Source organism: Myodes glareolus, chromosome 11, assembly GCF_982192425.1.
Source record: "Myodes glareolus chromosome 11, mMyoGla1.1, whole genome shotgun sequence".
Lineage (NCBI taxonomy): Eukaryota > Metazoa > Chordata > Mammalia > Rodentia > Cricetidae > Myodes > Myodes glareolus.
In genome coordinates, this window is record NC_142036.1 from 12085981 (window position 1) to 12158069 (window position 72089).

The following is a 72089-nucleotide window of genomic DNA, read 5'->3' on the forward strand; positions in this document are numbered from 1 at the left end:
GGAATCTTACTGAACTGACACAGGGCCTACCTTTTCACTGGAAGGCTACTGAAACACAGGAACTCCCTCCTGCGAGGTTGCACTTCCAGTCCAGTCCCAGCGTGCAAGCCAGCTGAGCTGGGGAATTTTATGGCCCTGAGGAAGAAGGGAGGAATAAAGGAAGGGGTTCCTGGGTGAAAGTTGGGATAGGATAGGAGGCAAGATGGCTTAGCCCCTGCAGAGTGACCAGGGAGTCAAGAGGGATGGTGAATGTCTGAGCTTCTCCTTGCCGGACTTCTGCCAAGGGTCAGGGTCAAACTCACCCAAATGATGAATCTTCTGCTAGAGGATCAGTGCCCCTTTTTGGCCAGGAATTTTGCTGAGCTGACCCAGGGCCTACCTTTTCACTGGCAGGCTATTGAAACAGAGGAACACCCTCTTGCCGGGTTGCACTTCCAGCCTGATCCCAGTGTGCAAGTCTGCTGAGCTGGCTATATTAGGATTTTTAACATGGGAGAAAATCAGGAATTTTATGAGTTTCAGTGAAATTAGGAATATCAAGAGTACAAGAGAATCATGGGCACTGTACTAGTGCATACACAGACTGGCAGTAGATGGTTGTTCAATAAAAAGGAAGATAATTACAGTCATAAATATCTTTATAGTAACACTAAAGACCACATGCTCTCTTCTAGATTCATGCATCAAAAATATTGTGACAGTTATTTCATCCTAAAAGAACTTGGGTAGTCAAATTTCACCCACTAACTTAAAAAGAAAATGCTGATATCCTGTATGAAAATTTATCTTCCAGTTCTGTTATATTCTTTCCTGGGCTGTGGGATCTCATAGATCTCTCACAGAAATTACTAACCTAAATTCAAAAAGGATTGTTGTCTATTGATGAGACTGTTGGGCCTTCTCCTGTGACTGGTATACCAGTATACCAGTACACAAAGAAGTAAGGAGATATGTATTTTTAGGTAGACACATTTTACCCTGCAGAGGATATTGTCATCATAAGTCAGATATCTTTTTGCTTGGTGATTCTTTCTGAATAGCTATCTTTTCTTCTTTAGGCATCTAGATGTCTGAGATCTCTTGATTTTACAAAGATGGTCATTTTCCGCAAAGACAAGAAAAAAAACCCTGCCCCCACACTTACGAGCTTTTCTTACAACTTGTAGTATTGTCATCTCTGTGAATGAGCTCTCCTTTATGTTTATCATGTTTATCAAGAAGTTTTTCCTTCCCAAAACATATCGCATCTGTTGGTTTTCATTCTGAGATCAGGTCATACTTAGACTATTCTGACAGATTTAACTCAGAAGTTTTCTCTGTTATCCAGTGTCTTCACGCAGCTGCTGTTCTATTCTCATTAGCATTAAAAATTCAAGGTTAATAGAGTATTATGCAATCTATTTTCGCAGTCTTTATCATTACTTTGTCAGTTTGACATATTCTTTATAGTTCAATTTGGTCTTTCTGTGACTGCCTGACAGGTAGGATTGTGTGCTATACCTGTAATATCTGCTATATTATAATAAGAAAAAATCTGTTTCATATTCTTGGAGACATGTACTGGAGCATTTTCTGTCTTTATTTGTGCTGGTATACACTTGATGGACATAAATTCTAGCAAACGTGTGATACTGAATCAGCCTTTCCCGAACTCCAGGCATTTGTCCATTGAAAACGTGAATAGGTATCAATGTGGTGTACTGTATTTTAATTTTTCAAATTCTAAAAAATAGAACACACCCACCTGCCAAATTTTATCCCTTTGAATACTCTTTGGGTTACTTCCTGCAAGGAGTGGTGTTTGGTTTTATAAAGAACAAGTACAGCATCTCCTTAAAATTCCCTTGTCTTTTTGCCTTGTAATGAAAAAGTCCTTTTTTAAAGCTTTGCTCTAGAAATGATTTTTTTGTGAAATTCTGAGGTTTTTATCACATTTCCAATCAATAGTTGATCAATTTCTGCATTACCTTGTGCTACAGTACCTGGCAGATCCATGTATAGTTAGATGTGTGAGATATATATGTAATGAAGTGCTTTTCTCATTAAATCTTAAGTCTGGATTCATACTAAAGAAAATTTTGTATCATTTGATAAAATTTGGGGGTTTCAATATGTAAAACATCTCTTTCTGTGTATTTTGGATGGGTAACTATGCTGAAAGTTTCTTTAAAATCTCCTAGCACCGTGAGAGTAACATATAATTATAACATTTGCACAGAATCATAAGAGCTTTGTTCCACTTTACTTATATTTTCTGATTTATTACCTGCCTATTCTGATTTATTTGCACCAATGTAGAACGTAGGGGATCTAGTTATCCTGTGTTATACACAATGCAAGGAAGGATCCAGTTAGCTCTCTTTAAAAGACAAATTTTCTCATGTTTGACTTAGTTGTTTTGAATCTCTTCCCAAAAATTAGTAAAGGCTCTTTGCTCGGGTTCACTGTTTTCCTTATAAGTAATTCACAGCATTTTTCACTTAAATTTTAATTTTTTCCTAGGTTTATATAACACAAAGATCCATTTAAAGATAATATCTTCCCTCTGTGTTAAAATTGATGTAGGGTAGGTAGTATTTGGAGAATAATGTGACAAGAATGTTCTTAAGATTCAGATCCACATGGTCCATAAATTCGTTTTTAAATTCTCATCAATCATAGTCATTTCCTCTCATCTTAAAATGATAAGTGTCTGGGACTCTTAAGTCTTTGTCACCATCCAAAGCTTTGTTTAAATTAGTCAGTTCATTAGGTTTTATTCCAATAGTGGTCCCCAGATTGGAAATGTCTCCTAGAATTTTGGCAAGTAATAAAGAGTCTACAATTGATCTTTCGTAAATTACAGCTTTTGTGGTCTATTTTCCTGTAAACCTATTTTATAACCCAAATAATAATTAAATAATCTCCTCTTTTTATTTTTTCAGGACCAACAAGGCAAAATTTTCTTTACTTCTTCAAACATTGTTTCTAAAGTACCCATATTTGAATCAGATAGCAAAATGTCTTCAATGTAGCGATAACCTTAAGATTTAGGGAATAGTTTACATATGTTTTCCAGTGACTGACTTACAAAATATTAGCTTGGGATAGGGCTACTTAACATTCCCTGTAGGAGAATCTACCACTGATATCTTTTAACAGTCTGAGAATGAATAAGAGTAGGCACAGTTAAGGCAAATATTTTTCTGGTTTTTTCCTGTAAAGATATAGTGAAAAAAACCAAACTTTTAAATCAATGACTATTAGAGGCCATCCTTTATGCAACAGGGAAGGCAAAGGAATTCCAGATTGAAGAGAGGCCATTGGCAGAATAACATTTTATTAAGAGATCTTAGATCTGTTATCATTCTTCATTTTCCAAATTTCTTTTTAACAAAACATACAGGAGAATTCCAAGGGCTAGTTGATTCCTTGATATGCTGAAAATCTTGTTACTCTTATACCAGATGTCTTAAAGCCTGTAGTTTCTCTATTTTTAAAAGCCATATATAGCTTTCTTCATTAACCATTTTAAAGTTAGAGCCATTATTTTCTAGGAGAGTATGCCAGTTGTTCTGTTTGTTTGGAAAGCATGAATGTTTGGTGTCTGTTTTTTATAGTAACTTATAATGTCCTTCCAAAAAATGTAAGTTGGTTTATGTTGGATCTGTTCTGAGATCACATAATTGTTTATCTGGGTATTCCATTGTTGTGAAAGATCAAAATGCCTTAGCATCTATACTCTATTAGACAAATATGGCCTTAGCCTTTCTCTCTGTCCTCCTGGCCCTGTGCACTCAGCCTAACTCATGTTGAATTTATCTGAGAAAGGTTTCCAATTCTTAAGAACTGAACTCTGCCTTCTATAGAGGCTAATTTAGATACCAAGATTCTGTAGTAATTATAGTCGCATCTGCACCTGTATCTAATAATGCTTCAAATACAAAGTTATTTATGTATTCTTAGCTTTTGTCTGTGATCATTTATAAAAGTCTGCCAAAATATACTTTTTCAATTTCCTGTTAACATTTTTGATTTTTCTTCCATAATTATTCTATCATTTAGAAAAGTACATTCTTCTAGTAACAGGAAATGTATTTTCTGATTTTCCTTGGGAGTCCTATTCTCCACAGTGACTGGGAATGACAAGACCACATTTGCCCTGGGAGCCTGCAAGAAACCCCTCAAGGAGTTTTTCAATGATAATAGGTTGCCTTGTTTTTCTGTTTTTGCTCTACACTCATTGGTTCATTTGAGCCTTTTCCATATTGTTTACATAACACAGAAGTTTGGGGCCTACTATTTGGGTGATTCCAAGACAAAACATTGATTATAGGCTTGTAGTGTTTACAATCCCTTCTCAGATGGCCTGTTCTACCACAGTTAAAACATTTGGGATTTTGATATGTCATTATAATTTTGGAAATCACTCATTCTACCTAAGCCTCAGTGTTAAAGTTAAAGGATTCAACCTTGCCTATGTGTAGGATCCATTTGTACATTGGTGCTGATTTTAACTTCAAGGATCCAGGTATCTTTTTTGCATTGTAAATTGTCATTTTTCAAAGCCAAAGAATCAATGAGTACTCATCTAGCTTCTGGATCTGCTACCCCTATTTGTACAACCTTCATTAATCTTTGCAAATAGTTACTAAAGCTTTCTCTTAGGCCTTGTATAACATTAATACATGATTCAATTCTTTGTCTTCATTCCTGAATCTTGTCCCAAGCAGTCAAGATTGTTGTATGGCATAGGAACAATATGTATGCATTCTTTGCACTTTGGCTATCTGGATCAGAATTAGGGCCATCACTAAGAATTTGATCTTATGAAGTCTCAAATCTTCTGACTCTATGATGTTCAATGACCTTATCTTCCTCTCTCAAATAACACTTCTCCTGAAGTTGTGGGCCATAGTCTAGTGAAACTGAGACTAGTTGAAGCCAATCATATTGAGTGATCTTATTTCTTGTAGCCCATGTCTTTACCAATTCACTCACATATTTTTAATGTATGCCATACGATACTACTTCTGGCTTAATATCTTTTAGATCATATTAATATATAGGTTCCCATTTTTTACATTCTGTATGCCCTTTGGGTATGTGATATTTGATGGCTTTTCAGAGGTGTCAACGGGATAAGTATCTACAACACTTGGTAAGTCATCTCTGACTTTAAAGGGACTGGCATTACTAAATCTTTACGTCATCTTTTGCCTGTACTTCTTCTCCTTATCAGTTCCAACAAATTCCTAAGTTGGTTCAGATCCCGGTCTTTTGTAAAGTCTGAAGCTCTTGATCTGTAAATATTTCTAATGATTTCCTCAAATCAATTAATTTCTGTTTCTCATCTTGTACACATGACAAGATTTTTTAAAATTTTTCCATTAAAAATATTTTCTTTTCCTTAGAGATAATTTGGATGATATAGAAATATCCTTTCAGAAGTGATGTTCCTTCTGCTAGCTTGCAATAACTTTTTAACAGATTTTGATTGTCAGTTTCAAAACTATGGATTCTTTCAGACATTCTCTCATTTTCTAAAAGTGTGTAATCCATTAACGTGAATTGAATTTTGTCAGACAAATTAAGGTTGCCATTTTCAATGGTATGAATCCTTTTGGCTGCCTTCTCATTATCAGTTTCTAAAGACTGTACTATTTATAAAATTTCACATTATTGACTCCATTTTCAAATGATTTCTTAAAATATATAATATGAATTATCAAACTGATAGCAGCTATGGGGAAGAATATATGTGTCCCATGCAGGTCATATACTCTCCTAGAATTCAATCAGTAATATAAGTGAAAAGGTTACTAAAGTCCTGGATGGAGACCCACATGGTGGTAGTGTATTCCTTTAATCTCAGAATTTAGGAGGCAGACATTGGTGGATCTCTGTGAGTTTTGGGTCAGACTGGTCTATTAGACCTATGTTAAGGACAACAAGGGCTGATACACAGAGAAATTCTATCTCAAAAAAAAAAATAAGACAAAACAAAAAATTCCTAGATGGGGATATTATCTGACATTACCTTAGGAATGATTTACAAATTGCAAAAAAATTAAAAAAAATAGTTAGCAGATGGCTTACCTCTGTTAATAGCCTGATGTAGTTGATAATTTTAAGGTGTAATAATGATATGGGTCAGGAAAATCTGTGGATTTTCCTTGTAGAACTCAAAACCAAACTGAATATAATTTTGTTAGATACCAGTCAGGAAAGCCATCTAACAGTGGTGTATGGGACACAGGAGTCAGGGGAAGCTGTGGTGGCCACATGGGAGTTTCATGTATGTGGGATTGGGAGTAAGCCATGGCAATCTGGGAACCACAAGAAGCTCTGGGACAGTATAGGGAACCATGTGGATGGCACATGGGTGACAGCATAGGTAGGTGCAGCAAGAGAGGATGTTAATTGGGGACAGATTATATCTGGGAGTGCTAGTGCCTCCCCCGAACCCTGATGGCAAGTTTACGTTCTAATTCCTAGAGCTGGAATTTTAATTTCTGCTCTGGCCTGATGTCTAAAAAGCCTCTGACACATGGCTTCATGTTGAATTTGTACCCCAAATTTCTTCACACTTTATAATCCTCTCTAGTTTTGGGATTAAGGGCATGTACCACTACTGCCTGGCTTCTAAGGTAAGGTAGTGAGGCTACTGGGATTAAAGGTGTGTGTCATTGCTAACTAATCTGTAAACCTGGCCATTGTGTTTGTTTTACTTTTCCGATCCTTGAGTAAGGCATAGTTATTAAAGTACAAATGAAACGCCACTGCACCTTCAGTGGGATCATGGTTCTGCTAGACATTGGTTAATAATGTGTAGGATCTTCAGAGAATTAGAAACAAAAGTCATGTGACCAGCAACATATTAGTTGTGTGGAAATTGAGTGGGATTTTCATTTGGAATAGAATTATTTTTTGCATTTCCATGTTCATTTCTTGATACCACCGTTACACTATCTCTCCATCTGGATTCTCTGTCTGAAAGTCTGAACCGCATAAAGTCCCATAAAGACCCCATCAATGAATGGTGGTTCTACCTCCTACATTCCCACAGAGCCTATACCATGTGTCTTTAGCATGAAGTATTTCCTTAATGAAAGTCTGTACTTGCAACATATTCGCTCAACCAGGGCACTAGAATCAATGGGACAGGCTCTCAGGAATAGGTGGATAAGAGTCAGGGAATGACAAATCCAAGACTCAAAGGAATTGCATATGAATGTATTTATTTTTACTAGGCATGAGGCTCAACGTTTTTACAGAAAAAAAAATGCTTGACAGAAAGTATTGTTTTTCATGTGAAACAGATTATTCTTAGAATCATTATATCAGATACATGAGAATAAATTTTCATCAGACAGATGTCCCTGGTATGAGTCTGCGATTGGCTTGGCATTTGTTTCGATATAAATCTTTATCTAGGTTATGAACTCATTGCATTTTGAGCTAAGGGCACACAGTCAGGGTTAATAGTCAAATAGTCTACGGTCTTTTTAAATTTCTGCAATATATGCAGAAGAACTTCTTTTCCTCCCCTCCATGTTTCTGACATCTTTTCAAACCTTCCCCCAAACCAATTTTAAGACGTTATCTCTCTATTCTTATACTTATTCCTTCTTTGCTGAATCTATCTCAATTCCTTAGTTAAGTTTGCCATTTGTTCTTTATTTACTAAGTACCACATTAAACCTGGAACCTTTTTTCTTGAATGTTAACCCATTGTCTTCCATTAGCATTATATAGTCCTATATAGGGCAATGGCTCATCAATAGATTCTAGAAACATAAACATACTATCCTTCCTTCCAGAAGAAATCAGACTGTATTCCTTAGAACATAAGCAGGTAATGTGCAAACTTCAAGGGCTCCAATGCAGGAATGACAGCACATGCACACCTTCTCTGTGGTCACTCTTTCTTGAAGACTGTGCCACATCTTACGTGAGTGACTACACAGACATCCCAGAAGGTGGCATGGCAGGAACTGAAGTTACATTAGTCAGAATTTTAAAAAGATATTTACTGAGGTATTTTCAGCATACTACCATCTCTGCTTACTAATGTACATCTTGCTATACATTACAAGAATTGTCTTGTGAGTAAACACTGACAAAACATTAATTTCTCTCCTGAAGTTCACATCAATATTACATCATACAATATTTTGGGCACTTTGAAGCTTATATATTGAAATGTTTATACTTTCTGGATGAGTTTTCCAGTTTTTTTCACCCTTAGAAAATTTTATAATGGATTTTATATTTTTTATAATTTTCTAATCTCATAGATTGTTTGTCTTCAGTCTTTCTGATCAAATACCCAAGTCTTCAATGGTGTTGAATCTATGTTATGAAGCATCATTGCTTCCCACGATTTTGACACTCAGCAGATATTAAAGAAATTTTAATTAAATGTGCTTTTTACAAATTCATGAAACATAAAAGTTTACGGTTATTGTCATTTTCTCCCTCCAGAGATCCTACAATTATCTCATAAGCCTGTGAGGCCCCATGAATACACCTGAATCTCCTAATCACTCTTACAAACAGGGAATTCCCAAATCCCTGTTCACTGTCCAACAATTATATTTCTCTTCCTGCTCTCTCTTTATTGAGGCATCCCCAAATTACAAATGCAGACTATCAAGGGCCCTCTACTTTTCTCACTAAGCCAGCAGAACAATACAATGAATGATCTTACAACTTTTACTCTGTGAACATTTCCATTAAGGAACATCGTAAAGTCTCCCTTGCCAATGCCCCAATATTCTGTCTTAGGTCCTCTCTGTGAAGATTCTCTACAGTTACATTTTCACGAGTTATTGATCCTTCTGTTTCCCCGTGTGTCAAAGAAGTATAAGTGATAAATTTTCATTTCCTCCAGGCCCCTGTGATGTTCAGCCATCATCCCTACCCATCTTCTGGTTTTCTACATTTCAAATATTCCCATTGTCCTGCTTCAGCATGTCAGCTGCCCTTAGATGACTAATCTAACCCATTTAGTGTCCTAGCTATGTTCATTGTACTCTTACCATTTCCTTAAACATCATCCACCCCAACTGGTCTCAAGCTGTTCTCCCAGACTCTTATTGTGCCAGTACCAAGCTGATTTTACTATCAGGTACTGCACTATAGCACCTGAAATAAAGTGTGGTAAACATTCATCATCATTCATTTTACTGAGAGTTGCCTTGCTACCTCCTGTGCATTGCATTTAGCAGAGACTTACTTAAGAATATTCTTTGAAGATGTTTTTTATCTTTAAACCATTCAGTCATCGAATACGTACTTATTTTCCTTTATTTGAAAGAATTGTATAGTCTTCATGTATACATTAAATAGGATCAAATCCCTATACTATTTCCTCTTCAACTCCCTTTAATACCCTCCCCAATGTGTCGCACCACTTCATGACATTTAGAAGGTCAGTTAATGTTGCCCATTTATGTATATTTGGAAAGATAAGCACTGTAACATAGGAAACTTCCGACGACCAGATTCTCTAATAAGAATCATTCTTCCTCTTCAGAAATGATCTATATCCAACAGTTCCTCAGTAAGAGGTACTGTCTGAAAATGATATCCACTAGGGTTTTGGCAGACTTGGTCTTAGTAGGGCTTACACACAAAACAGGATCCATTATGAGTTCATGAATGTGATTACCATGTCACATCCAGTACACAGGATTTCACAGCACTGCTCCCCATACTCCACCTTTTATATTATTTCTGCCTATTCTTCCTCTGTGTTCATCTAGCCTAGGAGGAACAAGAATGACACTATAAATTCATGTGTCAAACAGTAGAATAAAGATTGGTAGGGGAAAAACACTGCCTGTTTTGATCACTTTTTCGAACCTAGATTATGTGTTTGGTGTTATTGTTTCTGTTTTGTAGATTTTGGAACTAGAATGGAAACCCTAGGAAGGGAAGACATCTTATGTGAGAAACAAAGAGTATCAAAGGCAGAGTTATACTGATGATGTAAAAGCAAAAGTGAGGTGTGCTGAGAGAAAGGGGATGAGTAGGGAGGAAATAAGAGAATGAAAAAAATGTTAAAACCTAAAAAAGTCAAGGTCATCCTAAAACTTAGTCAAAATCCCAGAATATACTAATTATATCAATTGGACGAAATAAAAATCATACTAAAAGAACATCAGAACAGTCCAGTCTAGACAAAGGGAAAGAATGAGCTTGGGTATAGAAACAGAGATATGTGTGGAACTCTTTAGTTATACATTTATACAATGGAGACATATGTCTTGGGATGAAAGCATGTTCTGTGAAATTGCACAAAAGAGAAGAGAAGATAATGAATTTTAACCAGGAAAGGATGAATATTGAACTAAAATATTGTGTCAATTTCTAGAAATGTCCTCATTTTCTTTGATGTCTATTATAGCTCTGAGAAAAGCCTTCTGCTGAGATTCATCTCCAGTGCTTTCTATAGCAGGAAGACATGCAAATAAGTCTTCTCTGTGCCCATGGACACAAGCACTACCCTGATCCTGCAGCTCTGGCAAAGGAGCCCAGCCCTGAATTACAGGTCCTCCCATTCAGTGATTAGCACTAAAAACAGGCCACTCACCATGGACTTGAGGATTAGTTCACTTTTTCTTGTCGTTATTTTAAAAGGTAATTTATAGAAATGAGATGGCGTGTTACATGTATGCATGAGATAAAAAATGGATTTTGGTCAGTTTTATGATCAGATTTCACTGTACTATCAAGTGTCTAGTGAGAGGTACAGTTTGTGGAGTCTTGGGGATTCCTGAGACTCTGTGTATGCACCTTCAGTAATTATAACATGAACTGAGTCTGCCCAGGATGAGGGAAGGGGCTGGAGTTGTTTTCATGCATTAAGGGTGGTAGTAGTTCCAACTGTGCTGATGCCATGAAAATCTGATTCAACATATCCAGAGACAGGGACAAGAACACTCTGTACCTGGAAATTGGTAGTCTGAGGTCTGAGGACACAGTCATGTATTACTGTGCAAAGTACACAGTGAATACTACTGTGAGCTCAGATGATAACCTCCCTGCAGGTACCTAAGAACCAACAGGGGGAGCTAAGAGCACACAGAACTCTGGGACATAGAAGAGCCTGTTGAGAGAGGCCAAAAGGACCAGACTCCTCTTTGTGCTGCTTCTCCAATTCACACTTAGGATTCTCTCTACAGGTTTGGTGTGTAGTAATCCTTGAAGTGCCCAAATGTTTATTTAAATTTCTGTTTTTCCGTTTGATAAGTGTTTTTGTATTTGTTTTATTCATTTTTACTTTATGAAATTGTATTTATATATGTATGAATTTGTTACACTGTTTTTGCTTCCTCTCTCTCTCTCCCTCTAAAGACACCACTGTGTATGTGTGCATTTTTGTACACTTTGATATGTGAGTCATTCATCTATCAATCTGCACCTTATTTTAAAGACAAGCTGTATCACATAGCCTTGTTGCCAGAAGCTGTTTGTTCATTTCCCAATTTCCCAGACTCCCAAAATAATCACACAGAAACTATATTCTTCAAATCACTGGTTGGCCAATCACTTAAGCATGTTGACAGTTTGCTCTTATATCTTTGGTGAACCTATCTCTATTTACTTTATATTTTACCATGATGCTCATTCCCTACTGGCAAGATTCTGGCAGGTTTCTCACATCTTTCTCCTCTGACAGCTATGTGGAGTCTCACTGACTCTGCCTACTGTCGCTACATATATATCTCTTCCAGCCTGGCTATATTCTGTTAAACCATTGGCCAAAAGCACCTCTTTTATTAACCATCAAAAGCAACACATAGACAGAAGGACTTCCTGCACCATGGCCTGGAGACCACAAATGGGTAGACTAGTTTTAGTGAGTTCCAGTAATTATACTGTCTCCATATCCCATGAATGGGAAGACGGGTTGGCTGACACACAGCTCTTTTTATAGCCTTGAAGACTTGAGCTCATAATTTAGATTCCAGTTGAAGATTATGCTTCAACAAGAACCTAAAGTGCAGAGCTCTTTCCATTGCCCCATTTAAGTTGCATTTTAAATTTAAGGTGTATTCAGATATGAACAAAATGAAAACTGTTATAAAGGGTGAAACTGATTCCTTGGTGACCTGCATCAGATTTGAAAGAAACTGGAGTTTTTAAATTCTAGACTCAGTGCAGTTCAAAACCACATGTGATTCAGAGGACCCTGTGATCTCCGTATATGTCCATGTTCACTACACCATCCACACAGAATCACATATCCATAATTCAAAATAATGTATTTGCCTCATGGCGGTGGCTCACATCTTTAAATTCTGCACTCAGGAGACAGAGGCAGGCCGATCATTTGAGTTCAAGGCCAGCCTGGTCTGCAGAGCCAGTTCCAGGACAGCTAGAGAAACGCTTTCTTGAAAAAAAAAATATTCATTTAAAAATACTCATCAAGTGTTGGGAGTTAATTTGATGGAAGAATTCTTGGGTAGTATAAATGCTGTTTTAATTCAAAAAGAAACATTTCAAGTATTAATTCCTCATTTTGATTAATAAATGCTTTGTTTGAATCATCACTACTCCCTGTTAAAGGTTAAAAAACTTTTTCTCATGGAAAGTACTGTCTCATTATTCTTCTCAAGAACAACATATTTCAGTCACTTCTCTGAGATTTCAGTCCACAGGACAACACATAGCACAGGGAACACAGGGTCATTCATAGTGGATGCAGGAATGAGAGGGAACTGGGATGTATCAATATTATCAAGCTATATTATGAATGAACATGATATTTTCAGTAGAATGAATGACATCCAAATAGCATGTTGACATACATATATCTGTTTGCTCTAGTTTATATGTCTTTGTGCAGGTTTGTCTCTGTTGCTACATGTCTGTCTGTGTCTATGTCTGGGAGCTTCTGTGTTTGCTTATGAGAGGCATATTTTCCCATACCATGTTAGTAGTTTGCATTACAGTGGTTACCACACCATCCTCTGACCACAGGGACAAGATAATGTGTCAGGTACCCTGGGAGACTTGGGGGATTGACTTCACAGTTGGGCCTCCCTTCCCATTACAAAAGCTCTAAACACAACCCACATCCATTTTCTGCTAAAGATCAAAAGTGACAATCAGAACATCAATGAATGAGAGCACAACTCAGTAGCCCCTGCCATCCTCAGTTCAGTGGGTTGCAGACAATGTGTTGTTCATGTGTATAGTACAACTTTATTTTTTACCATTTCATTCAACTATGTGTGTTGAATATAAATAGGTAGGTTCCTGCATGTTATATAAATCTTCACAGTACATATTTAACATACTCTAGATTGTGTATGGGAGCTACAAGCTGGAAACAAAGCTTCTTTACCCTGACCTCATTTTATTTCTTTGGATTTATTTGCTCTTCCTACTCTATATTCTGGACTTTGATGCTCAAAATATTGATCCTATACTTTTTTTGTGCTGTGCTACTTGCAGTCATAAGTGTTCATTATCAAGTAGAATGTGGAGAGGTTGGTATTTGTTTTTGAATGTTATAATCAAAACATTTTCTGATGTAAAATGTGATGTTTTAAAGAATGGGAGGTGTAGGCTAGCTCAGAGTTATAGTATTTACATTCCATCTACAAGGTATTAAGTTAAAGAACCAAGTTCAAATTAAAAAGAAAAAATCAGAATTATATACAGAAAACATTATTTATCACATTAATACACATAAAACAAGCAATCTTATGATTGAAGAAGGAATGATAGTTCCTAGAGTAGGAAGGGCAGATGAAAGTTTTGAAGTGATAATAAGTATACAGTGAGTGAGAGGAGTTCTGCTCTTGCTTCCCATAACAATCAGCTGTACCTAGGTCTGCAGCTTCCATGACTTGCTTCTGAGTAACTATAAACTATGAGCTCAACACATGTCAAGGGAAATGTTTGAATTAATGGAAACACTAATTATCACAGTGAATGTTTGCACATGGGTTTAGAGGCCACAAGTTGATTCTGAGTGTATTCATCAGTCGACATCTACCTTATTTTTTGAGGATCTCACACTAAACCTGAAGTTCAGGAGGGTCAGATAGAATGGTTGAATAGCAAGATCCAGAGAAGCTCCTTTTACTACATCACCAATTCTGAGAATATAAGGATAAATCATCAACACAAGCTTCAGAGTTAATTGCTAAAAATCAATCTGAAACACTCATTCTGTGAGGCAGGCACCTTACTACTGACCCATCTCCTCAGCCCTGAATTGTATTGTAAACATCAATAAAAATGTTGTAAACTATGAAAATAGCATATACATCATATAATAATTTTTAGAATAAAAAGCATTGTCAATTCTGTATTTTCAACCATATATTGTCAATATGAAAGTGAATGTTACGAGTCTAGTCCCGAAACTGACTGTAAAACTATGCCTGTTATGTAGATGTGCAAGTTGTGAAAGAGAAAAGACATGAAAAGAGACAAGGGAAAAAATGATCAGAATTTATTATATGAAAAAATTATTTCAAAGTTTTAAGAAGTCTATATGAGATGGTTGGTAGTGAAGTTTCACATCTTTGATTCAGTCACCAGGGAGACTGCAACATGGTTCAATATCAGCTTGGCATACATAGTGAGAACAAGCCAACCAGAATGGCCATGTGAAAAAGACAGGAAGAAAGAAATTCAGCCCCTCTGCCTATGAATAAGTATTTCTACATGTGAATGTGGTACTGGTGGAGGTGATGGTGGTGGTGGTAGATGTGGTGTGTGTGTATGTGTGTGTGTGTGTGTGTGTGTGTGTGTGCACATGTGTGTGTATACATCTGTGTCCGTGTTTGGATGTGTAATTATATTTGTGAACATATCTGTAAGTGTGATTCTGGTGAGTGTGAATGTGTGTGTTGCAGAGTGTGGCTGTATCTAAAGGTGTAACTGTATTTGTGCATGTAGTTGCAGTTCTACACACTGTCACCATTCTTAACCCATTCTCTCATCAGAAAAAATTTAAACTGTCCCATTCTGCTACCTATTGATGTGGTCAGCAACATGGAAAGGAAAGGGTTTGTGTAATCTTAACTATTAAAGACCACCATGGAGGAAAATTAGGATGTGATATCCAGACAGAAACATGAAAGTGGGACCTAAATCAGAGACCACAAATAATCTCAATTCATAGACTTGTTCTCCATGGTTGTGCAGCCTACTTCCTTATACAATGCACAAACACCTACCCATGCATGGCAATGTCTACATCTGTTTGGGCCCTCTTACATCAGTAAGATTAATTAATTAAGACAATGACATCACAGTCTTGCCTGCATACCAATATATTGTAGGTATTATTTCCAAATAAGATTCCTTTTTTCTATGATGACCCTATTTTATATCATATAAAAAGATTCTGACCACCACACAAGATAACAGGCTGGTACTGTTAATTCTATATGGCCCATTAAGTGAGTATCCACCTTTCTACTTTACATAATTAAACAAATGACTGGATAAACCCTTCAGAATAAGGATACACCTCTCAAATAGAAGATAATAATAAATAATGTGTAACTTTACCATGAATGAGTTCCCTTTGCAAATGATGTTTTCCCAGTGGCTTCCTCCTCCAGAGTTTCATGAGAAAAGAGAAGCCCAAGGAAGAGAGAGTATGGAATATGGACACAAACTCTCTGTGGGTGTTTGAGTGAAATTGTCCCACATAATCTCAAAGGAGTGACACTTTTAAGATGTGTGGCATTGCTGTAGTGGGCACAGCCTTGTTGGAGGAAATGTGTCACTGTGGAGGGTAGGCTTTGAGGTTTTCTATGCTCAGGGTGCTGCCCAGTATGTAGTTAATTGCTGGTTCCTTGGAATATATTGAACTCTCAGCTATTCTTCCAGTACCATGACTCCCTGCACGCTGCCATTCTTCCTTCCATGATGAGAATGATCTGAACTTCTGGATCTAAAGGAAAGGCCCCTAAATTATACAGTTTCCTTATAACAGTTGTGGTCATAGTGTCTTTTCACGGAAGTGGAAATCTAAGACAAAATCTCTGAAGTAACTAAGAACAAAAAAATATTTGAATAAGTGAATTTATACCTAGTTACCCAATATAGTATAAGAAATGTGCATTTATTTCTGAGATACTCTTTTCCAGATTATTGTAACTACAATGAAAATATCGAAGAAATCCAAAATGAACCATACTAAGCATCATATCTTAAGAAATCATTTTATGATCCGCAAGCACTCAAAAATGCAGGGAAGATTAAACTCATACCATACATGTTGATCAGTGCTTTCACAGGATGGCTGTCTTCGTAAAGTCAAGAGCAGTTTCTACCACAGCAACTCACAGTAAAACTGAAAAGACTGTGCATACAGAAATAATGGACACAAATTGTGACATCTCTAAGGCCCAGTTAGATATTTCCTGAGTCTTGAATGAACAGGGTAGTTCCAGCTCCGCACTTCTCTTCCCTCGTGATTTATATTAACAAGTCACAGGGTTCCCCATGTTCATATCTGATTCCAGTACACTTCCTGTCACCACTTAATGTTCTCTGTCTTGTTATTACTTCAGTGAACATAACCATCAAACCTGGCTCCATGCTTTTCCTTTTTATGAATTGTTATGAAGTAGCTGAGCTTCCCATAACTTGCCAAAGCAACAATCACATTTAGGAACCTGTGATTGGCTACAAGCTGTGGAAAGTGACAGAGAAAGATGTAAAATTACATGGATTTACTGACATAAATCAAGAGAAATAAAAACTAATGTTCAGGTAGGATGTTCCTAAGTGAGAAGATGAAATCTGAGCCTAATAAGATGGGACCCAAATCAGTCTCACAGATTTTCTATCAGATAAACATGTGAAATACCATGTATGAAATGCGTGTGAGCTGCTTCCTCACAAGTTATTTCCTAAGAAGTTATAAGAATGAGACAACTCCACAAACACCAAGAGACAGAATTACAAGTAGTTCCTTAAACAGGAATTCTTATCACCAAAAGTAATAATATCTTTTAAATTCTCTACTGGAAGTTACAAAGATACATAATTCCATTGAGAACCTTGTCTCCTCTTCTGCCTGCTTTGAATGAATGTGAACTTAGTTAATGTAAACACTTCCATGTTTTGCTTCTAAGTCATGTACTGTATGACTCATAATATTTCCTATTTCTCTGAAATTGGAAATCCAGACAGTATCATAGCAATATTCCTGATGTTGAATATTGAGTACCACTAAGATGCACAAAGCAAACCTCAGTTTCCTGAAGGAGAAATTGGAATCATTGCCTGTGCTTCCTTTTATGCTCTCTGGAACCTCCCCCAATGCAAAGCAGTCCTCAAGCTCAGGATGAAATCCCAGGCCAAGCTGAGAGGCCCCATCTCCTTCTGACTAGAGCCTCCAACACAGCATGGCTGTCCTGGTGCTGCTCCTCTGCCTGGTGACATTTCCAAGCTGTAAGTACTTCAGGGCTTTAGGAAAAGGATCCAGGATTTTCATCTATGGGTTATATGACTGGTGTTGTTGTTGCTTGTCCCTAGATGCCCTGTCCCAGATACAGCTGAAGGAGTCAGGACCTGGCCTAGTCCAGCCATCACAGACCCTGTCGCTCACCTGCACTGTCTCTGGGTTCTCATTAACTGACTATGGTGTATTCTGGATCCGCCAACTTCCAGAAAAGGGCCTGGAATGGATGGGAGTAATATGGGGTGGTGGAAGCACAAATTATAATTCAGCTCTCCAGTCCCGAATCACCATCACCAGAGACACCTCCAAGAGCCAAGTTTTCTTAAAACTGAGCAGTCTGAAAACTGAGGACACAGCCATATATTACTGTGCCAAAAGCACAGTGAGAGAACTCCAGTGTGAGCCTGCACAAAAACCTCCAAATGGAGACACTCAAGGCCAGCAGGGGGTGTTGGGGACCAACAGTGTCTCACAAGACCAGTATATGGTTGCTTAATAAGATAAGAAGTTCTAGACTATGCTGCAAGAGAATATGTTTAAATATTAGAGTCTGTGTTTTCCTCTTCTAAACATAAGAACAAAAAATTCTCTAGAGGCGTCTCTTCACTTTCATAGTGTAATAAACTTCCTTTTTGTTCAAATACTATAACAAATAGTTTTTCCCACAAGCCCTGAAAACTAGCAATCTCCTTGTTGTTATTAGATAGAATGACATATAACTTTATATGCTTTACATACACACACATATATATGTACATGTTTACACATTTTCTTATAAATGCAGATATTTTAAAGGAGTAAGCAGTTATGAAACTTGATGGATGTTAGGTTCAGCTATAATCTAGAGAACTTTAAAAGAGCTGTAATTTGTCCTCTTTGTTTTGCACCTGTGATAGAGAAACCACAGCTTCCCTAATTTAAAGATATTTTCTCACAATACCCTGCAAACTGAAATACCCACAGTTTCTTTCTTCAACAGGAAGGTCCCATAAAGGAAAGAATTGATTATTGCTTTTGATAGATCCCATTTTATGCATTTGCATCTTGGTAAATCAGACTTATAAGCACTGGTTTCTCAGGTAAACAAATAGTTATTGTTTGGTGGTCTGTCTAACGTTAAAACTGACTTTATCCGGATATGAAAACAGGATGTGTTCTTATTAACTCTGATCAACTTCCATATAACTCATTATTTGGGATATTCCTTTCCAACTAACTGATTAATCTTCTCACTCTACACTGTCCAAACCACAATCAGACTTCCCTAATTTTACTTTTCCTAAGATGAGCTTTTTTAGTTGCACAGGGTGAGTTGTCATTTTGTGCTCTTGATGCCTGGCTGTTCAGATACAAGGCCCTCCATGTTCATGCAGATTGGTTTGATATTTCAACTGTTGAGAACTGGGCTGTAGCAAACATAAAAGGGAAGGTTGCCACTGCTCATCTGTGCATTTGGGAAGCAGCTCAGAAGTTCAGAGTGCATACTGTTCTTGCAGGGAAACAGTTACAATTTCCTTCACTCTCAATTCTAAGTCATACCTACCTGTAAGTCTGGAGAGCCCATGGACTCGATTTGTCCCCATGCACACTACACTACTCACACAGAAACATACACACATAATTAAAAACAAAACATTTCATTTTCTCATCCACTGTTGAGAGTTCACCCAATGTGAGTGCTCCACAGTTTATATGAAGCTTTGATACATATAGAAAATTTCAAAATGTATTCCTCATGTGGATTAATGAATATTTTTTTTTGAAATACCACTACTCTTTGTAAAAGGTTAGGATCTTTAACTCCTAACCTTTTTTTCTAATCCAGGAGATCAGTCTCATTTTTCTTCTCAAATATAACTCATTTCTAGTACTTGTCTGAAATTTGAGTCTCAGGATAGCACATAGCTCTAATGCCCTCATGAACAGACATTTTCCTGTACGCCATCCTCTCTTTTGGTTCTTTCATCTTGGCCAATGCATGTGGGCAGAGTAGGTTGCATAGAACAAACAACTTTGATCAACATAAAAATGAAAATTAAAGCCAAAGGGATACGTTGCTTGTATCCAATAATACAAGACCCATTTACTAAAGGAAAGAAAGAAATCACAGTGCTATGAGGATGGAGAGAAATGGGCCCTGTGCCTTGTAAAAGGAAACATGGTTCTGTTATGTTACTGTAAAAGAGTTTGGGCAAACCACAAAATTTTATATACAAGAACACATGTTCTCACTTCTATGTGTGGATCCAAAGAAATTGACATTTTCAATTAAAATAGATGATTGCATTTCAATGATTATTTCCATATCCCACTGTTATACTATCTCCCACTGCTGGATCTGTATAAGTGAAGCCTGTGGTATCAAATCTCACAGAGACACCCACAATTAATTGTTATTTTAGTTATTGCATCCCTATAATTTTCATTTAATTGTTTTCAGTACAGCAATTGCCAATAAATAAAAGTGGGCATAGAAGTTACATTGGTTATATTTTTGTAAAATAATTTATTGAATTAATATGGCCATACAATAATTTGGATATTCAAATATCAGCATCCTGAAAAGTTTTTAAGTGAGAAAACAGCTATAAAATATTATACTGTAATACAGGAAAAAATATTCATTGTTCCCTTGAAGCCCCTTTCACGGTTGCCTCTTATGATTATTTTAGGGAACATGGGACATTTTTATTTACAACAGTTATGCTCACTTGATGAGTTCGCTGCATTGCTCACTGGCCATTGGTCTTTGTTTTACTTGGACAGACATTGTTATATAATACATCAGGAGGCAGATAAATGAGTATGACGAAAACAAAAATATGTCTACATACTAACCACAATGTGGTAAAGAGACAGTTACATGGCATGTCTTACTTATAAATGTCCTGTTTCCTAAAGACAGCATTGTCTCAGAAGTAAAAAAAAATCATAAAATTCCAAACTGTTCCCATCACAGACATGGAGTTCTGTAAGCATTACCTGGAGGGTCAGACCCTATCTAGAAGACACACCAGGGACAAGCCATATCTAGACCACAAAGGGGGAAAGACTGAACTCATGTCCACGAGACATGAGTGGAACTACTTAATTATACATGTATACAAAGAAGACATGACATCATGGAAAGATAACAAATTCTGTGCATATACACAAAAGATAACAACACAAAGGGTGATGAATCCTCAACCAGGAAACGGTGAATACCAAACCACAATACTGTGTCAATTTCTATAAATGTCATCATTGTCTTTGATGACTTTTATCTACTCTGAGAAATGCATTCGCCTGAGATCCAACTCCAGGGCATTTTTATTTACAACAGTTATCCTCACTTAATGAGTGTGCTGCATTTCTCACTGGTCATTGTCCTTTGTTGCACTTGGGTGGACATTGTTATATAATATATCAGGAGGAGGATAAATGTTTGATGAAAACAGAAATATGTCTACATACTAACCACAATGTAGTAGAGAGACAATGACAAGACATGTCTTATTTGTAAGTGCCCTGTTGCCTAAGGACAGCATTGTCGCAGAAATGAGAAAATTCAGAATATTCCAAACTGTTCCCATCACAGTCATGGAGTTCTTCAAACATTACCTGGTGGGTCAGATCCTATCCAGATGACACACCAGGGACAAGCCATGTCCAGACCATACAGAGGTACAGACTGAACTCCTGTCACACAGACATGAGTGAATCTACTTAATTATACATTTATACAAAGGAGACATGACATCATGGAAAGAAAGCAAATTTTGTTCATATGCACAAAGGAGAGCAAAACAAAGGGCAGTGAATCCTTAACCAGGAAAGGGTGAATACCAAACCACAATACTGTGTCAATTTCTATACTTGTCATCATTGTCTTTGATGACTTTTATCTGCTTTGAGAAATGTCTTCGCCTGAGATCCAACTCCATGGTTTAGTATAGCAGGGAGACATGCAAATAAAGCTTTTCTGTGACCATGAAAATTAGGCCTGCTGACCCTGAAGCTCTACTGACAGAGGACACTAGTCCTAGATTCCCAAGTCCTCCAATTCAGTGATCACCACTGAACACAGAGCACTTACATTGTTTTTTCTTTGTCATTATGTTAAAAGATAATTCATAGAAATGAGTTGTTGCATGTTGTGTGACCTTGAGAACGAAATAAATGCCTCCTGGACAGTTTCATCACCAGATTTCTCTTTGCTTTCAGGTGTCCAGTGTGAGGTGTCACTGGTGGAGCCTGGGGTAGATTTAGTACAGCCTTGAAAGTTCCTGGGACTCTCCTATGCAGACTCTAGATTCACCTTCAGTGACTAGTGGATTAACTGGGTCGGCCATGCCCCAAGGTTGGGGCTGGAGTGATTTACATGCATTAATGGTTGTAGTAGTTCAATCGACTATGCTGATGCCATGAAGGGCCAATTCATCCTGTCCAGAGACAATGCCTAGGACACACTGTACCTGGAAATGAGCAATCTGAGGTCGGAGAACACAGCCGTTAATCACTCTGCAAAACACACAATGATTGAATACTACTGGGAGTTCAAACAGAAACCTCACTGCAGGATCCTAAGGACCAGCAGGGGGTGCTAACACTCACAGAGCTCTGGTTCACAGAAGAGTCTTTTCAAAGAGGCATAAAAGTCTGGAATCCTCTGTTTCTGGGCTCCCTCTCCACACCACATTGAGGGATCCTCTCTACGGGTGTAATGTAGAGTGATTTCAAGTTTCTAAATGTTTATTCAAATTGCTGTTTTCTAGTGTGATATGTGTGTTTTGGAATATATTTATTAAACTGTTTTCTTCCCCTCTTTCTCCCTCTCTCCCTCTCCCCCCTCTGTGTATGTGTGTATTTGTGTACATGTTGATGTGATTCGTTCATCTATCAACCTGTACCATATTTATAAAGACAACCTCTATCACCTGGCCTGGATCTCACAAATGGTTAGAGTGGTGGACCAGTGAGCCCCAGTGATTATTCAGTCTGCACATCCCACAGAAGTAATGACTTGTTTGCTGACACGCAGCTCTTCTTGCAGTCTTGGAGACCTGTAATCGGAGTCTAGATCCCTGTCAATGGTTCTGCTATGGCGAGAACCTAAAGCGCAGAGCTATTTTCACAGCTCCATTAACGTTGTTTTTTAAATTTAGGATACAATTGGATATCAACAAAATGCAGATCATCACACAAGGCAGAAGTGATTCTGTGATGATCAGCATAAAATCTCAGAGAAGCTGAAGAACCTGGAGACTGTAAATCCTAGACTCAGGGTATCTCATAACCACTTGTAAGTTTTGAGGACCCTGTGACCTCTACATTTCTCCATGATCACAACAGCATCCATACAGAAGCATATACTCACAATTAAAAATAAATCATTTATTTAAAAGTTTCTTATTCATTTCTGGGAGTTAGCTTAATGGGAGAGTTCTGGTTTAATGTAAATGAAACTTTGATTCAAAAAGTACCATTTCAATTATGCATTCCTCATTTTCACTAATAAATACTGTATTTGAATTGTCCCTACTCCCTGTTAAAAGTTAGGACATTTTTTTCTCATCAAAAGAAGAGACTCATTTTTCATCTCAGAAACGACTCTTTTCTATCACTCATTGAGGTTTGATTCCACAGGACAACACAGAACTCAGGGAACAAAGGGCCACCTGGAGTGAGATCAAATGAGAAAGGGTACTAGGATACATCAATATTATCAAGGTATATTGTGAATGAGCTTGATGTTTTGTTTTTAAGTAGAATGAATGACATAGGCTGAAAAGCAATATTTTCAAATAACTTAAGATGTTAGCATAAATATATTTATTTGTTCAGCGCGTGTGTTTTTGTGTAGTTTTATCTCTGTTGTTATATGTTGGTTTGTCTGTATCTATGTCTTGAAGTTACCACGTTTGCTTTACAGAGGCATATTTTCTCATACTATGTTCATAGTTTATCTTGCAGAGGTTACCACAACATCCTCTGTTCACAGAGTCCTGCTCAGGTGTCAGGTATCCTGGGAAACTGGGATTTGGAGTTTGATTTCAGGGTCAGGATCTTCCTTTCAATTATAAAGGCTCTAAACACAGTCCAGCTCCACTTCCTGCCTAAGGGCCAAAGTTACATTCAGAACACCAGTGACTGAGAACCCAGCTCAGCAGCCCCTGCCTTCCTCATTTCAGTGTGTGGCAGATACCATTTTGCTCATTGACACAATAATTGAGGTGTGTGTTCTTCAACCTGAATAATAAGATTCTAGCAAAGGCTATGAATCTTTCCAGTAGATAATAATGTTATCATTTCATGTAGTCCAGATTCTGGATAGAAGCCACAAACTGGGAATGAAGTCTCCCTCTCTCTCTCTCTCTCTCTCTCTCTCTCTCTCTCTCTCTCTCTCTCTCTTCTTCATTTTCCTTTATCCTTCATACACTACCATCTGGAGATTGATGCACAGAACATTGATCCTACAATTTTCTTCTCTCTTACATACAGGCATAAGTGCAGACATCAAGAAGAACTTGGGGAGGCTGATGTTTATTTTAGAATTGGATAACCCAATTCTGTAATAAAATTGCAATTTTCTGTAGGAAAATGTGAAATGTGATATTCTAAAAGATAGATGGGCTAGATCTATAGCTCTGGGTTATAGTGCTTGTTTTTTATGCACAAAGTCTTAAATTCAAGAACTTAGCCCAACTTAAAAAAAAAAAGACCAGAACTCCATACAGAACAAATACCATTTCTCACATTAATAAAGTTAAAATACGTAATCTTTTGACTGGAAAAGGAATGGCAATGGCTAGTGTCAGAAGGACAGTTGAAAGTTTTGGAGAAGGAAAAGTATACACTGAGTCACAAGAGTCCTGTTCTTGCTTCCCGTAATAACAAGCAAGTCAGTCTAGGTCTACAGCGTCCATGACTTGCTTCTAAACAGTGACAAAGTTCAACATAGGGGAAAGTAAATGTTTGAATGAATGGAAACACTAATTGTCACAATGTATGTTTGCACATGATTGTCAGAAATTGATCCTGGGTGTATTCCTGAGTTGACATCTACCTTATTTGTTGAGAGAGGGTCTCACCCTGAACCTGGAGCCCTGAGGTTCAGATAGAATGATGGGATGGAAAGTCCCAGAGAGTTTCCTGTTCTCATCTTCCCAGTGCTGGGAATAAAGGATAAACCATCACACTCAGCTTCATAGTGAAGTGCTGAGAACACAACTGAGGTACTCATACAGAGAGGCAGGCTCCTTACCCCTGAGCTATCTTATCAGTCCCGTATTTTGTTGCTATACATTATATACACTAATAAAAACATTTAAAACTATAACAAATACATGTATTATAAGATGAGTTTTCTAAGATAAAATATATTGTCAATTATTAGTTTTTAAACCATTTATTATATATATGAAAATGAAAGCCATGAGGTTAACCCCTTAATCACTGTAAAACTCTGCAAGTTATGGAGCTGGACAAGTTGGAAAAGAGGAAGGACATAAGAAGGAAGGAAATAATGGTAAGAAATCTTTCTATTAAAAATGCTTCAAATTTTTACAAAATCTGTATGAGATGGTCAAGAAAATGTAGTTCACACTTTAAGCCCAGTTGTCAGGGAAACAGGAGCAAGAAAATCTCTCATGGTTCAACATCAGCATGGTCTACATAATAAGTTCACTCCCACCAGAGTGATCGTGTCAAAACACAGGAAGAAAGAAATTCAGTCCCTCTGCTGCAAGTACTTGTTTCTACATGTGAATGTAGATGATGATGATGATGATGATGATGATGATGATGATGATGTGTGTGTGTGTGTGTCTGTGTGTATGTGTGTGTTGGTGTATGGCTGTATCTAAAAGTGTAATTGTATGTGTGTGACTGTGGTAGCAGTTGTGTAGACTTCCCCACATCCAACCATTCATTTTTCATTAGAACAATTTACAGTTTTAAATTGTCCCCATCTGTTATCTACTGATGTGTTCAACACCATGAGCAAAAGCAGAGCAGTAGCGACAAATGTTGTTTCATTTGTAACCTTTTATGGCCTGAGCACATCATGGTCTCATAAATATGTAAAATTCAGAAAATTCCAAGGTGCTCCTGACACAAGGAATGAGTTCTGCTAACCTCTCCTGGTAGATGCGACCCTGTCCAAGATCCATATTTTGGAGAAGCCATGTCTAGTCCAGAGACTGGGAAAGACAGAGCTCCTATATAGAAAAACAACAGCTTGTGGCTCTTTTAAATTACATACATATACTAAGGAGACACAACAGTGTGGAAACACAGTATGTTCTGAGCACCTACAAGAAAGAGAACTAAGTGAAGTGTGGTGAATCCTTAGCAAGGAAAAGGTCACATGGAGGTTCTTTATTATGTCAGTTTCTGTAACTGTCATCATGGTCTTTGATGCCTTATATCTGCTCTGAGCACTGCCTTCCCCCAAGGGCCCAACACCAAAGCTTGCTACAGGAGGAAGTCATGCAAATAAGGCTTCTCTGTGCCCATGAAAACCAGCCCTGCCCTGACCCTGCAGCTCTGGCAGAGGAGCCCAGTCCTGGATTCCCAGGTCCTCCCATTCAATGATCAGCACTGAGCAAAGATCACTTACCATGGAATTGTGGCTCCTTTGGCTTTTCCTTGCTGCTATTTTAAGTGGTAATTAATGGAGAGGAGATGCTGTCTGTGTGTTCTGTGGAAATGAGAAAGAAAAATAGCTTCAGTAACAGTCTTCTGACCAGCATTCTCTGTGTTTCTAGGTGGCCAGTGTGAGGTGCAGCTGGTGGAGTCTGGAGGAGGCTTGGTGCAGCCTGGAAAGTCCCTGAAAATCTCCTGTGCTGCCTCTGGATTTACCTTCAGTGATTACTACATGAGCTGGATCCGCCAGGCTCCAGGGAAAGGCTTGGAATGGGTCGCAGATATTAGTGGTGATAGTAGTAACATCGAATATGCTGATGCCGTGAAAGGCCGATTCACCATCTCCAGAGACAATGCCAAGAACAACGTGTACCTGGAAATGAGCAGTCTGAGGCTTGAGGACACAGCCATGTATTACTGCACTGTATTCACAGTGATGCAAAGTTACTGTGAACTCAGACACAAAACCTCCATGCAGGGAGCTTATGACCAGCAGGGGGCGCAGAGAGCACACTGGGTCAGGTAAGACCTGTCCAGCAATACATAAAAGGCTGGACTGATGCCTGAGACAGGCCATTGTAGTGATTGCCTCTTATTTCCATCAGACCTTGGTTAACTCTTTATAAAACCTTTGATAATGGATTTATTCAAAGAAATAAACACCACAGTTCTTTTCTCTTTATAATACTGATTTTATTGAACTACACATTTTTCTTTGAACCCTTGCTTCTTCTACCTTCCCATTCAACCGTCCCCCAGGGTTCTCATGCTCCCAATTTTCTTAGGAAATCTTGTCTTTTACTACATCCCATGAAGATTAGATCCATGTATGTCTCTCTTAGGATTCTCATTGTTGTCTAGGTTTTCTGGTATTGTGGTTTGTGGACTGGTTTCCTTTGCTTTATGTTTAAAAAACACTTCTGAGTGAGTACATATGATAATTGTCTTTGTTGGTAAGGGTAACCTCACTCAATATAATGTTTTCTGGATCCATCCATTTGCCTGCAGACTTCAAGATGTCATCATTTTATTCTGCTGTGTAGTATTCCATTGTTTAAATGTACCACATTTTCCTTATCCATTCTTCAGCTGAGGGGCATATAATGCTAGTCATCCTCAGTTATCAGAGAAATACAAATCAAAACAACTCTGAGATTCCATCTTACACCTTTAATAATGGCCAAAATCAGAAACACCGATGATAATTTATGCTGGAGAGCTTGTGGGGTAAAGGGAACACTTCTGCATTGCTGGTGAGAGGGCCATAATATGAGGCCATGTGATCCACAAGGTGCACCATAGAACTCTACATGGTCTACATGGTGTGAAAACACCAGGTTCAATACTGTGTTAGCAAACTATGTGAGGATATAATAAATTAAAGACATGGCCTGGGACAATTTCACTTTGATATTTCTCAACAGTACAATTTGAAATGCCAAAACTGTGGGAAGGAACACAGGAAAGTATGTGACCTTCCTCATTTTGAAAAGAAAAGTTACTGAAAATGATGCTACTATGCCTCAGATATTCTTCTGAAGAAAAATAATATCATGCTGCTTTCTTTGTTTGTTTGGTTTTTTGTTTGTTTGTTTGTTTGTTTCTCTGTAGCTTTGGAGCCTGTCCTGGAACTAGCTCTTGTAGACCAGGCTGGCCTCACAAAGATCTGCCTGCCTCTGCCTCCTGAGAGCTGCATTAAAGGTGTGCAGCACCACTCCTGGCCTATTATGGTGCTTTCAATAATTGTAAACATGTTTTTCTGTGAACCAGTGATAGGGGAGTTCAGCCAATCACATTCTGTTTTAGGGGCATGCCGCCCTTATGCTAAAGCTTGCCTATAAAACTAGCAAGCATGCTCCCGCTAGCTCTCTCTTTCGCCTGGCTCCTGCGCCTGGACGGATCATTTGGATTCTGGTTTAAGCTGTTGTAAGTCTTACTTCTGTTTATTAAAGCTGTATATTTTGTATTAAGATAGTCTGGGGACTTTTCATTACCAATCGCCCTGAGACATCAAACCAGACTACCTTGTTGAATTGAAAACATATAACTCTGTTATATAAAAATAATATATAAATGAGCCTTGGAATGTTTGAGTTTCGAATATTTACAGGACACAACCACATTAAGAGTAGGTTTTCATTTTTTTTAAAAAAAGGTAAAGGAAATTATCTTTTTACATTTTATATACCAATTCAAGTTATCACTTCCTCCGCTCCTACCAATACCTGAACTTATACTCCCACCCCATCCCCATCCACTCCTTAGAGAGGCTAAGTTACATTGCCTTGGGGAAGGTTTAAGACTCTATCTACTATATGTAGGCTGAGCCATTAAGGCAAGAACTCTACTTCTTCAAACATCCTTTCTAAAGTATCTTTATTTGAATCAGATAACAATATATTATCCATGTAATGGTAAATTATAGACTTAGGAAATTGCTTATGAATTATTTCCAATGGCTGACTTACAAAATATTGGCACAATGTGGTACTACTGAGCATCCCCTGTGGAAGGATAGTCCAGTGATATTTCCAAGTAGGCTGAGAATTATTACAAGTAGGCACTGTGAGGACAAATTTTTCTATCCTTTTCTTGTAAAGGTACAATGAAAAAACAATCTTTCAAATCAATAACTATTAAGAGGCCATCCTTTTGATAACAGAGAAGGTAGAGGAATTCCAGATTGTAGAGGACCCATACGTTGAATTACTGTATTGATATCTCTTAGATCTATCATCATTCTCCATTTACCAGATTTCTTTTTTTACAACAAACACAGGAGAATTCCAAGGGCTGGTTGATTCTTCAATATGGTGAGCATCAAGTTGCTATTCTACCAGCTATTCTAAAACCTGTAGTTTATCTCTAGCTAGAGGCCACTGCTTAATCCATATTGGCTTTTCAGTTAACCATTTTAAAAGTAGGGCTGTTGGTACCTCTAAATGTTTGCTAGTTGCTGCATTTTCTTGTACAGCCTGAAAGACTGGTGACCATTTTCCTTAATGCCTTATTATATCCTTCCCAGAATAATGAGTTCCAGAGACTACAAAAATGTTAATCTGGGTATTCTATTGCTGTAGCAGGTCATGGCCTCATAAATTTATTGCAATATTGACTATATATGGCCTTAGTCTACCTATTTTCCCTTCAGGCCCTATGCATTCAACCTATCTCGTGCTTTGTTTTACACGAGATAGAGTTCCAATTCCCAGGAACTGAACATCTACCTCTTGAAGAGGCCAATTTACATGTCAAGTTTCTGGAGTAATGATAATTACATCCACACCCATGTTTAATAAGCCTGCAATAAAAATGCCATTTATACAGACTCTTAACTTTGATCTTTGATCATTAATAGAAGTCTGCCAAAATATCCGTTTACTCTGTCCTACTGGATTTTTTGACTCATCCTCCACATTTAATCCATCACTTAGACTACTATTGCTTTTTACAAGAAGCACTGGATTTTTAAAATTTTCTTGGTGAGACACATTCTCCACTGTAACTGGGAATGACTGGGCCACTTTTGGCTTGGAGGCCTACTAGAGGCCCCTCAAAGGGTTTCCCAATGATATCAGGTTGCCTTGTCTGTCTGTTGTTGACCTGCATTCGTTGGTCCAGTGTTGGCCTTTACCACATTTCCTACATATACCTGAAAACTGAGGTCTCCTATTTTTGTCATTCCCAGAGGATATATTATTCCTAGAAATTCCTTGCATGCAATCCCTTTTCAGATGTCCTAATATACCACAATTGAAACATTTGGCAGGTTGATGCCTCCTCATTGCTTTGGAAATCGCTTCTCCTACCCAAGATGCATCATTATATTTGAATGTCTCAACATTCATCATTTGCTGAATTCATTCATCCATAGGTGCTGATCTAGACATTAAAGGCCCAATTATCTTTTTACATTCGAAGTTTGCATTTTCAAAAGCCAGAGATTTAAGAATTATTTGTCTAGCTTCTGGGTCTGTTACTACTATTTGCAGAGCCTAAATTAATCTTTGCAAAAGTCAGTATAGGGTTCTCTCTGTCCCTGCCTAACCCTGGTATATGATTTTTCCTTTTCCCTAGTTCTTGTATTCTATCTGAAGCATTCAAGGTTGCTTTGTGGCATAGGGACAATACTGTTTTATCATAAAGAGCTTGGATCTGTGGATCAGCATATGCTCCTATGCCAAAAATTTGATCTTGGGAAACTGCTACAACTTTTGCTCTTTCTTGCTGTTCCATATGTTTGGATTCTTCTCTGAAATAAATTTCAAACATCAAGGAAGGTCTCTCATCCAATACTGTGGACACTAACTGAGAGAAATCATGGTGGGTAGCTGTGACATTTGAAGCCCATGTCCTTATCATTTCCATAACAAATGTAGAGTGCAAGCCATAATTAATGACAGCTTGCTTAATTTTTTTTAGATCATTCATTCCCATTAGCATCCATCTACCTTCTTTGGCTCCCTTTGAGCCTTTAGAAATTGATACTTTGTCAGAGTATATTGCAGGGTATGACACTAAAACCCTGGGTAAACCAGTTCTGACTACCAGTGGTGACATTGTAGCCCCTCCTTGTACCGTTTTCTTACTCTGTTCACCAGCTCCAATAATTTCCTCAATCATTTCAAGTCTTTTTATCATTGTCTCTCTTAAAGTCTGAATCTCCTGACATGCATATGTTTCTAGTGATTTCACTAAGGTATCAGTTTTGGTCCCCATTCTGCACCTGTGATTCCAAGGTTTTAACATTTCCCTTCAAAGATAACATGTCCTCCTTGAACTTATTTTGGATATCATGTAGATTGCCATCTTGGAGGTACATTCTGTCTGTTACCTTTTCAAAATTTTGTGATAACTTCTTAACATCAAATTCAACAGTATGAATCCTTTCAGATAAGTTCCTAGTACCCTTGGATATGGAGTAAATTTTGACTATAATAGTATCCACTTGTTAAGATAACCTCTGATTTTCAATAATTTTAATCCTTTCAATTGGGTGTTCATTATTAGTCCATAAAGATTGTATCATTCTTAGGAGTGCCATATTCTTCCTTAATGATAGAATATGGAGAAGAAAACTGAAACCTAGTAGCCAGTAAATTGAGGTATCCCCATAGTCATATAAACCTCACATGATATAATCCATTGTATTAGAAAAGAAAGCAGTAGAAGTTGCAAAGGAAATGAAAAGTACCATATTAACTATTATCCAGCAGGTGGCAATATTGCCAAGTCATGACTAGAACCAATGCAAAGGTGACAGAAATGTGGTCCTGCTTCAGTGTCCACCTTAGTATTTGTTAAAAACTAGGAAATATGAGTTGCTCAATAAAGTAAATGTAATTAAATCAATCCTATACATGGAACCCGAAACCCAGAATCCAGGGGTAGAGAACAGCAACCTGGAAGCTGCACATGCCTCCGTGTGACAAAGAGTTGCCCCAAGGGGTTGCAGCATTCAACAACCCCTTGCACTCTGACTTGCACTACTTAAGCGCTGTGCTGCAAGGGGGATTTAAACACCACTCAGAAAAGAGCAAACCAGGCACGCAGATGCTGTCTGAGCCTGTGGAGCCTCGAAGTTTAAATCCACATGTAGAGGCAAATAATAGGATGTGTGGGGACTTAAGCCAATCCAAGGCATGTGAAGAGAAAATATAAAGAATTGCACCAAGAAAAGGCACTGCGCGATCGTCTATATTGAATTGTGGGCTCCATGCACAGGCCACAGCTGAGGGAGACTCGTGCCAAGCCAAGCTGGTGGCAGGCAGCAGAGCCGGGAATGGGGGTGGGGTTCTAAAATCAAAGGTTGGGCACCAGATGAAGGCATAAGTCACAAACAATCCCACACCAGTTTGGAATTATGATTAATAAAATGGTTATTTATTTAAAGGGAAAAAACTTACAGATTTCCATTCCAGACAACAGCCATCTGAGTGATCAGGAAAGGAGTCTAGTAGCCAGAAGCAGAACCGGAAGCAAGAGAGCAAGCACACAGCTACTGCTGCTTTTGAAAACAAAAGGGACCATGCCAAAGTATGCTGGTATTTTAAAGGCTATTGGATGAAGGAGCAGAAGTAGCTCCCGCAGCAAGCATGGGATATGGAGGACCAACAGGTATTCCCATAAAGAAAGGTGGTAACTTAAGAAACTAGGAAGTCCTGGAATATGCTTCATTTATAGCTGCGTGATGCTATAATCTTTGTTTTTTTCTTCTTTTACACAAGGAAATCTTCTAGAATACCCCTTATTTGTCATAACCTATTAATCTTTCTTTTAAATTAAACACTAATACATCTGGGTTCAACCACAATCCACTAAGATGGTTAATTGCTTCTTGTTAGACAAAACAGCACATTAATTTTATATATCCCATATATACATATATTTATAAAAATATACACACACACATACACACACACACATATATAAAATCAGGAGTATGAAATTGCAAAATTTGCTGATTGCCAATTTTGTAATACAGTTTAGAAATTTTGAATAATCTTTCATTCATCCTCTTTATTTCTAAACTTGTGATAGAGAAACCACAACTGCCCTGAATTGATGTTAATTTCCAAAGTTACTTCAGAAAATGAACCATCACAGTTTTTTTTTACTTTTAAACAAATAGGACCTTATAAAAGTGTACAGTTGTTATAATTGTTGCAAAATTCTAGTTTTGAACATTAGCATTTGATAAAAATTAGTTTGCATTTCAAAATCCAAGCAAATGATTCCTCTATAGGCTCATTTGTAACTCAGACCACAAATTTCTCAGCCACATATATGTACATCCCAGCAGACATCAGCTCCAGTTTCTGCTCCATCTCTCTCCAGTCCTTCCCATAGACACCTGAGTTCTATGATTTTCAGAGTTTGTGCTTTTGTTGTGCTTTTGTAACTCCCAAAATTACTTCTCTACACTCTCTGTTGTTGGTGACATGAAGAGTAGGTGTCTCATGTGTGAGTTATACAAGTATCTTCCAAGAAGCCGTTTGGCTGTGGGCTCCATGTTAATGGATCATAGACTTGGGGCCGATTTAAAAAGAAAAAGAATCTTTTCACCTGAGACTGAGGCCTTTCCTGAAATTTAAGCAAGGACACCAATAGTGTTTGATGAAGCTTAAGAGATCACACTGACTACATTCTTAGAATCCTGACAGAAGAACACATAACTGTGAATTAAATAATTCCACACTATGTTGAACTCAAAGGTTCCAGTGTCATATTATCCAGGGTCAGTGTGAGGATCAGCTTACATGGTTTCTCCTGAAGTGGATGAATAGGGTAAAATTTTAATGAGTTTGTTGGACCTAAAATATATTAGAACAAATACCTCTATTCTAATCCCAGGTTTTTACTTTAGACCAAGAATATCCAAAACTCTTTATGGGGATCCTACCAATATGAATTACCTTATTCACATTAAGGTAAATACATTATTAAACATATAGGCAAAGGTTAAGTTTTCCCTCTAGAGTAGTAAAGAAATAATATTTTTATAGACATGACCTTGAAATTCTCTTTCATTCCGTATGTCCTGTGATTCATTCTAGATAATTTTAAATAAAAGGGGATACATAGAAGACACATAAATGTAATCTAACATGAGAATATCTGCTCCTTCAGCATGAGTCTTCAAAGGGTAGGGCAAGAATGATATGTTTTTCTCCTAATACTGATTGATGATGGGATATTGTCACCTTAGGGTAAAGTAACAACTAACTGAATGTGGGAAGATATTGTACAAATCATGTATAGAATTATCTGAAAATAGATCTTTTAGAAGTGAAAGACTACATTCATTCTTAGCTGGATGGAAAGATGATCCCACATAAAGTTGCATACCAAGTTATTTGATATTTACCAATGTTCCTAAATCATTTGCTTTCTGAATTTTTGTTTTAAGCTTCAGCTATACAGTTTTAACAGATTTTATTTAATCGTTCTGTTTAGGATCCCTATGGGTGATGTTTTCCCCCTAGCTCCTCCCACATCTTCCAAACATGCATCCTTACCAACCTTATACTTACTTAAGCAAAGTTAGTGATGCCCATATGTGAACTCAAGCACTGCAACATAGGAAACATACAAGTGACCATAACCTCAAAAAAGAATGACTATATACCTTGTCCAGAAAAACATATTTCCAACTTCCCCTCAGTGAGCAGAGAGACAAGGAATTATCAGCCCTGTATTAACAGGATTTGGCTGGCTTAAACCCAGGTGGGGTTATACAGACAAGAGCAGCCATTATGAGTCCATGATTGTGATATCCATGTCATGTCCAGAAGACAGCATTTCACAGCAGCCCTCCCTGTGCTCCACTCCTTACATTCTTCCGCCCTCCCCTTCATCAGTGTTCTCTGAACCATGGGAGAATTTGAATGGTGCTGGAAATTTTATATCATACAAAATATTGAAGATTGGGAAGGACAGTTTCTGCCCTATAGAGAATCCAGATTGTGTGTTTGAGACTCTGTGTGTTTGGTGTTCTGGCTTCTGTTGTGTAGGCTTGGAACTAGAATGGAAATCAAGACAGGAAAAGACATCTTAAATGAATAACTAGACGGAAAAAGCACAGGGTAATACAGGAGATTTCAAAGGAAAAGTTGGGTGTAGTGAGAAAAAGGACTGAGTATGTACAAAGCAAAGCATGAGAATTTGAGAAATAAAAACAAAGGTTTCTGAAAACACAAAATTGATGCAAAGGTATTGTGTTTGGTTACAGGCACTTATTAAATGCCCCAATTATGATTAAAGTATAAATATTTAGAAATAAAAGTGACCTAAGACAACATGAAGCCACCCATGTGTTGCCTGGTACTGAGGTGGGAAAGGCAAAGTGAAAAATACAAAGTGATCATAGGGAGAACTTCAGGATGCAAACAACTAAGTGCTGCAAACACAAATATGTCTCCATGGCAATCCCTGAAAGGAAGACAGAACAAGGAATCTGTCATTTGCAAAATTCCATGGAGCATATGATAGCACCTCTAAGAACTGAGTAAAATTCAGAAAACTTTCAAGTGTTCCTGTCAGGATTCACCTCAGCAAGAAGCCATGTCCGGCAGAGACAGGGACAGACAAAGCTTATATCTAGAAACACAGCTATGTGTGGAGCTCTTCTATTTCAAATTGACCCTAAAGAGACATGACAGTGTGGAAACACAGCATTTTCTATGCATATAGTGAGAGGGGACTAAATAAAATGCAGTGAATCCCTAACAAGGAAAGTATGTATACAGAGCTACATTAATACTTCAATTTCTATAACTGTCATCAATATGCATGATGTCTTATATCTGCTCTGAGTACTGCCTTCTGCTCAGGTCCAACTACAGAGCCTGCTATGACAAAAAGTATGCAAATAAGGCTTCCTTTGCCCATAAAAAAACAGTCCTGTCCTGACGCTGCAGCTCTGGCAGAGGAGACCAGCTGTGGATTCCCAAGACTTCCTAGTCAGGGATCAGCACTAAACACAGGACACTCACCATGGACTTTGAGTTCATATTGGGTTTCTTTGTCCTTATTTTAAAGGGTAATTCATAGACATGAGATGGTGTGTACACGAGGAAGAAAAAAATTCTTCTGTGTCAATTTTCTAACCAGAATTTTTTGTATTTACAGGTGTCCAGTGTGAAGTGCAGTTGTCAGAGTCTGGTGGAGGCTTAGTGCAGCCTGGGAAGTCCCTGAAACTCACTTGTGCAGCCTCTGGATTCACCTTTAGTAGTTACCCAATGAACTGGGTCCGCCAGACTCCCGGGAAGGGACTGGAGTGGGTCGCATCCATTAGTAAAGAGGGTGGTATCACGACCTATATCGACGCTGTGAAGGGCCGGTTCACAATCTCCAGAGACAATGCCAAGAACACTCTGTACCTGGAAATGAGCAGTCTGAGGTCTGAGGACACAGCCATGTATTACTGTGTGCTAAGGCACAGTGAGTGAATGTTACTGTGAGCTCAGACACAAATGCCCCTGTGGGGAACACAGAACCAGCAGGGGGCGCTGAGAGCACTTAGAAATAGGGGTCACAGTAGAGCCTGCTCAGAGAAGCATGGAAGACTGGACATTTCTGTCTGCACGGCCTCTCCATATCACACTTAGGGTTTTGCTCTACAGATATAGTGTGTAGTAATCTTTGAAGGCCCAAATGTTTATTCAAATTTCTGTTTTCTGTTGTGTTGTGTGTGCTGTTTTATTATAGTGTTTCTCCCTGTTACCCTTTATCTCTCTGTTTACCTGTGTCTGTCTCAATCTCTCTCGCTCTCACTCTTTCTCTCTCACTACTCTCGGTGTGTGTGCTTGTGTGTGTGTGTGTGTGTGTGTGTGTGTGTGTGTGTGTGTGTGTGTGGTGATATATAAAGCATTTCTCAAACAATCTGCAACACTTGTTTAGAGACAAATTTTATCACTGGTCTTGGATCTCAATGACTGAATAGTCTGATTTTCCAGTAATTACCAGTGATTGTTCAATCTCCACATTCCCTATATGGGATACCTTGTTGACGGTTGACTGCCACATCCCTTTCTTTCTTTCTTTCTTTCTTTCTTTCTTTCTTTCTTTCTTTCTTCCTTTCTTCCTTTCTTCCTTTCTTCCTTTCTTCCTTTCTTCCTTTCTTTCCATTCTTTTTAGTTATGGATTCTGAGTTCTGAGTTCTGGGAATTCTGAGTTCACATCCCCATTATAGTTACTTTTAAAATGTAGGATGTCTTTTACCTGAACAAAATTCAGATCATCACACTGAGCTCAAGTGATCCTGTCTTTTGACCTGCATCAGTTCCTGAAGAAGCCAAAGATGATTGGAACCCTAGAAGATGCAGTTATATCAGAACCATATGTGAGTCTGGAGGACTCTTTGCCTTCTTTTTGTCTCCAAGAGCACTACACTATCCACACAGAAGCATACACTCCTAATTAAAACAGTACATTTTAAAAAGTTTTCATCCAATTCTGTGATTTTGTCAATGGTCTGATTCTTGTGTAGTTTATATGCAACCTTGATTTAAATGGTAATTTTTAATCATTATATTTCTCATATTGAATAATAAATACTGTTGTTGATTGCTCACCCTGTTAAAGGTTATGGTTTCTGTCATCCAATAGAATAGTTTAATTTTTGTTTCCAAGAAAAGCTCCTTTCCCTCACTTCTTTAAGTTCTGAGTCAGAAAGTTAACAGATAGCACTGGGAACCCAGAGTTGAGAGGTGATTTCCTCATGAGCACACATTGTTCTGCCCTCCACATTCTGATTGGGATGCTTTACCTTGACCAGGGCATATGAGAAGAAGAGGTAGTGTAAAGCTAAGATTTTTAACAACCACAGAAATGGATCTAAACCCAAAAGAATTAGTTGCCTGTAACCAAAGGTATGAATGCATTTACCCAAGGAAAGAAGAAGACCAAGTGTTATGGGAATGGAGGAGAAGGGATGCCTGTGCTATTGAAATGAGAATGTGGTTCTACCTAATTCTGGGGGTTCCTCAGAAAATTACACAAGATGTTGTGACCCTTCAATCTCACTCCTGGAAGAGTAGACAAAAGAACCACAATTGGTGCAGTAAGTCAAAAAGGAAAGGAGGAGAGAAAAGAAGAGACATGAGAGTAGGAGAGGACAGAAGGGTTAAAGGAGAGAGAGAAAGGAGAGATAGAATTGGGATAAATCAGTGAATTCACTTTATAAGTGAGCATGGTGATTTGTTTTTAAACAGAATGAATGACATAGGTGGGAAAAGAAAATTTTCAAATAGCATAGAATGCTTATATACATATAGCCATCTGCTCTTGTAAGTGTGTTTGTGGAAAGGATTGTCTTTGTTGTTGTGTATCTGTCTGTGTGCATATGTCTGTGAGTCTGAGTGCTGGCTTTAGAAATGAATACTTTCTCATCATATATATAGTTTACATTATAGAGGTTACGACAGCATCATCTGACCACAGAAACTTGCTCTATTCTTTAAGATCTAGGTGGCTCTCAAAGCACCAGAGGCAGAGAACACAGCTCAAGACGCCCTGTCTTCCTATTTATGGTCTGTGGCAGACATTGTTACTCATATATGAAGTCTGTTCTTATTTTTAACTTTTCATTCATGTGTGTGGTGTTGATCATGAGTAGTGGGATTCCAGCACATGCTGTGGTTCAACTATACAGTATTTTTGAAAAGGTCATGGAGTCCAGACTCAGAATAGGAGTCACCAGAAGAGGGTGATATTTCCCTCTAATTCTCCTTCTCTTCTTCCTTCTGTTTTCTTTGTTTGGTTTGATTTATCCTCCCTGCCCCAACATTCTCAAGATCCATGCACAGAAGATTTATCCTTTACAAAATCAGTTTTAATTGCTGGGCATCAAGGAAGAATAATTTGTGGTTCCTGGAGTTTATTTAATAGTGCAAAAATGCAGTCATCAAAAATTATTTTCTTTAGTAAAATGTTATGTTTTAAAAGATTGAGCTTGTCTTATAGCTCTATGGTAGGGTACTTTCTGACCATGTGAAATGTCTTAAATTTAAGAATCAAACCCACTTAAAAATAGAAATTAAACACATGAAAAATATCATTTCTCACTTTCAGACACTTAAATGAGCCACTCTCATTGCTGGAAAAGGAATGGAAGTCCCCAGAATAGGAAATGGAGTTGGGAAGTTGGGAAGAACAAGCAAGTCTACACGAGTTCATCTCTTGACTTCCATAGCAAGCAGGTCATTCAAGGTCTGCAGCATCCCTGACACAGTTCTAAATAATACAGAGCATGGATCCCATGCAGAGTAAAGATAATGTTTGGACTGCTGGAAATGCTACCTGACTAGACTGTGTGTGCACTTTGTATGGTTTGCACAGTTGTCTGGTGGATAGAGTTCAGACTGAATGTGTTTATTGAGTGTGTTTAGTTGATTTCTATCTTATTTTTCAGACAGGATCTCAAATCTGGATCACAATGTGCAGATGGATTCTTGGAATGGTGGGTCTTAGAGACCGTCCAGGCTCATCACCTCCAGTGCTGGGAATATAGGATTAACCATTACACCCATTTTCTAATCTATGTGTTGTGAATTGAGCTAAAATACTAATACTGGGAGGGAAACATAGTATCACTGAGCCAACACTTGAACCCTGGATATTATAACTATACGTTGATAAAAGTATTGAAACATGCAAAAACAAATATATTTAGTGTATAATAATTTTTAAAAGATAAAATGTATTGCCAATTATGGATTTTTAAACCATTAACTGTCTGTATGAAACTGAGTGCCTTGAGTCCAAACCCTTATATGTCCTCATAAATAACCCTTAAAAGTGACCATTATGGAATTTTGGAAATGGGGAAGTGGGTAGGACATGCAAAAGAACAGAAAAAGTAAATAATTATCAAAATATATTGTGTTGAAAGATTATCAAAAAAATAAATTCATTAATTATTGATAAAAATGCATTTGTTGATTGGGCATGGTGAAATATATTCTTAATCCATTCAATAGGGAGACAAAAGCAAGAAAGTCTCTGAAACATGAGTGGGGCCTGCTTGTTATTTGGGTTTTGTGTTCTGCCCCACCCCCCAGCTGTTTAGTCCCAAAGTAAAATCACACAAGAGATCTTTATAAGTTATAATGCTGATTGGTCCATTAGGTCAGGCTACTTATTAGCTAACGCTCATATCTTGATTAACCCATTTTTTCTGATCTATGTTAGCCATATGGCTCAGTACCTTTTTCAGCTGGCAGATCACATCCTGCTGCTTCGGTGATCTGGGTAGGAGTGGGAGGAATCGACTTCCTCCTCCCCAGAATTTGCCTGCTCTCCTTACGCCATTTCCACTTCCTGTCTGTTTTTTCTACCTACACCTCCTGCCTGGCCAATCAGCATTTATTCAAAACATGATTGACAGAATACAGACAATTCTCCCACATCAAATCTCCCATATTTTGGTCTATATACAAAGTCTAGGCCACCCAGATAACCCTATCAAAAAAGAAAATGTCATCCCCTCTATCAGTGAATGTGAGAGTTTTTCTGAGTATGGTTATATAAGATGGGTATGGGACTATATCTGGAAGTGGGACTCTCCTTCTCTCTGTGTTTGTGTATGTTGAAATGTGTAGCTGTATCTGGAATGGGGACTCTGTGTATGGCTAAAATTGCTGTTGGACATGTCCCCTCCTTCACTACTTTCACGAGAAGAATTTTCTATTGTCTTACCTTGTGATCTATTAATGTGATCAACACTATGAACAACAAGTAAATGAAAGGGTTTCTGTCATGTTAACTCTTAAAACACACCATGAGGAAAATCAGGACATTAAATCAATGTAGGAATGTGAAGGTGGGGACCAAATCAGAAAGCATAGACTCTGCTTACCAGCTTTCTCTCTGTGTTTCCTCAGCCTGCTTTCTTATACAAATCAGGAAAACCATTTCATTAATGGCATCTTTAATATCATCATGTTCCTTCCCAAATCACTCATTAATCAATTAAATGACTCCCATAATCTTGCCTACAAACCAATATATTGAGAGCATATTTTCTACCTGAGATTCTTTGTTCCCTGATGACTCTATCTTTATTATGTTGATGAAATTCTAACCAAACACAAATGGACAGGCTGGTATAGTCGTAATAATGTGGCCCATTAAATGAGTGCCATTTGTTCATGACATGAGAAAAAATATGACTGTTGAGACACTTAAGAATGAGAATCCATCTCTCAAACAGAAGATAATTATAAATAATGCGTGACTTTACCATCAACTCATTCCCTTTGCAAATGACTTTTGCTTAGTGAGTTCCTTCTAGACAGATTCACAGAAAAAAAACCTAGGGATCAACAGAGTACAGAATACAGAGGCAAACTATGTCTGCAAAAGAGAAGGTCAAAAATATGTGAATTATAAGTTGACCTATACCAAATTTCCAAATGTAGTATCAGAAATATGTCTCTATTTAGCAGATATTCCTTCCCCTTTTTTGTAACTGCAATGAGAATATCAGACAAACCCAAGATGAGACATACTAAACATATCTGAAAAATATTCTTCTAACTTACTGAACATCATGAATAAGGAAAATACAGCACTCATAGTGCTGGTTCCCCATCAGTATTTACAAGGATGACTGCCTCACCTATGTTAAGTTCTAGCTCCACCACTGTCACCCACAGTAAATATATTGTGCACAACAAATTGAGGGACATAAAATGTGGGATACCAATAAAGAAAATGGTGGATATTCTTTATGATATGAAAGGGCAGGTTGGTTATAGCTCATTTCCCTTCCCTGGTGATTTACATTACTAAGGCAGGGGACAAAGCCCTCTAGTCCCTTGTCCTCTATGGTCATCCTTACCACAAGCAAGCAGTTCCCACTGCTCAAGTATACCCGGCTTCCATGTCTTGTCATCACATATGTTTCTCTGTCTTTTTATTACTTCAGATCACATAACCCTCAAGACTGGCTAGATGCTATTTCTTATCATGCGGTGTTATGAACTGTTGGCTTTCTCATCCCTCAACACTGCAATCATAAAACCTCGGTTCTTAAGTGATACAACCTAGGACATAGAAAGTGACAGATATAAAAATATAAAGGGAAAAACAAACTGGTGTGCCTAATTATAAAGTTAAATAGTCTGAGACTATTAAGATAGGATCCGAGTCAGTCACTGTGATTTTTTCAATGAACAAATGAGATCACACATAGTAATCACAAGTTATCTTCTAGATGAGGGATAAGAATAAGATTACTCTACTGCAACCAAAAGAATGATCACTATGAGCCCCAATTCCATCAATCCACTTCATGTATTTTTAGAGACATTCGAATGCATTGAGTAAGTGATACCCCATTCTACCATCATTGATTGAATATGGACTCACTGTAAACATTTCCATCATTTCCCTGGAATCTCTGCACAGTGTAACTCAAAATATTTCTTGTTTGTAAGGGATTGGAAACCCAGTCAGAACAAGGAAAATGTTCCTGAGTATCCATTTCTATTTCTACTATGAAGCAGGAGGCAAATGTCAGTCACCTGTAGGAAATGGAAACACCCTGTGCATCCTTTTATGTTCTCAGGAACTTCTCCTAATTCAAAGAAGCCTCATGCTCAGAATGAAAGGCAAGGCCTATCTGAGAAGCCCCATCTTCTTTGCAATGGAGCCTCCAGCAGAGCATGACTGTCCTGGTGATTATAATTCACTGATTATAAAGCACTGATTATAATTCAATTCTCAAATACTAAGTCACTATTAGCAGGGACATCTCTAGTGCCAAGTTTCCTTAAAACAGAACAGTCTGAAAACAGAGGGCACAGCCATATATTATTCTACCAGAGACACAGTGATGGAACTCTTATGTGAACCTGTACAAAACCTTCCTCCAGAGAACTTGGGATGAGCAAGTGGTACTAAGGGCCAACAGAGACTCCCCCACACTAGCACTAATCATTTCAGAGTACTGAATCAAAGCATCTGCACAAGCCCAAGAAGGAATGGCTTCTCTGTTACTTGGCTTGCTATGTGCATCAGAGTCATGTTTCTCATTGCACTCGTCTAGGCTTTAGTCTGTCCTAATCTTTAATACATCAGAATATTTTTGAAGTCCTGTTTACTACTATAAATTTTATTTTTCTATGTAATTTCCAATCTCATCTGAACAAGATAGATAGCATACACAGGGTAGACCTGGCTGTGCTGTGTGCACCAAGATCAATCTTGAAGAGACTCAAGGATTACTGGGAGTGGGGTCCCTAGATTCACAACAGAGCTTCAGCTAATTCTACAGTTAGAGCAGAATTTAGGATTTCATTAAGATTCAACAGATCACGTAGGAATACCCTGGTATTTAACCTTGATTTCCTCCACTCCCTCCATCATTTTCACATAAAACATGAACATCAATTTCATCATTGATCCTGGCTATGCTCTGGTACTCAGACCATGGAAGTAATGCAGCTAGAAACAGTAGCTAAGGCTAAGGAGCCTGTAGGAAGTTTCTAGCTAACACACTGCTTAAGGTATCCCTGAGCCTCACATCCCTTTCTGAAAATGCTGTTAAATCAAAATGTAGCTTGTAGTTCTTAGAATCTATTCTGGGCTTTTCAGATTGCTAGTGTGTAATCAATTTGTTTTTGGACAAAATAAAATACCCTACATCTACCAAGGTATTTAAACATATTTTAAAAGTTTACAGGATTTTAATTTCTTCATGTAGATAAATGTTTCTCTCCATTGTTTCCTACACAGAGTTCTCAGTTACACAGATTCACTTGCAAATAACTATTGTGGTCTCTGTAGTGATATCTGAGTCTCAGATCCTTAATCTGAATATCAGATGCTGCTTTGGGACAATGGTCTGTATCCTGTCAATTACATTTTAAAAAATGCTCATTGGCCTTTAGCAAGGCAGGGAATATAGGCAGGGCAACCAGACAGGAAGTGGAGGTGGATCAAAGAGAATAGGAAAATTTTGGGAAGAAAGAAGTTCTAGTCTGCAATCATGACTCAGCCACAGAAGAAGCAAGTTGTGACTGTCTTGACAAATAAGGTACCAAACCACGTGACTAACATACATATGAAAGAATAATGGGCTAATGTAAGTCATAAGATTTAGTAAATAAGAAGTTTGAACTACTAGGCCAAACAGTTAATAACTAATGTACGCCTTATGTATGAATTTTTGGGAGAACTTAATGACTTGGGGGAACAGGCAGTACAGAAAATCTCAGACATGCCCAACATGTGGACAACTGCATCTACATAAAGACTGAGAGAGCTTGGGAAGTAATTTCAGACATAAAATAATAGAGTCAAGCATGGCTTATTGATAGCAGTACTTTCTTGAGTGGGCTCTGCTTGCTAGAGGCAAGACCTCTCATTTAAGAATGCTTTAGCTGTAAAACCTTGCAGCTATTTTAAGAGGTCCTGCAACGAAATACTGAAGTGATTTTTATGAAAAACTGATTGTATGCATTTTGGTTTTCAGCCATAGCTGGAAGAAAGCCACACTGTTTTAAAATGCTGGCTCTCTGGGCAGTCCTGTCTGTGCTAACTCTGGCTTTTTAGACAGGAGGTCCAGCTACAGAGCATTTGAGTGAGGTTTTTTTTTTGAGTTTGGTTTTTGAACACACTGCTGCAGCTGTCTTGATGGCAGGACCTTAAAACTGCACAGAGCTGTGACATTAAATGTGGCTACAGCCAGTGCCTCTGCCATGAAGCTGGAATCTCAGAAAACTACGGAATGATCTGGATCCAGCAGTCAAAGCTTTAATCCTCTCTATATTGCTTACCAAATTAAAGATGCATGTGGTCAGTAAAAAAGAGAGATACAGTAAAGATATATTCAAAGACAAAGAAAAGCTCTAAATGAATTACAGTGTGTATAAAAATATGTGCAGGCTTGGGAGAGAAAAGAAAATGCTTAAATAAAAAAAAAGAGAGTATTTGGATGTGGTGGTACATACCTTTAATCCCAACACTTGGATACAGACTCAGACAGACCTCTGTGAGTTTAAGGTATGGCAGCACAAACCTTTAATCTCAGCACTTGGGAGGCAAAGACAGGCAGATCTCCGTGAGTTCAAGGACATCTTGGTCTACAGAAGAAGTTGCAGGACAGTCAATGATACACAGAGAAACCCTGGCTCAAAAAGCAAAAAATTAAAAAATAAAGATACAAGAAATAGAGGTTAAAATAAAGCCATGTAAAGACGAAAAATACACAGAGATTCTGGATACTGTATGTTATTATGTTCTCCTTGAATTGTTTGAATGCTGACGAAGGAGCAATAGCTACTAAAAGATATTTGTTTATAAATGCTGCTGAATTAATCCATGACAGCTATTTTGAAAATACCCTGACTTCAAAATTGAAGTAAAAAAGCATGTTACTTTGGAGAAAAGGTTTTGTTTTTGTTTCCCCAGGAAATGAGAGGCTGTGGATTCATTCTGAGTTAAGAAAACCAGATTTTATCAAGAAAGAACAACTGAGAAAACACTGGTAGGAACAGATGATTAAGCCTCACAAGACACTACAGTCAGGACTTGATCATAATTTTAAATTTTCTTTAGGTCCCCATAAGATTATCAGTGCCCTCAACCGGCAGTAAGTAGCCTGGAAAACTATGCCCACATTCCCCAAAAAATGTACTATGAATATATTCCTTTGTTTAGAATGTTGGTTACAAGTTGTTTTGGATAATGGTGTGGAAAAAAGCTAAATAAAGTTTATTAAATTCAGAGTTTTGTTTTTTTTTTTTTAAAAAAAGAAGGGAAGTGCTGTGGTACAATAATCTGTATCCTGTCAATTATATTTTAAATACATGCTAATTGGCAAGTAGCTTGCCAGGGAGTATAGGTGGAACACCCAGACAGAAAGTAGAGGTGGGTCAATGAGAAGAGGAAAATTCAGGGAAGAAGGAAGTCCTAATATGCAGACGTGACCCAGCCACAGAAGAAGCAAGATGTGACTGTCTCACCAAATAAGATACGAAATCATGTGGCTAACATAGACATGAAATGAATAATGGGCTAATATAAGTTATAACAGTTAACAAAACATCTGAGCTGCTAGGAAAATTAGTTTATAGTTAACGTAGACATTTGCGATTTCTTTGTGAATTAAAAACTGCAGGAACTGGGCAGGACAGAAAACCTCGGATAACAAGTTGTCCTAGCTTGTGACACATGTAGGATTCAGGGAAAGGCTTGTGCATTGTGAGCTATCCTCCATCACATTATTGGATCCTTCTGATTGTTCTCACTGGAGAAGATCAAGTGGGTATTCAAAGCAAAGAGATAACATTTGTCAACTCAAATGTGATGAAAATAAGGATCTGTTGATCTGCTCACATTGTCATGGAGTTCAACAGCATAGCACTACTCCTCATTCTCTGGGTCTTATATGTTCTCCACTCTCTCTAGCAAGGTATTCTTTTGTCATGAAGGAGGTGACATAGATGCCCACTAGACCGGAACACATTCTCTTATTCTAAGCAATTTGAAAAGTTATGTGTCTCAGAATTAAGCATTTTTCTACTGCAAAACAAGCTTATCCAATAAAGGCTGAGATCAGCACTAACTATGTTTTTAAACATAAATATTTAGAATATGTTTTCCAATATGTCTAGTTATCAAGATGACTGTAGGAGGTTCTTCTCTAAGAACTGTAACCTCCCAAAACCTGAGGGTTTAGAGTATCAGCTATGGATGCATTCCTGTAAATTAGGCCATCTTCAACTTGATTCCTCAAACTGTCTTCAGCAATATCTTCTTTTATCTATTTCCCGTAGGAGACTAGAGTTAATGTCAATAATTTGCTTTGTTTGAGGAGCCTTGGGTCTTTCCTTATGAGTAAACGCCTATCCCTGACAGAAAGCAAGAAAAAATGCTCAGGTCTTGAAGTTCATTTAAAGGTAAGGAGTATGAGTACTCAAGCTTCATCTCTATTAGTGACTGTTTGCCAGACTTGAGGAAATGGGATGGGAGCCTTGACATATGGAACAAAAGTGATGCTTGAAACTTAGACTAGATCCCACCTGTCCTGAGTCACATGTTCATCTCAACATACATAATGAAGTAACAGTTTATTATTCCATAGTTGAATTTTGTGAAGAAGGAGTACATAAACATATATTTGTTTGGTGAGAGAGAGAGAGACAGACAGAGTGAGACAGAGACAGCGACAAAGAGAGGACATCAGTGTGAGCCCTAATACAATATGTCATGAGTGGTACCCAGAACCGGTAATGGGTGATTGGTTGAAGCAAAGTGTAGTAAATTCAATATACTATTCCTCATACTCTGATGTGAGGAGTGAATTCCTTTCCTGTCTTTCAATGCTTTTCCTGGACTCTAGTGCGTTCCATTCTCTATACCACCAATCACAATCTGAAGCTTGGTACTTCTGTTGAAACCCTGAGAAGTAGAATGAAAACCAGTATTCACTGGAGAAGGCATTGTTTAGACTTGACTCCAAGTCAAGCTCTCCAATAGTGAAGCAGGACTGTATGATGGTAAGGAAATCATTTCTGCAGATACACAGGGCTCTGTAGGTGATCTCAGACTCCTCACACTGAGTCCTTGCAGTTGGCCCATCATAAACTTCCTCCCATCATGTTGTCACACACATGCCCTGTGTAGGTTGTGAGCTAGGTCACTGTATAAAGAATGAATTGGTTCCTTTATAGAGGTGGTATAGGATGTTTGGAGTCTCTCTACTTTCACCAGCATCACTCAGTGAACTTGGAGCAGGGTGGGTCTGGACCTCCTATAAAAAGAAGCACTAAGGGAAATATGAACACATGATAGGATTTTTAATGTGAAAAAAATCTGTAATACTGTAGGTGTCAATCAAATTAGTAATATCAAAACTACAAGAGAATCCTGGGCATTGCCCTAGAGCATATTCAGACTAACTACCAGATTGTGCATCTTTAAAGAGGAAGATAAATACGGTCATAGATGTATAGTAACACTAAAGTGTTACTTTATAGTAGCACTAAAGACCACGTGCTCTTTTCTAGACTCATGCATCAATAACGTTGAGACAGTTATTTTTCTCTTGAAAGGAATGTGGGAAGTCAATTTTCACCCCCTGACTTATAAAAAAAGGTTGGCTTTCTAAATGGAAATTTATCTTCTAGTTCTGTTATATCCTTTCCTGGGCTGTGGGATCTCATAGCTGTTTCACACACATTCCTGACATCAGTGCAAAAAGGAGTGTTGTCTATCAGTGAAGCTATTGGGTCTTCTCCTGTGACTGGTGACAACACCCCAAGATGAGTGTTACCATTTTACATATATGTCAGTATAGAGGTTTTAACAGCAGTTAATTGATAGTGGCTATATTTTCTTATACTAGGTGTGTTGTCCCAGGCGAAGCTTCAGGAGACAAGATCTAGACTGGGTAAGCTCTTACACTCATTTTCTCTTAGCTACGTTGTCAGTGGTTACTCCATTACCAGCCTGGGCTTGGATTTGACAGCTCCAAGGAAGGGCCTAGGGTGGGTGAGTAATGTAATCAGTGGTTGGTGGTTGTGGTACCAGTTAAAGTCCTTCCTACAAGAACAGATGGTTCATAATTAGTGAAACATCTAAGAACCAATTCTTCCTGAAACTATAGTCTGTGACCACTGAGGACACAGTTATGTATTGCTGAGAAAGATGCACAGTGAGGGAACTTCTGTGTGAGCCCAGGCACAAAACTTAATTCAGAAGAACTCATGACTAGAAGGGCACAATCAGCAGACAACAAACCCAAGGAATCAAATTCAGAACAAACATAGAGAAAATACAGGGTATTATCTCTAGTCTTTTTTCTCATATCTTTTGGGACCTGTTCACACAGAATATATTTGCAGGTAATGACTGTGTTCAAGCTCTGTGAGATAGGATAAACTTAACAAAATTTGTGCACATACAGATGCGTTGGAGTGTTCAGTCATGTTTGCCGCTGATGCTTGAGATGTGATTCCTTACTGACATTACAAAGTTTGTTAAGTTTCAAGCAAATATTTCAGTAAAATAATTTATATGTGCACCCAATTTCTTAAGAGAAATATGAACAAAAAGTTGAGCATGACTCCAGAAACACATCATGATAAGGAAGAAAAGATTCACTAGTCTATGATTTATACAAATATCATCTATTCACACATTCATCACATATAATTGACATCTATGATTCAACTATGTATCTACCATTTACAAATATTTAGTAATATAGTCATCCATCAACCTACCTACCATCTATTTATCATATATCTATTCACCAATAGACCCGACATTCATCTGTTTATATTTGGTGGGGAACAATTCTGTATTCTGTTAATTATGTTTTAAATAAACACTGATTGGTCAGTAACAAGGCAAAAAGTATAGGTGAGACAACAGACAGTAAGTAGAGGCAGGTCAAGGAGAACAAGAGAATTCTGGGAAGGAGGAACTCCATTCTGCCACAGTCCTGCCCAGACAAGGAAGAAGGAAGATGTGGCCTGCCCTACAGAAAAAGGTACTGAGTCCTGTAGCTAACATTGATAAGAATAATGTGTTAATATAAGTTATAAGAGTTAATAAGAAGCCTGAGCTAATGGGCCTATCAGTCTATAACTAATGCAGAATCTCTGTGTAATTTTTGGGGGGCTAAATGACTGTAGAAATTGAGCAGGACAGAAACCCCAACAAGTAGGCCCTCATGTTACATATATTAACTAACTTAATAACATGGAAGCAAAACTAATTGTACTGTGTATAAATTGATGTTTCCATATGTCAGTAAATACATAAGAATCATTGAACTATTGTTACTACTGTGTTATAATTTTATCATTACACTTAAATCATTCCTGTTATACATTTCTGCTCTGAATAAGCTTAAAGTAAGTCCATAAGGTGTTGAAAAATCAGAATTTCTTGCTTTCTGTAAGGTTTTGTTATATCATGCATACGCGTGTACGCATGAAAACACATACAAATACACACTTGCATCCATTTTTATTACCCCATTTTTCTCTGATCAATATGAATATTATTCCTATGTGTTATCTATATTAAATATTTCTACTATATATTTAAATGATACTCAGTAGTACCACAAGGACATGTGCTCAATTATGTTCATAGCAGCATTGTTTGTCATAGCCAGAACCTGGAACCCCACAGTTCAAATACTTCCTGTATGATCATGAAGTAAATGTGAATCCTCAGAGGGAAGACACTGAAGGATCCAAGAGCACTTTATGGAAGACTTCTTCTACTCCAAAATAAATGAAAAGAGAAGTCAAATATTATTAAATATCCATGTTTCCAAAAAAGAGTTCATTAATCAGGCTTGCTAGTCTCATCACAAACATTATTATTATTATTATTATTATTATTATTATTATTATTATTATTACTATTATTATTATTTTGTCTTGGCTCTGTTGCCGCTGAGCTGAATTGTTGATGAAAGCAGTGCTAGAATTTGTGAGCGAGGTTCCTGGATAGCAAGGGGCCCTGATTCTGTACTAGAAGATCCATCGGAGGGGTGAGTGTGTTCCTGATGGATGGCAGAAGCCTGTGAGAGGGAGCACAGACATTCCTCAAACCCCTAAACTTTCTGATCATTCTGCAAGGGCTTCTCTCCACAGCTACTGCCTCTCTCTTCCTATCCCATCCCAGCTTGCTCCCAGGCACCCCTTCTCTTCTTAGGGGCCAAAATATCCCCCAGCTTAGCCTGTTTTGGGGCTAGGACAGGGTGGTGAGTGCAACCAGGTGGGAACTCCTTTGTTTCACTAAGCCTGAAGCAGCAAACTAGGCCTTTTGTCTGTGAGGTCCCTGGCCAGAAAGGGGTCCTTATCCTGTACCAGAAGATCCATCGGAGAGCATCTGAAGGAAGACATGGGCAGGTGCCAATGCAAGAATTCCTCCAACAATCTGAAAAACATGATAACACTAGAACTCAGCAAACATACAACAGAAAGACTTGAACACCCTAATCCAGAATAAGTAGAAAAAATGGACATTATGAAAGTGATAGAGTCCCTTACATGATGTGAAAAACTCCTATAAAGAAATGGATGATTGTATCTCAAAGTGGTTTTGATTTGCATTTCCCTGATCGCTAAGGAGGTTGAGCATGACCTTAAGTGTCTTCTGACCATTCGAAGTTCATCTGTTGTGAATTCTCTGTTAAGTTCAGTACCCCATTTTTTAATTGGGTTAATTAGAGTTTTAGTGCCTAGTTTCTTGAGTTCTTTGTATATTTTGGAGATCAGACCTTTGTCTGATGAGGGGGTGGTGAAGATCTTCTCCCAGTCAGAAGGCAGCCTTTTTGTCCTACTGACAGTGTCCTTTGCTTTACAGAAGCTTCTCAGTTTCAGTAGATCCCATTTATTCATTGTTTCTCTTATTGTCTGTGCTGCTGGGGTCCTACTTAGGAAGAGGCCTCCTGTGCCTATATCTTGTAGACTACTTCCCACTTTCTCTTCTATCAGGTTCAAAGTGGACGGATTAATGTTGATGTCTTTAATCCATTTGGACTTGATTTTTGTGCATGGTGATAGATATGGATCTACTTTCATTTTTTTACAGGTTGACATCCAGTTATGCCAGCACCATTTGTTAAAGATGCTTTCCTTCTTCCATTGTATACCTTTAGCTCCCTTGTCGAAAATGCAAATCAAAACAACTTTGAGATACCATCTTACACCTGTCAGAATAGCTAAAGTCAAAAACACCAACGATAGCCTATGCTGGAGAGGATGTGAGGTGAGGGGAACACTCATCCATTGTTGGTGGGAATGCAAACTCGTGCAGCCACTGTGGAAATCAGTGTGGCGGTTTCTCAGGAAACTGGGAGTCAACCTCCCTCAGGACCCAGCAATTCCACTCTTGGGAATATACTCTAAAGATTCCCTAACATACTACAAAAGCATTTGTTCTACTATGCTCATAGCAGCACTATTTGTAATAGCCAGAACCTGGAAACAGCCTAGGTGCCCCTCAATAGAAGAATGGTTAAAAAAGGTGTGTAACATATACACATTAGAGTTTTACTCAGCGGTAAAAAACAATGACATCTTGAATTTTGCATGCAAATGGATGGAAATAGAAAACGCTTTACTGAGTGAGGTAAGCCAGACCCAAAAAGAGGAACACGGTATGTATTCACTCATAAGTGGATTCTAACCATAATTAAAGGTCTTTGAGCCTATTATTCGTGATCCTAGAGAAGCTAAATAAGAAGATGAACCTGATGAAGATATCTTAATTATGGGAGCCCTATTAGGGTTGGCAAGAGACTTGACTCTTAGGGGTTCCCAGGTGTCCAAGGAGAGGTCCCCAGAATATTCCTTGAGCAGCAGAGGAGAGGGTGCCTGAACTTGCCCTATCCTATAGCCACACTGATGAATATCTTGCATACCACCATAGAACTTTCATATGGCGATGGATGGAGATAGAGAGAGAGCCCCACATTGGAGCACTAGATTGAGCTCCCAAGGTCCAAATGAGGAGCAGAAGGAGGGAGAACATGAAAAAGGAAGTCAGGACCATTAGCGGTGTGCCCACCCACTGTGATGGTGGGTCTGATCTAATGGGAGCTCACCAAGGCCAGCTGGACTGGGAGTGATGGAGCATGTGATTAAACCAGAATCTCTGAATATGGCTGACAATGAGGACTGAATGAGAAGCCAAGGACAATGGCACTGGGTTTTGATTCTACTGCATGTACTGGCTTTGTGGGAGCCTAGTCTGTTTGGATGCTCACCTTCCTAGACCTGGATGGAGGGGGGAAGACATTGGATTTCCCATGGGGCAGGGAACCCTGACTGCTCTTTGGACTGGAGATGGTGAGGGTGAGGAAGGAGGAAGAGGGAAAGAAATGGGAGGAGGTGGAAATTTTTAATAAAAAGTAAAAAATGATAAAAAAAAGCAGTGCTAGAATGTGTTGATCCTTCCTACGGGTCATCTCAACCCCCTCTGACTCACTTTTCCCATGGTCCTATTAGTAGAGTAGATAGAGGAATAATCAACATAGTTTCATGTCACAAAAGAATATAAAATATATGCTTAACCTAAATGAAGAGTCAAAGAGTTTATGTTTTTGGTTTACATATCTGTTAGTGATTAACTACATTGTGAAGTTTTCCTTCCTCCTTGGTGTCTTTTGTACAAGTAAGATCATACATCTGAGGATAGATGCATATATATGATGAAGTAGGAGACTGCTGATGTGGCCACTCTCTGATGTTATGTGATATCCAATGTACGCCATAGAATTCTACATAATCTTAAAACATGAGGTTCAATGTAGTGTTAGCCAACTGTGTGAGGATAAAATAAATTTAAGTCATAGCATGTTATGGGAGAATTATCTGTATTCTGTCAATCGTGTATTTTAAATAAATGGTGATTGGCTAGGCAGGAAGTATAGGTGGGAAAACCAGACAGGAAGTAGAGGTGGAGCAAAGAGAATGGGAGAATTCTGGGAAGCAGGAAGCTCCCTCTGCCATTCCTGCCCAGGCCACCAAAGAAGCAACAAGTACGCTGACAGCTGAAAAATGTACCAAGACATATGACTAATGTAGATAAGAATAATGGGGTAATATATGTTATTAGAGCTAATAAGTAGCCAGAGCTAAGGGTCAATCAGTTTATAATCTTAAGGAGTCCTGTGTGTGATTTTCTCTTTGGGGCATGCCAGCTGTGGGGTACCGGGTGGGACAGAAACCCCAACAAGCAGGCCCCCTCATGTTACAATAGCATAGGAAACTTTCATCCTGGTATTTCTCAATGGGGAAATTTGAAATGCCAAAACTGTGGGAATGAACATAGGAAAGACTGTGGTCTTCCTCAATTTCTAGAGAACAGTGACAGAAAATGAAGCTCCCATACTTCAGTTTTTCTTCTGAAGGAAAATATTATGGTATTTTAAATAATTGTAAACATTATTGTTCAAGAACCAGGTTTCCTCCTGAACTGCAAACCCGTAATTCTGTTATATAGGAACTATAGATGAATGAGCTTTAGGATGTTTTAGTGTTGAATATTTATAGGACACAACCACATTTAGAGTAGGTTTTCCTTTTTCTTTTTTTTTCTTTTTAAAAAAGAAAAGCAAACTATCTTGTTACATTTTACATACCAATCCCAGTTCACATTCCCTCCCTTCCTCCGATTCCATCCACTTATCCCCCACCTTACCAGTATCCTCTCCTCAGAGTAGGCAAGTTATATTTCATTGAAAAAGGTCCAAGGCCTTATATCAAAGGTGAGTAAGGTATACATTTATAGAGAATGAGTTGTTGGAGTTCATTTTTTTTTGTTTCTGGCTGCACAGAACCAAAATAATCAAACAGAATCTGTATTAATTAAATCACTGTTTGGCCTATTAGCTCTAGCTTCTTACTGATAAGCTGTTATCTTAATTCAACCCATTTCTATTAACCTGTGTATTACTACTGTGGCTGTGGCTTACCACCAAATTTCTGCCTTGTCTGTGCCTGGTAGTGGCTACATGGTGTCTTTGACTCAGTCTTCTTTTCCTAGCAGTTTAGTTTTCTCTACCTACATTTATTCTACCCTGTAAAGGCCCTGGGCAGTTTCTAACTAAATTGTAATCACAGCAAACAGAGGGGTCTCCCACATCACCTCCACTTTTCTGTTTAAATAAAAAGGAAGGTTTTAACTTTTACACAGGAAAAGATACACATAAGAAAACAGGTATCAAGCAAGAATCATACTTATAATATTTATATCTATTTTATCTTTAATCATAAGGAAAACTATAACTACCTATTCTTTAACTCCATCAAAGATGCCAGAAGGATATAATATTATCTAAGCAAGCAGGAAGTGTGTTGTAAGCAACTTCCCAAACCCTAGAATTGACGAGCCATTTTGCTACCTGAACAGTCACCCAAAGTTCTTCTGTATCACTTGGGCATCCAATCTTCAGCGCACAGTCCCAAAGTATCCAGCAGACTTTTTCATGAAGCAGGAAATTTCAAGGACAGTTCTGTCTATTTTGGCAGTTTGTCAGTCACTTTTTTCTGTGTTCTGCAGAACATCTTGAAGACTCTTTCATAAAGCAGACAACCTGAAGGACTGTCTTACCATCTTTTATCAAAATCAGCAATCTTTTTTTTTTTTTTTGGTCCTGCAAGTCTACTTAAGCAGTCGAGGCAAAAGCAGATTCTTGTTCAAATGGCTAACAAACTCCATAAGGAGTCTCTTTGATGCACATCATTGTCTTGAAGTAATTGATGCTGCCAGGAGCAGATGGATCTCACGTTCATCAAAAGTCCTAAGTTCTTAAAACACTTTAAATGCTATATTCCATAGGTGTTTGAAAGGTTTGAAGATAACCTATTTAAAATACATCTCTATATATCTAGATAACCTGTTATGACTACAAATTTGACTATTATAGACAGCTCTCTATTAACCTATATTTCTTAATTATACATTACATTTTAAATGAACTGAATATACAATACCTTAATCAGCATTCCACACATAGCAAAGTTGACCTTAAATTTATATCAGTAGACCAAGATCAATACCAATGCAAAGTATTAATCTCTATATCAGATCCCCCTTTTAATGTAAACAAATATATACAAATAATCATTTAAAAGAATTTGTGTGTAGTTCTCATTAAACTTCTTCCTGCTTTTTCTTGGGCTAAGCAATTTTAGGGGGTTTTTATAGCAACCTTTCAGATGTTTTTGTCCATCAGATCATACTAGTTTGGATTTAATCCATAGGTTTTCATTCTCTGTAGCATGAATGGGGTCTTTTTGTTGGGGTTTCTGTCCCACCCAGTAACCCACAGCCGGCAAGCCCCAAAGAAAAATCACACAGAGATCTCTATAAGTTATAAAACTGATTGGCAAATTAGCTTTGACTACGTATTTGCTCTTGTAGCTTGTATTAACCCATTATTCTTATCTATTTTTGCCATATGGCTCGGTACATTTTTCAGCTGGCAGATCATACACCATGATGCTTTGGTGATCTGGGCAGGAGTGGGAGGAATCAACTTCCTCTTTTCCAGAATTCTCCTGTTCTCATTGCATCATTTCTATTTCCTGTCTGATTTCCCTGCCTATACTTCCTTCCTGGCCAGTCAGCATTTATTTAAAACATGACTGACAGCATACAGACAATTCTCCAACGCCAATCCTCTGTGGAAACAAAAACAGAACCTCCTATCCAAAGCAACAAATCCTTACACCCAAATTTTGAAGTCAAGATACCTTTATGTTGGTTTATCTTAGCAGCCCATACAATCAAATGTCTCTCTGTTCTTAGTTCCGTCACCATCAAAAAATTCAAAGAAAAGACAATACTATACAAAATCTAGACTCTTTGTGTATATTCCATTTTTATTTGTTTTTACTCTATTACTTTAAATATTTGTTTTAGGGCCTTTACTCCTTTAATCAATGACTACCAGTACTCTGCCTCTTTAAAGAATTTGCTTTATTTTTTATAAACAATTACTTCCACTTATAACCCTCTATACTCATTTTCTTCTCTCTCCCAAGCCTATGTATATTTTTTAAGCACACTGTGTCCTATTTAGAGTCCTTTTATGTGTATATCTGTCCTGTTGTGTATCTTTTATTGTTTTCTGTTCTGGAGAGCTTTTAAATAGTCAGCAGCAACTAAGTCTGCTTTGCCTTTTGGCTCCAACCAGCCCAACATGTCAGAGGTCTGTTCATTGCCTCTGAGAGCCATTCTCTATTCCACAGATCCAGTTTTGGGTTGCAGCAGGTCTGTGTTTGCATTCAGCAAGTTTTAGTACTCTGTTCACAAACACCATGTAAATGCTCCCTCTTAAAGGGTCAGAATTTATACTTAAACACAGCAAAGAAAGCCACTGTTTCAAACTCTCTCTTTATGTGTATGTGTGTTGTTGTTGTTGTTGCTGATTTTGCTGTTATTGTTGTTGCTAGAGCTGAACCAGGGGGTTTTCTCTGAAGAAAACTGTATGACAGTGCCAGCTGCCAGCCCCCCTCCCAAAAAAAATGGAGCTAAACTTTGTTTTTGTGTGTGTCTAGAATTCGTTTCCAAGTCCTTTTCAGGCTTTTGTGTGAATATAGTCAGTCACTTTGGTGGGCCAATCTGTTGTTGGAGGTTACTTGCTTGTTCCCAGATGCCAGAACTGAAATAATCACACAAAACTGTATTAATTAAATCATTTCTTGGCCTATTAGCTCTAGCTCTTTATTGATTAGCTATTACATCTTTATTTAATCCACTTTTGCTAATCTGTGAATTACCACATTGATGTGCCTTACTGTTAAGTTTCTGGCTTGTCTGTCCCCAGCAGCAGCTATATGGTACTCTTGAGTCTGCCTTCTTCCTCCCAGTGTTCAGTTTAGTTATTCCCATATACCTCTATTTTGCCCTAAAATATGCACTAGGCAGTTTCTTTATTAAACAATAGTATTCAGAGCATGAACAAGGGAATTTCACATCAAGAATTGGTCTCCAAGACCCACATTGGAACACCAGACTGAGCCCCCCAAGGTCCAAATGAGGAGCAGAAGGACGAAGAAAATGAAAAAGCAAATAAGGACTGCAAGGGATGCTATCACCCACTGATACAAGGGGACGGATCTAATGAGAGTTTACCAAGGCCAGTTGGACTGCGACTGAATGAGGAAGTGATCCAACCAGATTCTCGGAATGTGGCAGGATTCTCTGAATGTGGCTGGCCCGGAGTCTTTCTGAAAAGCCATTGACAATGACACTGGGACTTGTTTCCTCTGCATATACTGGATTTTGGGGATCCAGTCTGTTTGGATACTCACCTTCCTGGACCTGGAGGGAGGGGGGAGGAACTTGAACTTCCCACAGGGCAGGAAACCCTGACTGCCTTTAGGGACGAAGAGGGAAGAGGAGAGGGAGTGGGGGGAGTGGTTGGGTGTTAGGAAGAGGGGCGTAAATGGAAACTTTTATACTTTAATAAAATTACTTTAAAAAAATAAAAAATAAAAATAAAAAAAAAGAATGGGTCTCCAAAATGTCAGTATATGTGGTAGAGATCAATGCAAGTGACACTGCCAGTGGCCCCGCAGTCTGCTCCAGCCATACAACTCTCACCCACTTTCAGAGAGCCTAGTTTGTACCTATGCTGGTTCCTTCTGTGTCTGGATAGAATTTGTGAGCTACCATTAGCTCTGGTAAGCTATTTCAGTTTGTGTCCCCATTATGGTCTTTTGACCAAGAATACTCAGACCTTTTTTGGAGACCTTATCAATATAGATGATAAGGCTTCACATATTCATATTATGGTAAATAAATTATTAAAATAATAGACACAGGCAAAGTTTTCCCTCCATTGTAGAAAAGAAGCAGAAAGTTTATGGTCGTATCACCCTTAATGCACCCAAACTCGTCTTATCTCAGAAGCTAAGTAGGCCCAGGCCTGGTTAGTACTTGGAAGGGAGAAAAGAAGCAGCAAATGTTTATAGAGATGCCCTTGAAATTCTTTTCTCTTCAGTATGTCCTCTGATTCATTCTAGATAATTTTAAAGAAAAGGGGGTACCTAAAAGACACATATGTATAATCTAACACCAGAATAACGGTTCCTGCAGCATTAGCCCTGAAAGGGTAGGGCAAGAATGAAATATTTTCTCCCTAATTCTGATTGTTGATGAGATATTGTCACCATAGAGAACAGCAACAGCTAACCAAATGTGGAAAGATATTTTATAAATCATGTATATGATTATCTATAATGCATTTTTTAGAAATAAGTGAAGGACCCCACCAATTCTTAGTTGCCTGGAAAGATGGTACCAGATAAAGTTGCCTACCAAGTTACTTGATATTTACCAGTGTTCCTTAATTGGCTTTCTGAATTTATCGTTCTGAGCCTCAGTTATACAGATTTTACTATTTTTCTTTATTTTTTTGGGATCCTGACATGTGATATTTTCCAATCAGCTCCTTCTCATCTTCCAAACATGAAGCACTACCAATCTTATTCTTATTTAAGTTTAGTTAGTGTTGTCCATATCTGCATGTGTGTGAACCCAAGCACTGCAACATAGGAAATATACCAGGGATCATACCCTCAAAAGAGAGTGACTATATCCCTTGTCCAGAATAATAAATTTCCAACTCCTCTCAGCAAGAAATAGGGCCAAAGAATTATCAGTGCTATCTATACCATGGTTTTGGCTGGTTTGAACCTATTTGGGTTCTTAAAGAAAACAGCAGCCATTATGAATCCAGGATTGTAATATCCATGACATGTCCAGAAGACAACATTTCACAGCACCCCTCCCTGTGCTTCACCCCTCACATTCTTCCCACATCCTCTTCATCAGTAGTGTCTGAGCCTTGGAGGAGCTTGAATGATACTGGAAATCTTATATCATACAACACATTGAAGATTGGGAAGGACAGTTTCTGCATTATGGAGAGAATTCAGATTGTGTGTTTGAGACTCTGTAGGTTTTGGAGGTTTAGAACTAGAATGGAAGTCAATACAGGAAAAGACATTTTAAGTGAAGGGTAAGAAGCACAGAGATTTTGAAAGGAAAAGTTGGGTGTAATGAAATAAAGGGACTGCGTTGGTAGAAAGCACGACAATTTGGGAAAATAAAAAGAATGTCTTCTGAAAATACAAAATTGATGCAAAAGTTTTGTATTTTGTTACAAAAATGCATTAAATGTCCACATTGTGCTAATTATATAAATATGAAGAAATAAAAATTGACCTAAGACATGAAGACAGGCATGTGTTGCCTGGTATCCAGATGGAAAAGGGAAAGGCAGAGTGGGTAGTTAAAAAGTGATCATAGGAAGAATTTCAGGATTCAAACAGTTTATTGCTGTAAATATAAATATGTCCTTACAGCAATCACTGAGAGGAAGACAGACAGCAACAAGAACATTTTCCATGCATATTGTGAAAAGAGAACTTAATAGTGTGGTGAGTCCCTAACAAGGAAAATGTGTACACAGAGCTACATTAATGCTTCATTTTCTATAACTGTCATCAGTGTGAATGATGACTTATAACTGCTCTGAGTACTGCCTTCTGCCCTGGTTCAACTTCAGAGCCTGTTATGGAAGAAAGATATGCAAATGAGTTTTCTTTGTGTCCATAAAATCTAACCCTGCCCTGACCCTGCAGCTCTGGCGAAGGAGACAAGCCCTGGATTTCCAAGTCCTCCAAGTCAGGGTTCAGCATTGAACACAGGACAATCACCATGTACTTATGGCTTATAATGGTTTCCTTTGTCCTTATTTTAAAAGGATCTTGAACCCAAAAGAATGAGTTGCCTGTAACTAATGATATGAGTGCCATTTACGACAGAAAGAATGAGATCATAGTATGGGAATGGAGTAGAAGGGATGCCTGTGCTGTGGAAATGACAGTGTGGTCCTACTAAGACATAAAAACTGGGGTCTTCCTCATAGAATTACACAAGATGATGTGACTCTGCTATATCACTTCTTGATAAGCAGAAAAAGAAGCAGAGCTGGTATAGGAAGACAGGAAAGAAGGGAGAAGGGAAAAGAAGAGACATGACAGTAGGAGAAGACAGAAGGTCCAAAGGAGTGAGAGAAAGAGGAGAGAGGGTAGTGGGATGAATCAATGTAATCACAGTATATTATTAATGAACATGGTTATTTGTTTTTAAGTAGAATGAATGACAAAGTTGGGAAAAGAATATTTTCAAATATCATATAAAGTTAATATACATGTATCCATCTGCCCTTGTAAGTGTGTTTTGGGGGAAGGATTGTCTCTGTGGTTGTCTATCTTTCTGTGTGAATATGTCTGAGTATCTGTGTATCTTGCTTTAGTGATGCATACTTTCTCATCATCTATAAATAGTTTACATTACAGAGGTTACCATAACATGGTCACCACAGAAACCTGGTCTGAGGGCAGGTCAGCAGCAACACTGGGATGCAAGGTTTGCCTTCCATTACCCAGAGCAAGCCTGTGAAGATATTCCTGTTCCCATTCTTCCTTTAGATCCCAGTGATTCCCAAAGTGTCAAAGGCAGAGAACACAGCTCAAGAGGACATGTCTCTGTCTTTTAGGTGTGTGACAGACACTATTACTCATATGTGCAGTCTGCTCTTATTTTTCTTTTCATTCAGGTGTGTGGTGTTGAACATAAGTAGTGAAACTCCAGCACAATCTGTGGTTCAACTACACAGTGGTCATGAAAAGGTAATGGAGTCCAGAATGAGAATAGGAGTCACCGGCTGAGGGTGCAGTTTCCATACTTCTCCTTGTTCTCTTACTTCTGTTTTCTTTGTTTGTTTTGATTTATCCTCAATACCCCAATATTCTCGAAATCTATGCTCAGTAAATTGACCCTTTTGGGTATTTTTTGTTTTTGTTTTTGTTTTTGTGTACTTGAGATAGGGTTTCTCTGTAGATTTGGAGCCTGTCCTGGAACTATCTCTTGTGCACCACGCTGACTTCAATCTAACAGAGATCTGCCTGCCTCCATCTCCCAAGTGCTGGGATTAAAGGCATGTACCACCACTTCCTGGCTGTAAATTGATCCTTTACAGAATACATCGAGTATTGAATGTGGACTCACCGTAAAAATTCCCATCTTTTGCCTAACAGGTCTGTGCAGTGTGACCCAAAATATTTCCTTTTTGTCAGGGATTATAAATCCAATCAGAAGCAGGAAAATGTTCCTGAGTATCCATTTCCATTTCTACTAAGAAGCAAAAAGCAAAAGTCAGTCACCTGAAAGTGAAAGGAAACCCACTTTGGCTTCCTTTTTTCCTCTCAGAAACCTTTCCAAATGCAATATAGCCCTCAGGCTAAGGATGAAAGCCAAGGCATTGCTGAGAAGACCCATATCCTTCTTACTAGAGCTCTCAGCAAGGCATGACTGCCCTGGTGCTGCTCCTCTACCTCATGACCTTTCTTACCTGTAAGTGTTTCAGAGTTTCAGGAGAGAGAACCAGGTACATCATGTATGTAATATTTGAATGATGGTGATATTGTTTTCACCAGGGGCACTGTCGCAGGTCCATGTGAAGGAATTAGAACCTGGCCTGGCACAGCCATCACACACCCAGACCCTTTCTCCTACATGCACTGTCTCTGTGTTCTCATTAACTAGCTCATGTACTGGGCCCAACAGACTCCAGACTCCAGGAAAGGGTCTGGAGTTAATGGGAATAATATGATATAATGAAAACATTGATTGTATCTCAGTTCGAAAAACCAAGGTTACCATCAGCAGGAACAACCTCAAGAGCCAAATTTTCTTGTATCTGTACAACTGAAAGCTGAGAACACAGCCATATATTAGTCTACTAGAGACATAGTTATGGAACTCAAGGGTGAAACTGTATAAAACCTTCCTACAGAAACCTCAGGACCATCAGGCAATATTAAGGGCCAACAGAGACTTACCAGTATTATCACAAGTCTTTTCACGGTGCTAAATCAAAGTAGGTGAACAAGCACAGGAATGATTGGCTTGCTCTGTATATGAAAGACATTTTTCCATTCTAATCTTCTAGAACTTAGTCTGTATTTACTTTTAATGCATCTGCATATTTATGAAGTTCTGTTTCCAACTACAATATTTATTTTTCTACACAACTTTCAAGCTCTTCTGAACAAGATAGAGAGCATCATACACGGCAGACCTGGGTATGTTGTGGATAGGTACCAGGATCTATCCTGAAGAAACTAAGAGACCTTTGAGACTATGATCCCTAGCTTCACAAGAGAGCTTCAGTTAATTCTCCAGTTAGAGCAGAATTTAGGATTTTGATAAGAGCCAACAGATCATGTAGGACAGAATAGACTTATAAACCATTATCCTTGATTTCCTCTACACTCTCTGTTATTCTCCAGTAGTGAACATCAGTTTCATCATTGATCCTGGTTATACTCTGGTACTCAGACCATGGAACTAATGCAGCTAGAGATAGCAACTGAGCTTCAGGAGTCTGCAGGAGGTTTTTGGCAAACAAACTCCTTAAGTTGTTTCTGAGTTTCATGTCCCTTTCTGGAAATGCTGTCAAGTCACATTGTAAATTGTAGGTCTTGGGATCTATTCTGGTCTTCTCAGGCTCCTGGTGTGTAATAAATTTGTTTTTGGATAAAATAAAGTATCCTATCTCTACCAAGGTGTTTAAACACATTATTAAAATTTACAGGATTTTAATTTCGTCATGTAGATACAACTTTTTGTCTCTTTGAGATGTGTTTCTTGTTTGCGACAGAAAGATGGATTCTATTTTGTTATCAAACCTGTTAGTCTGTGTCTCTTTATAGGTGAGTTGAGTCAATTTATTTTAAGGTGTATTAATGACCAATGATTGCTATCTCCTCTTATTTAAGTTTTTATTCTTGGTGATGTTATTATATGTGTGTTTCTCTTCTTTGGGACTTGTTTCTGTGAGATCATCTATTTTCAGGATTTTTAGGATGTAACCAACTTCATTGGGTTGATGTTTTCCTTCTAGTACTGTTGTAGGGTTCTGTTTGTGACTAAGTATTAGTTAAATCTGGTTCTGTCACAGAATATCTTGTTTGTCCTTCTATGGTGATTGAAAGTTTGGTTGGGTATAGTAGTCTATGATGGCATTCACTGTCTCTTAATATCTGCATAATACTTGACCAGGACCTTATGGATTTTATTGTTGTCATTGAGGAGTCAGGTGTAATTCTGATAGCTCTGGATGTATTTGATAGTTGGCCTTTTTCCTTTGAAACTATTCATATTATTTCTTTGTTCTTAATGTTTTGTGTTTTGATTATTATGTAGCATGAGGAATTATTTTTGATCCAGTCTATTTGGTCCTCTGAAAGCTTCTTAGATCTTCATAGGCATGTCTCTTTTTAGGTTGGGAAAGTTTTCTATGGTTTTGTTAAATATATTTTCTGTGCTTTTAAGTTGGACTTCTTTCTTTCTCCTATATCTATTATTCTTAGGTTTGTTCTTTTCATGGTGTCACATGTTTCCTGGATAATTTATATAAGCTTTTTGTTAGATTTAATAGTTTCTTTAACCAATGAGTCTGTTTCCTCTGTGGTGTCTTCAGTGCTTGAGATTCACTCTTCCACCTCTTATACTCTGCTGTTTATGCTTGCGTTTGTGGTTCTTGGTCAGTTTCTTATTATTTATGTTTATGTAATTCCCTTGGCTTGTGTTTCCTTTATCGTCTCTATTTCAGTTTTCATGTCTTGAAAAGTTTCTTTCATATGTTTGTTAGCTTTTACTTGGTTTTCTTAAAGTGATTTGTTGATGTCTTCCTTTTTTTTATCTTTTCCTTCATTGAAGGAGTTTTTCATTTTCTTTTTAAGGACCTCAAACATTTTCCTAAAATTATGTTGAAGTCATTGTCTTTTGCTCTTTCTACATTTGCTTGTTGAAGTCTTGCTGTTATAGGGCCACTAGTTTTTACTGCTTTCATGTTGCTCTTCGTGGTGTTGCATGTGTTCTTACCTTTCCTGCCTCTCTTTTTACTCTGATTGATGTTGTTGTGATGGTCTTGTCTCTGGTGATCTATATTCCAGGTGCCAGTTGATCCAAAGATCAGGTGGCTGCTCATCGTGGTACTGCCAGGGTATAGTTCCAGTCACCCCACTGGGCCCTCTATGTTCCTGGAGGTTGCTTAACACTTCTGAGATTCACTCTGCAATACCAGGTGTAGTTTGGGCATATTCTCACAAAGATTTCTACCTCAGGTCTCATTCTAATGAGGTTGCTTGGACCTGTTCTCACAGTTGTCCTGGTTCATGCTTACTCCCTCAGGGGTTCTAGGTTTGTGCCAGGACCCACAGAGTTCTCTGGTTCTGGCCTATTTTCTTGGAGTTTCCAGACTCGACCCTGAACCCCAGAGTTCTCTGATTTCTGCCTACACTCATGGAGGTCCCAGTTAAGTGTCTGGACCCACAGAAGTCCTGGCTCAGGCTTAAACCCTCCGATGTCCCAGTCTTGCACCCAGACCCGCAGAGGTCTCTACTTCTGGCCTACTCCCTCAAAGTCGTTGCTCCCTTGTACCTGCTCCTGTGGACTTTGCTGTCTCAGTCCTGCTCCAGCATTTGTCAATGGATCAGGCCTGTTTCCATATATGTCCCTGGTCTGGGCCTGATCCCATGGAGGTCCCTGGCTTTGGCATAGTTCCATAAAGACCTCAGGATCTGGTCTACATCTTCAGAGGTCCCATATTCAAGCCTGGACCCACAAAGGTCCTGGCCCAGGCCTACACCCTCGCTGGTCCCAGATTTTAACTCAGACCTGCAGAGGTCTCTAGATCCTCCCTACTCCCTTGGAATTCCCAGACTCTCACCTGGACCCAAAGAGTTCTCTGGTTGATCCCTACTCCCTCCGTGGTCCCATAATCTAGCCTGAACACACAAAGGTATCTGGTTCCTGCCTCTTCCATAGAGATTCCAGACTAATTTCCAGAACCACAGAGGTCCTAGCTTAAGCCTATTCCCTCAGAGGTCCTGCATTCAAATTTCAAGGTATTTTACCACTGAGTAGTATTCCATAGTATAAATGTGCCACATATTCTATACCCAAACACAGGGAATATCATAGAAAAGAAAGTGAGACGTATACTTGAATGCATTGGCACAGGAGACCACTACCTAAATATAATCCCAGAACCAAAGACAATCAGAGCAATAATTAATAAATAGGATGTTCTAAAACTTAAAAGCTTCTGTAAAGCAAAGGGCATTAGCCTATAGAATTGGAAAATTTTGTCACCATACACACCTCAGACAGAGGGAAAATCTCCAAAATAAGAATTTGGTCTTTAAGAAAACAAATAATGAAATAAAAATAGGGTACAGAGCTGAACAGAGATATCTCAACAGATGAATCAAAAATGGCTGAAAGAAACCTAAGGAAAATCTCAATATTCCTCGATGTCAGAGAAATGCAAATTCATACAACTCTGAAATTCCATCTGAATTGCCAAGATCAAAAACATTGATGACAGCTTATGCTGGAAAGGATGTTAGGTAAAAGGAACATGCCTCCATTGTTGATGGGAGAAGAAGAGGAGCGTAGAGGTGGAGGGTAGAGGAGAACTTTGCAGGAGTGGGATAGTTGAGATGGAGGAGGGACAAAGGTGAGAGCAAGGAAAGAGGTCTTGATTGAAGGAGCCATTCTAGGATTAGAAGAAACCTGAATCTAGAGAAATTTCAAGGAATCAAAAAGAATGACACCCATAGCAGTCTGAACAATAGAGAAGAGGGGGTCTGAACTTGACTTGCCTTGTAGTCAGACTGATGATTTCCTTAACTATCTCCATAGAACAGCAACTGATGGAGGCAGGGGCAGAGACCCACAATGGAGCACTGGACTGATCTCCCAAAGTCTAGCTGAAGAGTGAAAGGAAAGGGAATATGAGCAAGGAGGTCAAGACCATGATGGGTTAACCCACTGAAAGAGTTTGCCTGAGCTAATTGGAGTTCACCAACTCCAGCTGAACTGGTAAGGAGCAAGAATAGGACCAAACAAGTTCCTCTGAATGGAAATGACATTTGCATGGCTGGGGCAGACTGAGGGTCCACTGGCATGGCACATAGATTACCTCTACTTCTTGTACTAGCTTTTTGGGATCCTATTCCTTTTGGATGTACACCTTGCACAGCCTAGATATAGTAGGGAGGGCCTTGGACCTTCCATAAGACAATGTGCCTTACCCTCTCTGAGGTATATATGGTGGTATGGGGGAAGGGTGTGTGGAGGGAATGGGAAAAGGGGAGGGAGTGGAACTTCAACTGCTATTTTTTCAAAAAAATCTAATAAATTAAAGAAAAATAAAATAAGTAAAGAACTCCACCAGCTCTTAGTTGGATGGGAAGAAAGCTCCAGATAAAGTTGCCTACTAAGTTATTTGATATTTACCAGTGTTCCTAAATCATTTGCTTTCTGAATTTATTGTTTTGAGCCTCGTTTATATAGTTTATATTATTTTCATTTATTCTTTAGTATCTCTACGTGTGATGCTATTTCATCCAGCTCAAGCTAAATCTGGCAGTCACCGGGCTATACCAAACGTATACTTATTTAAGTACAGTAAGTGTTGCCCATCTGTGCATGTGTGTGAACCCATGGACTGCAATATTGGAAACATACCAGTAATCATACCCTCAAAAAAGAGGGACTATATCCTTTGTCAAGAAAAATACATTTCCATCTGCTCCTCAGTAAGAAGTAGGGCCAAGGAATTGTCAGCCTCATCTATACCAGGGTTTTGTCTGGCTTGGCTCTAGTTAGGATTATACAGACATCAGCCATTATGAGTCCATGATTGTAATATCCATGGCATGTCCAGAAGGCAGCATTTCACAGCACCCCTCCCTGTCTTTCACTCCTTACATTCTTCCCATCTCCCCTTCATCACTGTTCTCTGAGCCTTGGAGGAACTTGAATGATTCTGGAAATCTTGTATCAGACAACTTATTGAAGATTAAGAAGAACAGTTTCTGCCTTATAGAAAATCCAGATTGTGTGTTTGAGACTCTGTGTATGTTGTTTTCTGATTTCTGTTTTGTGGGCTCAGAACTAGAATGGAAGTCAAGAAAGGAAAAGATATCTTAAGTGATGGGCAAGACGGAAATGACACAGGACAAGACAGAGGTTTTGAAATGAAATGTTGGGTGTAGTGAGAGAAAGGGGATGAGTGGGTAGACAGCATGAGAATTTGGGAAAATAAAAACAGACTCTTCTGACAATACCAAACTGATGCCAAAGTTCTGTGTTTTGCTATAAAAATTTATTAAGTGTCCCCATTATGCTGACTATATAAATATGCAGAAACAAAAAGTGATGTAAGAGACATTGAAGACAGCCATGTGTTGCCTGGTATTTAGTTGTGGGGAAAAGGGCACAGTGGAAAGTAAAAAGTGATCATAGGGAAAATTTCAGGATGCAAAGAATTAAGTGCTGCAAATATAAACATATCTCCATAGCAATTACTAATAGGAAGACAAACTACCACAAAGATGTTTCATTTGCAAACTTTTTGGGGTCATAGGACAGCATTCGTCAGAACTGAGGAAACTAGAAAAGTCTCAAGTGTTCCTGTCACATTGAAGGAGTTCTACTTCGAGGCAGATGTGATCCTACTCAAGATCCACCTCAGGAAGAAGCTATGTCCAGCAGAGACAAAGGAAGAGACAGAGATAATATCTACAAACACAGAAGTGTGGAACTTTTCAATTGCACATTGATCCTACAGAGACATGACAGTGTGGAAACACAACATTTTCTATACATAAGGTGAAAAAGCAACTAAGTGCAGTGTGCTGAATTTCTAAGAAGGAAATGTGTACACAGAGCTATGTTAATGCTCCAATTTCTACAACTGTCATCAGTGTGTATGAGGACTTATATCTGCGCTGAGTACTGCCTTCTTCCCGGGTCCAAATACAGAGCCTGCTATAGCAGGAAGTTATGCAAATAAATCTTTCTACCCATAAAATCTAGGCCTGCCTTGTTACTGCAGCTTAGGGAGAGGAGACCAACCTTGGATTCCCAAATCCTCCTAGTCAGGGTTCAGCACCGAACACAGGCCACTCACCATGGACTTAGGGCTTATTCTGGTTTTCTCTGTCCTTATTTTAAAAGGTAATTCATAAAGATGAGACGCTGTGTTTTGTGTGGACATGAGAAAGAGAAAAAAAAAAGTCTTTCGTGTCAGTTTTCTAACCAGAATTCTTTGTGTTTACAGGTGTCCAGTGTGAAGTGCAATTGCTGGAGTCTGGAGGAGGCTTAGTGCAGCCTGGAAAATCCCTGAAACTCTCCTGTGCAGCCTCTGGATTCACCTTCAGTAGCAATGCAATGAGCTGGGTCCGCCAGGCTGCTGGGAAGGGGCTGGAGTGGGTCGCATCCATTAGTAGTAGTGGTGGTAGCACCTACTATACCGACGCTGTGAAGGGCCGGTTCACAATCTCCAGAGACAATGCCAAGAACACTTTGCACCTGGAAATGAGCAGTCTGAAATCTGAGGACACAGCCACGTATTACTGTGCAAGAGACACAGTGAGTGAATGCTACTGTGAGCTCAGACAAAAACACCGCTGTGGGGAACACGGGACCAGCAGGGGGCGCTGAGAGCACTTAGAGATCTAGGTCACAGAAGAGGCTGCTCAGAGAAACAGAAGACTGGAGTTCTCTGTGTCTGCACTGCCTCTCTATATCACATTTAGGAATTTTCTCTACAGGCATAGAGTGTACTATAACATGATTGTCCAAATGTTTATTCCAATTTCTTTTTCCTGTTGGTTTGTGTGTGTTTATTTATTCCAGTGTTTCTCCTCGTTTCCCTTTAACTCTGTCTACCTGTCTCTCTTAATCTCTCACTCTCTCTTTCTCTCTTTCATATTTTCTCTCTTTCTACTCTCCGTGTGTGTGTGTGTGTGTGTGTGTGTGTGTGTGTGTGTGTATAGGTGCGTGCTGACATAGGATGTTCAACAGCCTCTGTCTTTCTTTTTTCAAAGTGTGGCAGACACTGTTACTCATATATGCAGTCTGCACTAATTTTTACCTTTTAATTCAGGTTTGTGAGTTGATTAACATGCTGTGGTTCAACTACACAGTAATCTTGAAAATGCCATGGAGTCCAGACTTAGAATAGGAGTCACCAGTTGAGGGAGAAATTTCCCTCTACACTTCCTTGCCCTCTTTCCTCTGTTTTCTTTGTTTGGTTTTATTTATTCTCAATACCCCAACATTATTGAGATTCATGCTCAGTAGATTCTTTACAGAATCAGTTATAAGTGTTGGGCATCAGGAGGAAGTCTCTATCCTGAATATCCATGTCCCTAATATAAAAGTGCCCACTTATGTAAAAGAAACATTACTAGAACTCAAAGCATATATCAAACCACACATTCTAATAGTAGAAGATTTCAACACTCCACTCTCAAAATGGATAGAACAACCATACAGAAACTTAACAGAAATAAGAGAACTATAAGATGTAATGAACAAAATGGACCTATAGACATTCCACCCAAACAGAAAAGATTATACCTTCTTCTCAGCATCAAATGGAACCTTTTCAAAAATTTATCACATAATTGGTAACAAAGCAAGCATCCATAAATACAAAGAAATTGTAGTAACCACCTGTGTACTACTGGATCACCATGGAATAAAGCTAAAATTCAACAACAATTCTAATCCAAGAAAGCGTACAAACTCATGGAAGCTGAACAGTCAACTACTTAACCATCCCTGGGTCAAGGAAGAAATAAAGAATGAAATTAAAGTCTTCCTTGAATTTAATGAAAATAAAGACACAACCTACCCAAACATTTGGACACTGTAAAAGCAGTGCTAAGAGGAAAGTTCATAGCACTAAGTTCCCACATGAAAATGGAGAAAGCACACATTAGAGACTTAACAGCACACCCGAAATCTCTAGAGAAAAAAAAAAGCAGATTCACCCAGGAGGAGTAGAAGACTGGAAATAATCAAAGTGAGCGCTGAAATCAACAAAATAGAAACATAGAAAACAATCCAAAGAGTCAATGAAACAAAAAGCTGGTTCCTGGAGAAAATCAACAAGATTGACAAACCACTAGCCAAACTAATCAAATGGCAGAGAGAGAACACGCAAATTAACAAGATCAGAAATGAAAAGGGGGACATAACCACAGACACAGAGGAAATTCAGAGAATCATTAGATCTTACTGCAAAAGTCTATATGCCACAAAGTTGGAAAATGTACAAGAAATGAACACTTCTTTAGATAAATACAATTTACCAAAATTAAGTCAAGACTTGGTGAGAAGTTTAAATAGACCTGTAAGTCTTGAGGAAATAGAAGCTATCATCAGAAGCCTCTCTACCAAAAAAACGCCCTGGCCCAGATGGTTTCAATGCAGAATTCTATCAGATCTTCCAAGTAGAGTTAATACCTATACTCCTTAATGTGTTTCACAAAATAGAAACAGAAGAGTCATTGCCTAACTCCTTTCATGAAGCTACAGTCAACCTGATACCAAAACCACATAAAGACTTAACCAAGAAAGAGAATTACAGACCAATTTCACTCATGAACATTGATGCAAAAATTCTCAATAAAATACTCGCAAACCAAATCTAAGAACACATCCAAAAAATATACATTATGATCAAGTAGGCTTCATCCCAGAGAGGCAGGGCTGATTCAACATATGAAAATCTATCAGCGTAATTCATCATATAAATAGACTGAAGGAAAAAACATATGATCATTGCATTAGATGCTGAAAAAGCATTTGACAAAATTCAACACCCCTTTTATGATAAAGGTATTGGAGAGATCAGGGATACAAGGTTCATTCCTAAATATAATAAAGGCAACATACAGCAGGTCGACAGCTAACATTTAATTAAATGGAGAGAAACTCAAAGCCATCCCACTAAAATTTGGAACAAGACAAGATTGTTCACTCTCTTCATACCTCTTCAATAGAGTGCTTAAAGTTCTAGCAATAGCAATAAGACAGTATAAAGAGATGAAGGGGATTAGAATTGGAAAGGAAGAAGTTCAGGTTTCATTATTTGCAGATGATATGATAGTGTACATAAGGACCCCAAAAACTCTACCAGAGAACTCCTACAGCTGATCAACACCTTTAGTACTGTAGCAGGATACAAGATCAACTCTAAAAAATCAGTTGCCCTCCTATACACAAACAACAAAGATACAGAGAGGGAAATCAGAAAAACATCACCTATCACGATAGCCACAAATAGCAGAAAGTATCTTGGTGTAACTTTGACCAAGGAAGTAAAAGATCTATTTGACAAGAACTTTAAGGTTTTGAAGAAAGAAATTGAGGAGGATACTAGAAAACGGAATAATCTCCCATGCTATTGGATTGGGAGGATCACCATAGTAAAAATGGCAATTTTACCAAAACAATCTAGAGATTCAATGCAATCCCCATCAAAATCCCAGCGAAATTCTTCACAGACCTTGAGAGAACAATAATCAAGTTTTTATGGCAAAACAAAAAAGCCCAAAAAATCGTATACAATAAAAGTACTTCCGGAGGCATTACCAGCCCTGACTTCACACTCTATTACAGAGCTACAGAAATGAAAACTGCTTGGTGTTGGCACAAAAACAGAGATGTTGACCAATGGAATTGAATCGAAAACCCAGATATTAATCCACAAACCTATGACTACCTAATGTTGACAAAGGAGCTACAACTATACAATGGAAGAAAGAAAGCATATTTAACAAATGGTGCTGGCATAACTGGATGTCAACCTGTAGAAGAATGAAAAATGGATCCATACCTATCACAATGCACAAAACTCAAGTCCAAATGGATTAAAGACCACAACATTAATCTGACCACTTTGAACCTGATAGAAGATTAAGTGGGAAGTAGACTACAAGACATGGGCACAGGAGAGCACTTCCTAGGTTGAACCCTAGTAGTACAGGCAATAAGAGCAACAATGAATAAGTGGGGCCTCCTGAAACTGAGAAGCTTCTGTAAAGCAAAGGACACTGTCATTAAGACCAAAAGGCAACCTACTGATTGGGAGAAGATC

General features: G+C 38.4%; 2 pseudogenes and 1 gene segment (V, D, J or C); all 3 read left to right on the forward strand.

Annotated features, from left to right (window-relative positions):
• Window positions 1-25952: 25952 nt before the first annotated feature.
• On the forward strand, window positions 25953-26600 carry LOC148120403 (immunoglobulin heavy variable 3-21-like). The segment is given in 2 exon segments: window positions 25953-26080; window positions 26182-26600. Coding segments are annotated over 2 exon segments (480 nt in total).
• Window positions 26601-35482: 8882 nt separating this feature from the next.
• Window positions 35483-36009, forward strand: LOC148120404 (immunoglobulin heavy variable 3-23 pseudogene; annotated as a pseudogene). The gene is made up of 2 exons (XR_015739307.1): window positions 35483-35600; window positions 35690-36009. The product of XR_015739307.1 is annotated as an immunoglobulin heavy variable 3-23 pseudogene (transcript).
• A 31999-nt stretch (window positions 36010-68008) lies between these two features.
• Window positions 68009-68641, forward strand: LOC148120405 (immunoglobulin heavy variable 3-23 pseudogene; annotated as a pseudogene). Its single transcript, XR_015739308.1, has 2 exons — window positions 68009-68155; window positions 68259-68641. The product of XR_015739308.1 is annotated as an immunoglobulin heavy variable 3-23 pseudogene (transcript).
• Window positions 68642-72089: the final 3448 nt, after the last annotated feature.